Source organism: Pongo abelii, chromosome 5, assembly GCF_028885655.2.
Source record: "Pongo abelii isolate AG06213 chromosome 5, NHGRI_mPonAbe1-v2.0_pri, whole genome shotgun sequence".
In the NCBI taxonomy this organism is placed as follows: Eukaryota; Metazoa; Chordata; class Mammalia; order Primates; family Hominidae; genus Pongo; species Pongo abelii.
In genome coordinates, this window is record NC_071990.2 from 151,602,177 (window position 1) to 151,656,955 (window position 54,779).

At 49.5% G+C, this 54,779-nt stretch overlaps 1 protein-coding gene and 1 pseudogene across 1 annotated transcript; both read right to left on the bottom strand.

Moving 5' to 3' along the window:
- Nucleotides 1-12,487: 12,487 nt before the first annotated feature.
- LOC100436780 (UL16-binding protein 1-like) lies at nt 12,488-21,494 on the bottom strand (annotated as a pseudogene).
- A 14,898-nt stretch (nt 21,495-36,392) lies between these two features.
- LOC100434525 (UL16-binding protein 6) lies at nt 36,393-41,163 on the bottom strand. Its single transcript, XM_002817485.3, has 4 exons — nt 41,070-41,163; nt 37,675-37,938; nt 37,165-37,446; nt 36,393-36,502 (listed from the first exon to the last, which is right to left on the bottom strand). Exons 1-4 carry the CDS (start codon nt 41,161-41,163, stop codon nt 36,393-36,395), a joined length of 750 nt encoding a protein of 249 aa, XP_002817531.2.
- Between the last annotated feature and the right edge of the window lie 13,616 nt (nt 41,164-54,779).

The window sequence follows — 54,779 nt, forward strand, 5'->3', positions numbered from 1 at the left end:
AAAGTACTGGGATTACAGGTGTGAACCACAATGCCCAGCCTGAAATTAATAATATCAAGCAATATGGTGTTTAAGACAAAATTTTTTTCTGAAACACTCTTTTAAAACTAAATGATTAAAAAGAAAATCACAAAAAATCAGAAAATAAGATAAATTAAAACAAAAACACAGCATATTATAACTTATGAGAAGTAGCTAAAGCAGTCCTTAGAGGGAAATGCATTGCTGTCAGTGTGAATATATTGAGAAAGAGAAAAGAAACAAAGGAGTAATCTCAAATTGAGAACCTAATATTTCACTTGAAGAAACTCAAAAAAGAAGCCAGCTACTCAAAATAAACAAACAAAGAATAGAAATTAGAGTGTAAATAAATGAAGTAGAGAAGAGAGAAACATGAAAAACATTGGAGAACTCAACAAAACCGAAAGCTGAGTCTTTGAAAAGCTTGGTCATTGGCATTGGAGGTGGCTTTGATGATTTCTAGAAACAGAACAGAGGTAGGAAAGGAAAAGTAATTCTCAAAAGAGGGAACACTAAGGAGAAAGTTCTGAAAAACACAATGACACCCACAGTTTCGGGGCTGGTGAGAAATCCACAGTGAGTGGAGCAGAAGCAAGTGCAGTGAGGAAGAAGAGTCAGGAGGGAGAAGGGAGAGGAGGACGGGAGAGCACAGGCACACCAGCATGACTAGGAGGAGCCCTGTGGGGTGACATTGCTGGGCTGAGATTGAAGGTAAAAGGATGTGACCTGTTTGGCGGCAGTGGGTGGTGAGGGGATTGGGAGGGAAATGTCTGCTGGGCCCCTGGTTGCAGGGGAGTGCAGCAAGGTGCAGGGCGAAGTTTAAGGGCAGGGAGCCCTGGGGTGCGGGAGGGTTTGTGTGGTGGAGAGCCAGTGGGAACAGAGCATCTGTGTTTGTCTGGGATGTGTGTGCTCCTGTTTCTGCGACATCCCCTCCCTTACCTCTGGTCATGCCTGTGTCCTGGTAGCTCAGGCTCCTTCAGCCCCAGGGCGCAGTGGAGGTTCCAGTCTCAACATAGAGTCCTGCCATGTCCTCTGGCCCCCTCCAATCCTCTCGTCCCTCCCATCCTCCTGCTGTTATAGAAGATAGAAAGAAATCATTTATGTAGATAGGGTAAAGAGAGTCCCCGTCAAAAAACTTTCCTCCGAACAAAAAGCACCTCAGAAATTGCTCCCTTTCTAACCTCAAGCAGTTCAAAGAAATCACTTGTCTTCTAACAAAGAGCATCCTAGAAGATCAGGCTGTAAAACACAGATAAGCAGCTCACAGAAGGAGCACATAACAGGCACAGAAGGGGGAGCTTCCTGGATAATGACTGAACTTCACATACAGAAGATGGAAACGGGGCCTCAATGAGCACATTCCTGTCCTTTTTTTTTTTTTTTTTTTTTTTTTTTCTTTTTTTTGAGACGGAGTTTCGCTATTGTCGCCCAGGTTGGAGTGCAATCGCGCCATCTCGGCTCACCGCAGCCTCTGCCTCCCGGGTTCAAGCGATTCTCCTGCCTCAGCCTCCCAAGTAACTGGGATTACAGGCGCCCGCCACCATGCCCAGCTAATTTCTGTATTTTTAGTAGAGACGGGGTTTCACCATGTTGGCCAGGCTGATACCGAAATCCTGACCTCAGGTGATTCACTGGCCTCAGCCTCCCAAAGGGCTAGGATTTCAGACATGAACCACTGCACCTGGCCCCTGTCCATTTCTTTAGGCACACTGAGATAGGGAAGCCGGAAGAGCGCATGGGGTGGGGATGCCTGCAGCTGCAAGAAGGTGCCTGGGAACAGGCACAGACTCTTCATCCCCTTCTGTCACAGGCAGGTAAGTAGCGGAGAGCAACACAAACCAAGAGCCTGACTGTATGATCAAAGAATGGGGTGTGGGCTGCTAGAGACTCTGGCCTATGCAGATAGCACACCTGGTCCTAACCGGTTCTTCGGGCCCTATGGAGATAAGACACCCCCTCCTCACTGGCCCATTTATAAAAACCCTGACATTTTTTACTACAACCTGGCAACCCGTTCGGGACACCTCTCTCTGACAGAGAACTGTTCTTTCCTTTCGTCCATAAAACTCTTGCTCCAATCTCACTCCGTGGATTTGCGTCCCCGTCCTTGATTTCCTTGGCCGCGAGACCAAGCATTTGTTCCAGACAACGAGCTGTTTCACTGCCCTTAGTTTCTGGCCTCGTTTCCGCCACTGTGTTTTCTCGGGCCGGGAGAAGCAGCCCCAGGGACGCGACAGGGGCAGAAGGAGCCCTGCATGGGGAATTGAGAAGGGCGCGGCGCAGTCAGAAAGATCCGTCCTCCGCGACGCCCTCTCCTCTTTCTCCGACCCATTCCTGGAACTCACCGGCCCGCGCCGTCCAGGGACAGTCCTGCAGCAGAAGCAGAGCCAGGATGCAATGAGTCAACGTGGGGCCCTCAGGCAGCGCCTTTGGGACCGGGACATGGCGACGGAATGCCGAGGACGCCGGTGTTCGCCGCGCAGGGGAAACTTCGGAGCCTCCCGCTGAGCCGTCTGGGGCTTTGGTCACCCGGGTGGAGCCGAAGCGCGGAGAAAAGTGCTGACGTTTCACTCCTCCTGTCTCCTGCTTCCCATCCTTCCCAGGAGATCATTTCACTTCATTGTTTTGCAAATCTTTTCTCCCATCTGAACGCTGCTTCTTTGATGTCTTAAATGAGTGTTTCACAAAGAGCACGGATTGGGTTTTGTACTTTTCTGTGTGGTTCGTTTTTGTGTGTCTGTGGGTGGTGAAATCGGGTCGGAGTCGCTCTAAAGTCATTTTTGTCTCTTGCGCGCCTCAGGGAACATATTAAAGGCTTTTGTGGATTTCAACCGCTAAAGCCTTTCCTCAAAGTTCATTCCGAGGGGTTACAGTTCCGCCCAGCAGCATCCTTCAGGGTTCCGCGCGCTCCCGTGGCGCCGTCTGCTCCCGAGCTCCGGCCCCGTCCCGATTGCCTGATGCCCCGCAGGGAGCGCCCGGCAGCCGCCGAAGTCCCACCAGCAGGCACCGGGCGCCTAGCGGGACCCGCGGGCGGAACCGCCTTTGGAAGACCCGTGAGAACTCCACCCCATCGCGGCAGGGGACAGTTATTATCTCCGCTCTTGAGGTGAGGGGAAATCAGAAGCGGCTGGTGGTTTCCTCCTACAGCCTGGTGCGGGGGGCGGGGAGGACTTTCATCCAGCTCCTGCCGAGACGTGACCTTACAGCTGGGGTCCTCGGGGCTCCAAAAGTGCGGCTTCCGCGCGGATCCCGGTCCTGCTTGCTTAGAGGCTGCTGGTGAGCGGCGCCTGCGCAGGGGAAGTTGTGTGCCCGAGTTGCTTACCTGTGTTTTATTGATCTTCTAGGCTGCTCTTTGTTAGAAGAGAAGTGATTTCTTTGAACTGCTTGGGGTTAGAAAGGGAGCAATTTCTGAGCTGCTTTTTGTTAGAAGGAAAATTTTTTGCCGTGGACTCTTTTTACCCTATCTACCTAAATGATTTCTTTCTTATCTCCTATAACAGCAGGAGGATGGGAGGGACGAGAGGATTGGAGGGGGCCAGAGGACACGGCGGGACTCTATGTTGAGGCTGGCGCCTCCACTGCGCCCTGGGGCGGAAGGAGCCTGAGCTACCAGGACACACGGGTGACCAGAGGTGAGGGAGGGGATGTCGCAGAAACAAGTAAAGAAATCCCAAACACGGATGCTCTGTTCTCGCCGGTTCTCCATCACAGAAACCCTCACGCACCCCCAGGGCTCCCTGCCCTTGAACTTCCCCCAGCACTTTGGGTCCACGGGTCGAGCCAGGGACTTCTCGTCGTTCACTTCCCGACTCCGTCGCCTGCGGTCCAGGGCTCCTAGTTACTCCGCTGGGCTGGGGCCCCTTCCAGGATGGACGTACTGAGGCTGAGTAAAGCCCGGGACGTGTGGAAAAGTAGGTACGGAGAGAGGACAGGAGAAGGGGAAGGAGAAGCAGGTGGCAGGAGGACGAGGAGAAACCCCCGCCCCGAAAATGGGGAGAGGGTGACACAGGGACAACCCCTCTCACCCCCGAGTTAGTCAGGGTTCTCCAGAGGGACTGCACCAATAGGATATAGGTATATATATATATGAAAGGGAGTTTATTAGGGAGAATTGGCGCACGCGATTTCAAAGCGAAGTCCAATGGTAGACCGTCTGCAAGCTGGGGAGGAGACAAGCCAGTAGAGGCCAAAGTCAGAAAGCCTCAAAATCGAGGAAACCCACAGGACCTGGGTTTTGTTCAGCCCCCTGACAAAGCCCTCAGAGCCCCCAGAAGTCGGAAACTGCTGGTGCAAGTCCCGGAGGCCAAAGGCCAAAAACCTGGGGTCTGACGTCCAAGGAGGAAGGAAGCAAGAATCCGCAGGGGAGGCAGAGAGAAGCCAGAGAGCTCCGCCCACGGAGTCACCCCACCCTTTCCTGCCTGCTGTCTTCTAGCCCGGCTGGCAGCCCATGGTATGAGGCCCACCCACACTGATGGGAGTCTTCCTCTCCCAGTCCGCGACTCAAATGTCAGTCTCCTCTGGCACACCCAGAAAGAGTACATTACCAGCCATCTAGGAATCCCCCAATCCAATGCACTGGACACCTAATATTCACCATCACAGCCCCTCATGCCACACTCTCATCCACACTCCACTTCGACTCCATCTCTCTGTGCCCTGCCTCTGGCAGGGGTGAAGGATCCAGTCTTTCCATGTCCTCACTGTGATTATGATGACAGCCATCCTACTAGGTGTGAGGTGGCATCTCCTTGTGGGTGTGATTTGCATTTCCCTAATAGCTGTTGATGTTGAGCCTCTTTTGGTGGGCTTAGTGACCAATGTGTACTTCTCCGGAGACATGTTCATTCAAAACCTTTCCACATATTTATATTGCATTATTTCTCTTTACAATATTGAGTTGTAAGAGTGCTTTATATATTCAGGATAACTAGTCCTTTACCAGCTATATAGTTTGCACATATTTTCTCCATGCTGTAAGTTGTCTTTTCACTTTCTAAATGGCATTCTTTTTGAAGCACAGAAGTTTTACCTTTGGAATAAGTAAAATTAAACTATTTTTCTATTGTCAATAGTGCCTTGGCATACACTATTTAAGCAGCCTTAGCCAAACTCAAAGTCATGAAGATTTACTTCCATGTTTTCTTTCTCTTCCTTCCTTTCTCCCTTCTTTCTCTCCTTCTTTCCTTCCTTCCTTCCTTCCTTCCTTCCTCCTTTTCATGACAAAGTTTCACTCTTGTTGTCCAGGCTGGAGTACAATGGCAGAATCTTGGCTCACTTCACCCTTCATCTCCCAGGTTCAAGCGATTCTCCTGCCTCGGCCTCCCAAGTAGCTGGGATTACAGGTGCCTGCCACCATGCATCACTAATTTTTGTATTTTTAGCAGAAATGTGGTTTCACTATGTTGGCAAACCTGGTCTCGAACTCCTGATCACAAGTGGTCCGCCTGCCTCAGCCTCCCAAAGTGCTGGGATTGCAGGCATAAGCCACCACACCTGGCCATCCAGTCCCATTCTTGAGGACTTTTCTCTCATACCTAATAACCTATCAAAGCCTCCCTCTCCTAGTACACATTAGGCACTATGTTTAGGGGCACATAGACATTCAGTCTCTAGCACCACCTCTGCTGAGTCCTGTCTCCATGGAAATGAGGAAGCTGAACAGCCTCCTCCACACAGTCTCCCCTTGACAGCCATTGCCTCGGAGTGACAGTGAGTAACTCACTAAGGCCAATGGCTGGGCTTCCTTGGGGACAGTTCCAGGGGCTGTTTCCTTGTTTGTGTCTGGGGATCCTTCCCTAATTCTTTGCACGTCTTGCATTTTTTGAGATGAAACTGAATGTTTACAAGAATACAGTGTGGCAGCTCTGGGAATCAGATGTCTCCTCTCTTTAAGGTGTGTTGCTGCTGCTTGTTTAGTGACTTTCCTGGATGATGGATCTTATAACATCTGTATTCCCTGTCACAGGGGGACCCTGAAGTCTCTGCTCAGTTAGGTGAGGTTGGATAGAGGTTTGCATCAATGCCTTGAGCCGGCGAGTCTCTCCCCAGTGCGGAGGGCTTTGTGTGCGTGGTGCACTCCTGCCCCTGCCACACTCAGGCGGGCAGCTGATGTCACCACTGCAGCTCCACTTCCTGCCTGCACAAAACCTCCAGGTCAGCCAAAGGTCAGAGATGTGGCCTTCTCAGGTGCTTCCTGGGCACATGCCAGCCCCTATGCACATCTCATTCCCCAAATCTTTCTCTCAATTTCCCCCACTAGCCTCTTGTTTGCCCCACATGCAAACAGTGAGGTTGTACAGTTGGAACGATTGCTTTTAGCCAATGCTCTGAAGATCTGGCTTTTCCCCTAGAAAGAGACCTCAGCAGGTCAAAGGAGGACAAACCCAATGAATGGAGCTTTTCCAGTGAGTCCCAGACAGGCCAAATAGAGTTCTCTGGGGCTGGGGCTTTTGAATGGCTCCAAGCCCAGCGTGCCCATTCAGGAAGTGGAGACTGTGGCTTTGCAGCTGTCACGGACATGGTGAGTCCAGTGTTTTCTGGGCATAATAAATCAGCATATATTGTGCAGACAAGAAGTAGAAAGAAATGTTAGGAGGAAGAATATAAAGTTTAAGTACGAAGGGAAGAATTAGGAAAAAAAAAAAAAAACCAATGAGGAAGGGGGCAAGGTTGGCTTGGTTGTAGCTAACCTGGTGGAGAAACGTAGCCGTCTGCAATAGAGGACCAGAGCTGTTAGGTTCCTCTGCAATGCCAGGACCACCTCCACAACCTGCCCTGCGTCATTCTCTCTCCCGAGGCTGAATGCAGCTCTTGTGCTTTCAGTGCCAAGGAAGCCACAGTCCTAGGCCAGAGGAAGGGCTGAGGTAGACAGTGGAAAAGGAGGAGGTGGATGCAGAAGGAGAAGGCTGACAGCAAGGATTTCCCGAGGATAAACAAAAAATGTCACTTGAAAATGGAAAAAGTAGTAAGGGTATAAAGAAGAAGATGGAAATCATCTGTAATTCCATTATACAGTGTTTAATTTTAGGGTTTTGGCACTTTCATGTATAATTTTTATACAATCAGCATCATAGAACTTATGATTATTTTAAATCACTAGAGTTTTTTTTTAAGCTGGGTTTGGGTTCATAGTGCAGAGATCTCTCACTCTGGTCAGTTAACCCCATTTTTTTTTGGCCTCATGTCATTTTATTTTATTTATTCACTTTAATTTCAACCTATATAATTGATTAAAGGGTACATATACAGGTTTGTTGCATGGGTAGATTTTGGGAGGCTGAGGTTTGGTGCCCCAATGATCCCATTGCCCAAACAGTAAACATGGCACCTAACAGGTATTTTTTTAGCCCAGGTGCCCCTCCTCTCTCCCATCTAGTGATCTCCAGTGTCCGTGGTTCATGTGAATTCAATGTTTAGCTGTTAGTTTCCAATGGGAACATGCAGTATGTGGTTTTCTGTTCTTGCATTAGGTTGCTTAGGATAATAGCCTCTAGTTCCATCCATGTTGCTGAAAACGACATGATTTTCTTGTGTTTCATGGCTGCATAGTTTTCCATAGTGTCTATGTACCACATTTTTTTTTCATTCAATTCACTGTTGTTGGGCACTTAGATTGATTCTCTGTCCTTGCTGGTGAGAATAGCACTGTAATGAACATATTGATGCAGGTGTCTTTTGGATAAAATGAATTCTTTTCCTGTGGATATATCCCGAGTAGTGGGATTGCGGGATTGAAAGGTAATTCTATTTTAAGTTCTTGGAGAAATCTCCAAACTGCTTTCCATAGCGGCTGAACAAGTTTGCTTTCCCACCAACAATGTCTGTTTCTTTTTCTCTGCAGCCTCACCACCATCTCTGACTTTGTGACTGGTAAGAGATGGTAACATTGCAGTTTTGATTTGCACTTATCTGATGATTAATGATATTGAGCACTTTTTCATATTTGTTGGATACTTGTATGTCTTCTTTTGAAAAGTGTCTGTTCATGTCTTTGCCCATTTTTTAATTGTGTTTTTTGTTATTGCTTGTTGAATTAAGTTTCTTGTAGATTCTGGATATTGGACCTTTGTCAGATGCATAGTTTGCAAATAGTCTTCCCCATTCTACAGGCTGTCTGTTTACTGTGTTGCTAGTTTCTTTTTCTGAGCAGAAGCTCTTTAGTTTAATGAGGCCCCATTTGTCAATTTTTTTGTTTTGTTGCAATTGTTTTTAGTGTCTTATTCATGAAATCTTTGCCAGGCCCTATGTACTGATTGGTATTTCTTAGGTTACATTCCAGGATTATTACAGTTTTGGTACTTACATTCAAATCTTTCATCCATATCTAGTTATTTTACATATATGGGAAGAGGTAGGGGTTCAGTTTCATTATTCCACATATGGCTGGCCAGATATCCCAGCACTATTTGTCAAATAGGGAGTTTTTCCCCCATTACTCATTTCTGTTGAAGATTAGATGGCTGTAGGTGTGCAGGTTTATTTCTGGGCTCTCTATTTTGTTCCACTCATCTAACTGTTTATTTTTGTACCAGTGTTGGTCTGTGTTGGTCACTGTAGCCTTATAGTATAGTTTGAAGTCTGACAATGTGATGCTTCTGGCTTTGTCCTTTTTGCTTAGGATTTTGACAGTTCGAGCTTTCTTTCTCTTTTTCTTTCTTTTATAGCTCTAAATAAATTTTAGAATAGATTTTTCTAATTCTGTGAAAAATAATATTGGTATTTTGATAGAGATAGCTTTGCATCTGTAAATTGTTTTGGGAAGTGTGTCCATTTTAGCTCTATTGATTCTTCCAACCGAAGAGCATGAAATATTTTTTCCATTTATTGTGTTGCCTCTGATTTTTTTCAGCAGTGTTTTATAGTTCTCTTGTAAAGATCTTTCATCTCTTCGGGTAGATGAACTACTAGGTACTGCACTTTCCTTGTGGCTGTTATAAATAAGATCGTGTTCTTGCTTTCATTCTCAGCTAGAATGTTGTTGGTACATAATGTTGTTGATTGTGTACATTGATTTGGTATCCTGAAACTTGACTGAATTCATGCATCAGTTCCAGGAGCCTTTTGACAGTCTTTCCGGTTTTCTTTTTTTTTTTTTTTTTTTTGAGATGGAGTCTTGCACTGTTGCCCGGGCTGGAGTGCAGTGGTGCGATCTCGGCTCACTCCAAACCTCCGCCTCCTGGGTTCAAGCAATTCTCCTGTCTCAGTCTCCCAAGTAGCTGGAATTACAGTTGCCTGCCACCACGCCCCACTAATTTATTTGTATTTTTAGTAGAGATGGGGTTTCACTATATTGGCCAGTCTGGTCTCAAACTCCTGACCTCGTGATCCACCCACTTTGGCCTCCCAAAGCGCTGAGATTACAGGTGTGAGCCACCATGCCCGGCCGTCTTTAGGGTTTTCTATGTTTGGAATCACATCATGGCAAAGGGAGATGGTTTGGCTTGTTCTTTTCCTATTTGAATGCCTTTTCTTTCTTTGTCTTGCCTTATTCTTCAGCTAGGATTTTCCTGCTGCCTCCTTCAGGCCTCTGGGGGTTACAACCTCCACTCCAGCTCCCCTCCTGCACCTGGGGTTTTCCTCTGAGCCCCATTCACTCCCACAACTGTTTCTTTCATTCACTTGCTTGCTCAGCCTCCAGCCACCCTTAAATCATGTCAGGTTCACTGGATGAAGGAGAGAAAAACCATCCTCTGTGAGTTTGAAAAGGACTCTGGATTCCTGATAACTGTGTCCTGGGTCCCCGTGGTTATTGGAGGAGGTGCATAATTGCTAGATCACAGCCATTACAGTCACCTGGCTGCTTCCATTCCCAGCTTCCGTGGGCCTGAGTCTGGTGGCCAGATGCCTGCAGCAGGGGTGAGGCAGGAGGGCCCAGGTGTGCAGAGATGCCCCTCCTCCTGTCACCTGGCTGTGCTGCCCAGGACTCTCCTGCCAGCCTTTTGTCTTCTTCCTGTTCCCCCAGTCACTGGCCCAGGTCACTCAGCCTCGGGGTGGGGGCTGCCAGGGCCTTCCCACTAGCCTCCTCCCAGGACTAACCCAGGTTCCTTGTTCCCAGCCCTATGCATGGGAGGCTCTTCTCACACACAGATCCCGGGACCCACCAAGCTCTGCCCCTCCCAAGTCTGAGAACTGCCCACCCCCGTGTGTCTGTTGTCCTCCAGACCACCCTTCACATGGCCTCTCCTGGACAGAGGCTCTAGTGCATCAGGCGAGAACCTTCTAGGCTCCTGTGTCCCTGCACAGTCACAGAGGTAGCTGCCATCCCATGCCCCTGTCCAGAAGCAGAGACAGGCCCTGGGCTTGGTCCAGGCCTCCTCCTCTTTCCCAAAGCTTCGGGGCCCTAGGGATTAACGGCCACCAGGTGAAGGTGATCCCCACATGAAGACCGTGTGGAGAGGGAGGTCAGTGCTTACTTTTTTTCATTTAATAGGGAAAGAGCTGAGCGGCTGTGGAAAGAGTGGGACTCAGGGGCTCTGCCCAGTCCTCACTCCAGGCTAAGCCCTCCCCACCAGGCAGGGGCCACTGGGCTCTTCATGTCCCTCATATTTCTGCCCACAGGTCTAGATGCCTCCGTGGTGACTGACACGAGGATCTGCTGGGGATTCCTCAGTTGTGGTTAAATGAAGTGACCACATGGATGAGCCAAATGGAGAGGAGGTACAGCTGCAGACTCAGGCCTGGGCGACCATTGATGGCTGTGTGGTAAAGTGAGTCCCAGGCAGAAGGAGAACCCTCCCTCAGCTCCTGTGCCCATGGAAATCCAACCCTTCACAGATCTGAGTCTCATCTGGATTAGGCCATATATTTAGGTGATGAAGGGACTCTGGGCCTGAGCTGCTTCATTCTCTAGAGGGGCCTGGGGGCTGCCTGCAGAGGAGGAGGGGGCAGGAGAAGCTGCCTGAGGCTGAGGGGTGAGAAGGAACTGCCTGGAGGCCCTGGCTTTGCAGGAGGAGCGAGAGCTCTGCTGCCATTTATGGAGGTATTCACATCAATTTCTGAAAAGTAAGTTTTTCTTCAATTTCTATCTTCAACTAGTAAAAGAAATATGAAACAATCAGAATGAACAGAGTGGCTGCAAGCACATTACGGAGAACTTCTCTGCCTGCACTACTTGAGAGTGAGCTGTCACGCTGATGCCCCATCTTAGTGATGCCACCTCATGCCCCATACTTTACTATGGTTTCCTTGCAAACCAGGACAATCTCCAGATAACCACTGTGCAAATTCCAAATTAGATTTCACTCCAGACATTACGACCACCTCATGCTCAGATGTCACTCCAGGTTTAGCAATTGTTCTAAGAATGTCTTTAATCACCAGGGAGCTGATATATGTGGGCATTTCCTACCCCCTTATTTTCCTAAATATACATGTTATGGTGTTCTATTTGTCCCAGTGGTAGATCTGTATATTTTTGGAAATATGGAAAGTGATCTCAATTGATGTGATTATTTTTATTGTGTGTAAATCTGAAATCCTCACTAACATGTTGGAAAAGTTCAACATTTTCATCCTGCATTTGGATTGGTTCATTTTTGCTAGTTCAGATTTTGTAGTCTGATGTAGAGCAAAAGAGAAATCTTTCATCAACATTGAAAAGCATCCTGCACTGTACTAGAATATTTCATTGCTAACTTTTTGCTATGGCAAAGAACGGCACGGTCAGCAGTCTAGTATCTCCATGCTCTCTGGAACATGTTTGGAGCCCGGAACTGACTCTGGGATTGCTGGTTAGTGGGATGAGCACAGCGTCCACTGTCCTGGATACTGCCTGAGTAGACAACAAAGTAGTGATTCAATCTGGACTCCTACCTACAGTGTAAGAAGTCTCCGATATTCCATTTCCTGTCCACCAATTGGTAGAGACAGATTTAAAAAATTATCAGTAGGATGGGTGTACAGGGGTAGACCATTGTTCTCTTGATTGTCAGAGCTATGAAAGCTTTCACAGGTTTCTTCAGCATCTCTGAAATGCTCAGAGCATTTGCTCAAGAATTAGGTGCACTTTATTAATTTCTAGGAGTTCTTTATGTAGTCTGCTCCTGATCTTTCATCTGGGGGGGAATAGAATAACTTTTACAAATAGAGATGTATCTGTGGTGAGGATTTCTTCCACTAGAAGTGAGTGTGGTCAGGGCTGAAGAATGATGAGAAAAGCCACTGCCGAGCATGGAGTGGGCTGGGGCCAAACCAGAAAGCATCACATTCTGGAAGCAGGGATAGAGGCAGGACTATCTGCCAGCCCCCTAGGGTATCAGGACAGTGGTGAAGATTGATAGTCAGGCTGCTTGTAAATAGACTGACAGCCAGGCTGCTTATAAATTAAGAGTGATCTTTAAAGTCTCTGTTTCCAAAAGATATCTAGCAGCATCCCTAGTTGTATTACTAAAAACAGCATGGCAGAATAATGAAATTCCATTAATTCTCTACTGGGTTATAAACCAAAATTCCAAAGTCAATAAGGTTCTTTGAAAATAGACATCTTTATTTAACTATAAGTCTAGGCTAATAAATTACTAAATAAAATAATCAGGAATATAATACTTTTCCATATTAAATAATTTAAAATCTCTACAACAGGCACTGTGGTTCATGCCTGTAATCCCAGAGCATTGGGAGGCCAAGGTGGCAGGATTGCTTGAGGCCAGGAGTTGAAGACCAGCCTGAGCAACACAGGAAGACCCAATCTCTACCTAAAAATAAAACAATGTGCCGGTCATGGTGGCATGCACCTGTAGTCCCAGCTATTCTAGAGGCTGAGTCTAGAGGATCACTTGAGCTCAGGAGCTGGAGATTACAGTGAGTGAAGACTATGCCACTTCACTCCAGTATGGTTGACAGAATGAGAAACTGTAAAAAACCATAAAAATAAAAAAAATTAATACAATTCTTGGTCAGTGCATCGAAAGGATCCCTGAGGTCTGAAGTCCAGCACGCACTGGAAGAATAAGCGATACTGTTTGGAAGAATAAGGTCATGCTTGAGAGAAGTGTCTGCTTTTCCACAACCAAAAAAGTAGAAAGAAAATGCTTTTTGCTGGGATTTCTTGTTCAGTTAAAACTTGTGCAGGAATTCCATCCATTAGCACTGAGAGAAAGTGGCAGAAGGTGTTAAGAAAAATGGCTGCTGGGATCATGAGCAAAGGTAATGAGTGGCATGAAATGTTCAGTCTACAATGTCCTCATCATCTGCTGGGGCCTGTGGGCTTGCTAAGGCTTGAACTCCTGCTTTCCAGAAAGGCACAGTGGTGAGTAGACAGGCGGCCTCCCTGAAGGGAGAGCAAGAACCAGACCAGGCTAACAGAGTCTTCTTGATATCATCTTCCACCTTGAGAAAAGATGAAGTGTTGGTTTAAGTGGCTGAGAAAAACCTGGGTCTGTTCTCCTGGGTGATCCCTCCCAGGCCCTCCCCATTTCAGAGCCTCTCCCCCAAATAAGGAACATGTTTTTCCCTCCAACCCTACCCCTGGCTCTGTAGCCTGTCCCATCCTCCAACCTCCTTCACCACACCACAGAGCCAGCCCAGGCCCTGCTACAGTGCATGGGGGCTCAAAACTGAGGCTAGTAATGAGGGGTCTGTACCCTCACTCAGGGACTGCTCCACCCTCTCATAGAAGGGTCTAGAGGACCTGGGGGAGCCCTGTCCAAAGAGAGGTTTCTGGATCCATGTTCCCTGGCCTTGGGTGGGCTTGCAGACAAACCTCCTTCTTTCCCCTTTGCTCTCAGCCTCTCCTTACCCTGGTAGCTGCACCCATAACTCTGAATGGGACTGTCCCTGCCCCGCCCCATTCATTCCTGGCCAAGTTCAGTGGTGAGCATGGAACTCCAGCAGCAGCTCAGCTCCCCTGCCTGAGTCCACTCTGCTCCAGGCAGGGCCATCAGCTGGCTCAGGATCTGGAGTGTGCAGGAAGCAGAATGGCAGGGGCATTGCCCCAGAGCCCGGCAAGGACTCCCATGGGTCCAAGGGGCCTGGCCTTTTCCTAAATCTCACCCTGGACACTCTCTACTCTTCACTATCCACCTTAACTGCTGGGACCCGAGCTGCTTTCTCTGGGAATGCAGCCTTAGGAACTGGGTGGGCCAAGGCCCTCACAGCCCCTTCCTCCTGGGATTCTCCCAGATCACTCTCTTCTTAGCTTTCTCCAGGGATGCCCTTTCCCTTGACATCCTTGGTGAAGCGGCCCTGCTACTCCTCTCCTACTGTGCAGACTGCCCATGCCTGAGTTCCTGCTGCCTGCAGGCCACACACCACTTCCCTTCCCAAATAGGAACCTGCTCTGAAACAGGCCTGAATTGGTTAAACCCTCTCAAGCTCAACAGGCCTTGAGCCTTGGTGTGGGCCCCTCCCTTTCCCTCTGGTTCTGACAGTGAGAATCCATCAGAACTCAGGGCTGAGCTACCCAGGTCATTGCCAGTAGGTGACATCAGGTCTCATTCATCTGTCTCATGGCAGGATGAGAAGGTCCCAGCCATGGGGATGGGTGGGACTCTGGGAATTCACCTTCTGCATCCTCCCACCTCACCCATCTGCTTCTTGCTCCCCTCCCAATATTGCCCACATTACCTGTCACTCTAAAGAACTCTCCTCAGATGCCAGGGAGGATAAAGCAGAGGAGGATGATGAGGAGGCTCCAGGGACTGAGGGTGCTGGCCATGGCTGTGGGTTGGGTTGTGCCTGGGGTCAGAGAGGGTGGTTCTGAAATGGAAACACAGGAGCGACAACCCTTGTCCAGGCCCCAAATCTTAGGGGATGCCTCCTCAGCTCCTGCCCCCACAACTCATCCTGGAAGAGCTTTTGTCCCACAATGCTGTGGGGAAGCTGCTGTGACAATTTCTGGGTTAGGAAGGGAGAGGGGGTGTCCCCTGTCCTCAGGGAGCTCACACAGCTGCTGAGGGAAGCAAGGTGACAGCACAGCCCACCCTCCTGCTGTGGCGGAAGAGGAGATGATGCCCCAGGGCCAGGGAGGGGAGGGTCTCGGGGCTGGCATTCTAGGTGGTTTTGATGGATATACAGAAACAGACGAGGGGAGAGGAAAGGAAAAGTGATTCTAGGAGGAAGGAACAATAACGAAAAAGGTCTAGAAACACTATGACACCCACAGATTCGAGGCTGGTGAGAAATGCACAGTGGGTGGAGCAGAAGCAAGTGCAGTGAGGAAGAGGAATCAGGAAGAAGAAGGGAGAGGAGGATGAGAGAGCATAGGCATGCCAGCACCCCCAGGAGGAGCCCCCCATGAGGGGGTCATGTTCACACTCACTCAAACATGCACACGCACACACACACACACTCACACACACTCACACAACGGGCTGATAAGATCTGAACTCAAGAGAGCTGCCTTTTTTCGCCTCTCACTTACTTGTTGGATCCAGCATTTGTTTCCAGTATATCAAAAAGTCTTCAAGCCATTGAAATGTTATGGAAGAACACGGTCACCTCCTTGTTCTTCTCCCACTTCTCTTTCATCTTCTTGGCTCCAGGATGAAGCACTGTCCACTTTCTGTTGTTTGAGTCAAAGAGGAGGAACTTCTGTCCATTGAAGAGGAACTGCCAAGATCCTCTGCTGTGTCCGTGGGCTTCATGCTCACAAGACATCCTGGCCTGCAGAATGAGGGGCTCTTCCCCATTGCAAAGAGATCAGCTCTGATCTTGACAAATCCTGAGCCCCACCCTGCTTCCTTTCCTGGCTCCCGGACTTGCTCTCTCTGCTGCATCCGGCCCATGCTCCTCAACCTCTTGAGTGACACAAACTTCTGATTTAGTTTTTACATGAAACCAATAAATGCCTCTAAGTTACTACTGTGTCTACTCCCTGCTGTCCTGGACTCTTTTAAACTTACTGATGGGTATTAAATTCTCCATTTGAATGTTCCTTTGAAGAAATCCCCCACATCTCTTAGTATTTCAGTTTGTTCTTCCCAGGTTTTTGTGACATTGACTTTCTTCCCCAGAGAAGCAAAGGCTTTGGCCTTGTGATTAACACAGTCACAGTGAAGAAAAAGCCTTTCATCCACCAGGCCTTGAACTTCACACCACTGTGGTTCAGGTCTGGACTTAGGAGTGATGATGAAGTCATAGCAAAGACAGTGTGTGTCTGTGGAAGAAAAACACAGGAGAGGGTTGGTGTGGAGGAAAGTAGAATCTGAGACTCCTCCTCCCCCTTATGGTGACTGCAAGTGAAGGCCTCTGAGGGGCTGGGCTGGCAGAGCAAGATGTGCCCCAGCCAAGGCTGTCATGTCAACTAATTAAAGACTAGAGCGTCTCCCTTGCTTGAGTACATGGAGGGGAAGGTTCCTGAAGCCAGGAAACCACATGTCCCCTCCAGACATGTCCCACCTGCCCTGTGCCAACATCAGTCAGCACATGACCTTGTGGTGGAGGTGCCAGGCCTGCTGTGGCAGGAAAAGGCCTGGATGGGGAGGACCCTCAGCAGCAGCCCACGTGGCCTGCAGGAGGTGGGAGAGTGTGTGGGGGCTGCCCTGGGATGCTCCAGCACAGTGGGTGGGGTGAGGGCAGAATTCAGTTTAGATAAACAAGTGATTATTGTCATGGGGCACATGATTTAACACGTTGGCAAAGCCCCGGTGAAGACGCCCATCTGCTATGAGCATGCATTCCTGGAACCTTGTAAACGGATGGTTCACAGGGCAAGAAGTGGAAAATCCAGAACTTCTAAGTCAGAGTGTAGAGGAAAGAGCCAAAAGGCTCAGAGAAGCACCCATGCCAGAGTGGCTGCAGTATGAAAATCCAGAACAATGTCCACTCTCTGTGCTCATGGGAAGCCTGGAGGACTCCTGATTACCCAGCATATAAAGAAGGCCCCGGGAGAAGGCAGCAGTCTATCTGAAGCCCTTCAGAATGCCTGTTGCTGAAGGCTGGGGTTGAGGGTAGGAAATGCTGTTCCTGAAATGAGCTCCCAGTAGTAATGGGGATGGAAAATCCTGAAATAAGAGATCTCAAGTGGAGGCGGTTAACTGTCAGGAGGAAGGAGGGGGCAAAGATGGAAATAATTAGAGAAGTCACAATGCCAGCTGGGGACCTCAGTCATACGAAGGTGTGCCCATGGCTCATAGAACAAAGGGGTCAAGGATCCAAAAGAGATGGAAACTCAACCCAGATGCTGCTAGATTTAAATAACTACAACAAACAAAGACAAAACACAAGGATGGATGACCTGGAGGCTGAAATGAGTCACCCCAGGAAATAACTGAGCTCCTTTGCCCAGCTTTGAGAACTGAGCCACATTTCAGACCCAGAGTCCATTACTAGAAGGAGAGCCCAGAGGCCCTGGTGGGCCCCTTCAATACCACAGCAACTGCAATGACTCCTTCAGCCTCCCCCAGAGAGCCAGATGGGCATTCACTCTGGGAACTGTACACCATGAAACAGCAAATACCCAGACACTCCTGGTGGACACAGTGTGTGATCCAACCTCCTTCCAGAGATCTGAAGCATTAACTTGCTCCCCTGTTACTCATGAGGTGCATTTGGGGCAAAGTAACAGATGGACACCTGTGTCAGGTCCAGCTTAGAGGGATGGGCTAGGTTCATAGACCCATTCGATGGTAATTTCACATTTCCTGGATTTCTACCGGGAATGGATAGTGTTTGTAGTTAATGTAGTAACTATTATAGGTTGTGCTGGTCATATGACCTCCCCTGTCACTACTCAACTCTGCTCTTGTAGCTGGGATGCAGCCATACACACTCTGTGATGAGGGGTGACGCTGGACCTACCAATACGGCTATTTGACCCTGGACTCCCTAAGATCCCAGAGGCATGTGTGGTTGGAAAAGGTGCTATGTGGATTTCATGGCAATTGCCAACCGCAGAATCACAACAGGGTCCCCTAGTGCTCAAAAGCATGGCTGTGCGACTCACAGCAGCGAAATCCCCTCATTTAAAAGTGGCTCCTGCGGTGGTCCTGGGCCCCTGTGGAGATGGGCCTCCAGCTATGGGAGGGCAGTGATGACACAGCCTCAGAGCTGCCCATCACAGGGTGTGCTCCTCACCCTTTAGGTCATTAGGAAGATAGGCCCTTAGCTCACACCTGAGGCTTCAGGGAGGGTCCCTGATCACACTGAGGGACCGATGATGCCACCCAGCAGCAAAGGAGGGGGGTAGTAGGCCCAGAACCATGGAACCTCCATTCACATCCCTCACATCCACACCTCCCAGAACCACGGAACCTCCATTCACATCCATCACATCCACACCTCCCAGAACCACGGAACCTCCATTCACATCCATCACATCCACACCTCCCAGAACCATGGAACCTCCATTCACATCCATCACATCCACACCTCCCAGAACCAAGGAACCTCCATTCACATCCAACACATCCACACCTCCCAGAACCATGGAACCTCCATTCCCATCCGTCACATCCACACCTCCCAGAACCAAGGAACCTCCATTCACATCCGTCACATCCACACCTCCCAGAACCAAGGAACCTCCATTCACATCCGTCACATTCGCACCTCCCAGAACCATGGACCTCCCAGAACCATGGAACCTCCATTCACATCCATCACATCCGCACCTCCCAGAACCTTGGAACCTCCATTCACATCCATCACATCCACACCTCCCAGAACCATGGAACCTCCATTCACATCCATCACATCCACACCTCCCAGAACCATGGAACCTCCATTCACATCCATCACATGCACACCTCCCAGAACCATGGAACCTCCATTCACATCCATCACATGCACACCTCCCAGAACCATGGAACCTCCATTCACATCCATCACATCCACACCTCCCAGAACCAAGGAACCTCCATTCACATCCATCACATCCACACCTCCCAGAACCATGGAACCTCCATTCACATCCATCACATCCACACCTCCCAGAACCATGGAACCTCCATTCACATCCATCACATCCACACCTCCCAGAACCATGGAACCTCCATTCACATCCATCACATCCACACCTCCCAGAACCATGGAACCTCCATTCACATCCATGACATCCACACCTCCCAGAACCATGGAACCTCCATTCACATCCATGACATCCACACCTCCCAGAACCATGGAACCTCCATTCACATCCATCACATCCACACCTCCCAGAACCATGGAACCTCCATTCACATCCATCACATCCACACCTCCCAGAACCATGGAACCTCCATTCACATCCATCACATCCACACCTCCCAGAACCAAGGAACCTCCATTCACATCCATCACATCCACACCTCCCAGAACCATGGAACCTCCATTCACATCCATCACATCCACACCTCCCAGAACCATGGAACCTCCATTCACATCCATCACATCCACACCTCCCAGAACCATGGAACCTCCATTCACATCCATCACATCCACACCTCCCAGAACCATGGAACCTCCATTCACATCCATCACATCCACACCTCCCAGAACCATGGAACCTCCATTCACATCCATCACATCCACACCTCCCAGAACCATGGAACCTCCATTCACATCCATCACATCCACACCTCCCAGAACCATGGAACCTCCATTCACATCCATCACATCCACACCTCCCAGAACCATGGAACCTCCATTCACATCCATCACATCCACACCTCCCAGAACCATGGAACCTCCATTCACATCCATCACATCCACACCTCCCAGAACCATGGAACCTCCATTCACATCCATCACATCCACACCTCCCAGAACCATGGAACCTCCATTCACATCCATCACATCCACACCTCCCAGAACCATGGAACCTCCATTCACATCCATCACATCCACACCTCCCAGAACCATGGAACCTCCATTCACATCCATCACATCCACACCTCCCAGAACCATGGAACCTCCATTCACATCCATCACATCCACACCTCCCAGAACCATGGAACCTCCATTCACATCCATCACATCCACACCTCCCAGAACCATGGAACCTCCATTCACATCCATCACATCCACACCTCCCAGAACCATGGAACCTCCATTCACATCCATCACATCCGCACCTCCCAGAAGCCACAGGCGGGGTAGACACACTTGTGACTCTTCAATTTACACAACTTGGAGATGACACCCTAGAGGATGGGGCAGCAATTGCCAGGACACAGCATGTGCCCTCATCTCGGGTCAGCAACCTAGGACAGTGTCCACATCTGGTCTCCCTTTTATTTGCAGGTTGCCATTGCCTGCTGTTGCTCTACAAAGGGACAGGACTTGACACAGAGACAGAGAACTCATGGCCAGCAAGGACCAAAGTGCCTTCAGCCTTTCCTTTCTAGAAAGGGTTTGCTGACTCCTGTCTACGTAGTGACTATTCTATATAACCCTGTCTCCCCAGTAGGAAGAACAGGCGGGTCTGGGACCCAAGGGCAGAAGTGGGCACCTCTACTCACGGGCGCTCCCAGGGTCATCCTGAGGGTAATGGGATTTTCCCATCTCCCCTGCACTAAGTTCTGTGGAAAGGCTGGGGTGTGTTTGCTGGGGTGTGTCCTCAGGCAAAAGGGGACAAGGTGCTAGTTGGTGGGGGGAGGTGCTAAGGACCCCTTCATGGATGGGGAGGTGAGGGAGGCCTGTGGGGTGACAGGGCTGGGCTGAGATGGGGAGTGAAAGGATGAGACCTGAGTAGCAGAAGTGAGTGGTGAGGAAGCGGTGAATGGTGGGAAGTGTTTGGTGAGCCCCTGGGTGCAGGTTAGTGTCTGCAGCAAATTGCAGGGGAAGTTCCAGGGCGGAGCCCTAGGGGTGCTGGAGGGTTGTTGTGGTGGAGAGCCGGTGAGAGCAGAGCAGTTCTGTGGTTGGTGGGGGAATTTGTGATCGCATCCCTGTGGAACCCCGCTTCACCCCTGTCCTGACCCCAGCTAGGGTTCCGGGGGCTCTGGTGTCTCCTTCCCGAGGGCGAGTAGGGCTGTGGAGCTGCATCAGGGATTCCCGCTCCACCTTGCCCTCTGCAGCACTTTGGCCCCTCCACCCTCCTGCTGTTCCTTTTCCGCCCTCTTTAAAAACCCTCCTGGTTTGCTGGGCGAGCTGCAGCTGCAGTAAGCGGCCCCAGCGTAAAGGAGCTGCAGCGGGGAACTCCGGGGCGGGGGGGGGGGGGGGGGTGGGGGGGCGATGCTCGGGGAGATCGCGCCGGTCATTCTAGAAGCTTCCCTTCCTCTGAAACCCGCTGCAGTCCACAGCCCCCCAAGTTTGGCCCCAGCGCGCGATTAGGCTCCATCCCCGAACTCACCGGCCCGCTCTGACCCGGACCAGCCGGACAGCAGTAGCAGAAGCGGGAAGCACAGAAGGAACGCGGGGCAAGCGGCCGCTGCCTTTGGGGACCTGGGGCGCAGGGGACGGGAGTCGGGGTCGAGGCGGATATGGGCGGAGGAATCGTCCGGAGCCTCCCATTCAGGCCAGTGAATTGGACCGCACCGCCCTATCCAGCCCGGTTCCGCCCCGCCCCAGGCTGGGATCCAAGGGGCGTGGTCCGACGGCTGCCCTTGTTTGGGCATGCTCCACCCCGCCCCGCTCCGGGGCTCGTCACCTGACAGCGGCCCGGGCGGGAGAATCCTCCCCCTCCCCCCGCCCCCGCGGCTTGGTGGCGGCGTCACCGGGCTCCGCGCGGGGCAGGACACGGTTCCTTCCATGACCGCTTCGTTTAATTTTTCAACACGCATTTATTATTACCCCAATGTAAAAACACTGATGCACAGGAAGGTGAGAAACTTAACAGGAGCATACAGTGGCGGCGGTGCCCCCCGTCACCGCCTGCGCCAGCGACACACCCCCTCCCTCCGCCTGCGTCGCGGAGTCCCCGCCCCTCTCCGTCCAGGGCGCAGCCGCTTCCTCAGTCCAGAGCGGACCTTCTTTGCCTCTCCACTAAAAGCATGAGGAGGTCTTTGAGTATATTCTATATCCCTTTATGACTTTTGGAAAAAAAGAAAAGAAAGCCCTAGAGGCCTACCGTGATCAATCATCGTGTGATCAATTGTGTTTCCATGGAGAGCAGAAGCCAAGGTGGGGGTCTACGCATGGGTGGGGCTCACTTTGCTGCACACCCATCTATGTCCAACCACACCGAAATCCATGGCTGTATCCGCACCTCGGCTCAGTCCCTGGATGGTCCCTGCAGCCATCCTCAAAGGGGGCACCCGAGTGCATCCTCCTCTGAGTCACCATGGAACCATCTAGATCTATGGACAGAAGCCAGAGGGAGGTGGGGAGCCCAGTGGCCTCTGGCTGCAAGGGAGGGCTTAGCCTGGGGTGAGGAGTGGGCAGAGCTCCTGAGCCCACTCTACCGCCAGCCACTCAGCCCGTTCCCCATTGAATGAGTCTTCATGTGGGGAGAACCTGCACCTGGTGATCATCAATCCCGAGGGTCCTGAGGTTGTGGGAAAGAGGAGGAGGCCTGGACCAAGCCCAGGGCCTGTCTCTGCTTCAGGACAGGGTCATGGGAGGGCAGCCACCTCTGTGACTGAGCAGGGACACAGGAGCCTAGAAGGTTCTTGCCTGATGCACTAGAGCCACTGTCCAGGAGGGGCCACATGGAGAGCGGTCTGCAGGACAACAGACACACGGGGGTGAGCAGTTCTCAGACTTCGGAGGGGCATAGCTTGGTGGGTCTGGGCATCCGTGTGTGAGAAGAGCCTCCCATGCATAGGGCTGGGGACAAGGAACCCAAGTTAGTCCGGGAAGTAGGCCACTGGGAAGACCCTGGCAGCACCACCCCTGAGGCTGGGTGACCTGGGCCAGTGACTGGGGGAACAGGAGGAAGGCAGAAGGAGGCCAGCAGGAGAGCCTAGAGCAGGACAGCCAGGTGAGAGGAGAAGGGGCCTCTGTGCACACCCAGGCCCTCCTGCCTCACCCCTGCTGCAGGCATTTGGCCACCACACACAGACCAGCCCAGGATGGGCATAGAAGTGGCCCAAAAGTGACTGTAATGGCTGTGATTTAGAGATCATGCATTCAGACATGGAAGTCAGCTGATATGGTGGCTGAATATTCCTGTGCAAGGTTCTTCAGCTTTCTGGGCATGGATGTTCGCATGTGGAAAATGACAAATGCTATGCACACAGATGAAATGAGCAGATTCTACAAGGAACCCTATCCTTGCACATGCTAAGGACCCAGGGCAGGTCTCCTATTTCAGTTGTGAGCCCTGCCGCCCTCCCTGAAGTCAGCAACTGCCAGGCCCACCCTGAGGAGAGCTGGAGCTCTGAGCCCAGGCCGTGGCCTCTTCATGGCCCTGAGTGTGCTGTGAGGGGGTGGAAATGAAAGCAAGACCTACCATCAGGACTCAGGCATGTTTTTCAGACCCACAGAGGTTGATTTTTCTCTCCATCACCTGGTGAGCCTGACATAATGTAAGTGTGGCTGGAGGCCGAGTGAACCAGTGAATGAATGAGACAGTTGTGGGAGTGAATGGGGCTGGGAGGAAAAGCACAGGTGCAGAGGGGAGCTGGAGTGGAGGATGTAACCCCCAGGGGCCTGAAGGTGGTAGCATCAAGGTTGGTAAATTTTTTTGCCCATTTTTCGTGTTTTAGTTGGTGTTTTTAAATTATTATTATTATACTTTAAGTTCTAGGGTACATGTGCACAACATGCAGGTTTGTTACATATGTATACATGTGCCATGCTGCTGTGCTGCACCCATTAACTCGTCATTTACATTAGGTATATCTCCTAATGCTATCCCTTCCCCCTCCCCCAACCCCGCAACAGGCCCCTGTGTGTGATGTTCCCTTTCCTGTGTCCAAGTGTTCTCGTTGTTCAATTCCCATCTATGAGTGAGAACATGCGGTGTTTGGTTTTTTGTCCTTGGGATAGTTTGCTGAGAATGATGGTTTCCAGCTTCATCCATGTCCCTACTTTTTTTTTTTTTTTTTTTGAGATGAAGTCTTGCTCTATTGCTCAAGCTGGAGTTCAGTGGGACGATCTCAGCTCAGTGCAACCTCCGGCTCCTGGGTTCAAGCGATTCTCCTGCCTCAGCCTCCCAAGTAGCTGGGATTATAGGCGCCTGCCACCGTGCCCGGCTAATTTTTGCAATTTTAGTAGAGACAGGGTCTCACCATGTTGGCCAGGCTGGTCTCGAACTCCTGGCCTCAGGTGATCCACCTGCCTCGGCCTCTCAAAGTGCTGGGACTACAGGTGTGAGCCACTGCTCCCGGCCACAACTTGGAAGTTTGTATGCCCACCTGGGTGTCCACAAAGGTTTTCCAAGGAAGAGTAACTTTGGTTTTCAACCAGTCTGGGGTGCTTCATCAGGATAGAAACTTCTAGAAAACATAGTGTGATGATGAACAGCAAACTGCTGTCTTCATATGGTTTGATTGAGCCTAGGGTGCACCATGGCCAGGAAAATCTTGCCTTTATTATTATTATTATTACTATTATTATTATTATTTTTGATGGAGTCTTGTACTGTTGCCCGGGCTGGTACGCAGTGGTGCAATCTTCGCTCACTGCAACCTCCACCTCCCTGGTTCAAGTGATTCTCCTGCCTCAGCCTTCGCAGTAGCTAGGATTACAAACACCCACCACCACGCCTGGCTAATTTTTTTAATTTTTATTTTTAGTAGAGACGGGGTTTCACTATGTTGGCCATGCTGGTCTCGAACTCCTGACCTCATGATCCGCCAGCCTTGGCCTCCGAAAGTGTTGGGATTAAAGTTGTGAGCCACTACACCCTGGCCGAAAATCTTGTATTTAAGCAAAGAAGGAATGAGTCTGAAAGCAGGAATGGCATTGGGAAAAGATAAGGGGGCCAGGAGGAAAGTGAAGGAGAAAAGAAGGGTTAGGGTCTGAGAAGGAGCCAGGATCCAAGTATTTCCAGCCCCATGGCCTGGAGTTGCAAGTGGGTGGGGCGGGGCCACTGGAGCTGTGACAGCCTTGAGAGCCGAGGTGACTCACGTGGGGGCCCTCTGTTTCCTCTGGGTGTCACGCCCTGGGCTCCAGGTCCCCAGTGGCACCGGTGCTGGCACAGAGTTGGGTGTCTGCATCCAGCTTCTGTTCCTGGTGCCAGGATGGTCCAGGGTGGGCCGGGTCGGTGAGTTCCAGGCTGGACCCTAAGCAGGGGTCATGGGGGTTCTTGGACTGCAGGGAGGTCAGGAGGAGGAGAGGCTTCTGGAAGCTCCTGAATGTCTCCCTGGAATGTAATGCAGCATTGCAGGCTGGAGCCAGCCTGGCATGGGGAGAGAGATGTGAGACTGATGAAAAGCGTGCAGCCTGATTTAAAGCCAAACCCTGAGTCCTTTCCAAGAACTATAAAGCGTATTGTAGTCGCTAAAATAAACAAATACAAAAAAACAAAGTAGCCTTTCTTGGCAGATACAGCACCTTTTATTTTTAATCGTTACATTTAACATTGCCTTTTGAAATAGTGTATATTATTCAATATTTTAAAATCCAACCTGGGAGTTTCAGTGATTTATGTGATGAGTTTAGTAATTCACGTTTATTGTTAATTATTACTGTTTAGGATTTAGCTATGCCATTTATTATTATTTTTTTTTTGATACCAGCTCTCTCTGTTGTCCAGGCTGGAGTGCAGTGGTGTGGTCATAGCTCACTGCAGCCTCTAACTCCTGGGCTCAGGCCATCTTACTGCCTCAGCCTCCGAGTAGCCAGGACTACAAGCATGCACCACCCACTGGGCTAATTTTCTGTATTTGTCTGTAGAGATGGTGTCTGCCTATATTGCCCAGGCTGGTCTTGAACTCCTGAGCTCAAGTGATCCTCCCACCTTGGCCTCCCAAAGTGCAGGGATTACAGGCGTGAGCAATTGTGCCTGGTCCACATGTATTTATTGTGTTTTTTAATGCTGGCATTTCCCCTCCGTACCTGTGTTCCATTTTGTATACTGAGGGATTTTTTCTGTTGGTTTAAAAGTTATACATTCTACTTTTCTTCTCAGGGTGGCTGCCCTTAACCTATGACTCGTATCAATATGTATTCACACTTATTGGTATTATTGGTTTTGTTTTATTCCTAATTTTAGAAGTCTCAGCATGTTTTCCTATCCCTTTCGCGTGCCACCTCCAGCCCCATTTTCCTGATAATTTTCCTAGCTGTAATTCTCGGTTATTCTTAGCTACACTTCCTTGTTTCTGTGATCCTAACTTCACATTTCCCCTTGTTGTGAGACAACAGTAATCTGGAACAGATTCTTTGGTCACTCGTCCTCCTCGGCTCTCTTGTCGCATCTCCTGTGTTTCTCTTGCTATTGAGGTACCTTTCTCTAAACTATTTCCAACTTGGATCTTTAAGAGGCAAATATCCTTCAGGTTTTCTATAATTTCGAATATTTCTAATACACTGCAGTGGGCAGGATTTGGAAGCTGCCCCCTCAAGTTTCCTGTACCTTTTCTAGAACGATATGTTATAGAAAACACTGATGATAGGACAACTAACCACTGTCTTAGCCTGTTTCATTGAACATGGAGCGTACCAGCCGCAGGAAAATCCAGTATTTTAAGGAAGGAAGGAGTATGAAAGTGGGAATGCAAATGGGAAAGAAAAGGGGGCCAGGAAGAAGGGGATGGAGAGAATAAGGGGTGAGGAGCCTAGAGAAACCAGCTGCTCCTAGTCTAGGCACCACTACTCTAGGTACTGAGAGTCTAGGTACCGCTAGTCTAGGCACTGAGAGTATAGGTACCGCTAGTCAAGGCTCTGCAAAGTCATAATTAAAGCTACTCATCAGTTGACCTTAAAATAGAGAGATTTTCCTGGATTTTCTGAGTGGGCCCAGTGCCATGACATGAGCTCTAAAAAGCAGAGAATTTTCTCAGGCTGGAGCCGAGAAAGATGCGTCTGATGTCAGAGGGATTCTAAGCATTAGAAGGATTCCATGCACTGTTGCTGGCTCTGAGATGTGGGGGCCATGAGCAAGACTGGAGAGGGGCCTCTGGGAGTTAGGGAAGGGCTGCAGCTGACAGCCAGCAGGGAAGCTGGGACCTCAGTCCCACAGGTCCAAGGACTGGATTCTGCCAGCAACCTGAGTGCACTTGGAAGCAGATGTTTTCCAGAACCTCCCAATCAGAGCCCAGTGGGTGGACACCTTGACCTTGACCTTGAGGAACTGGGAGCAGAGAAACCAATCAAGCCATCTCAGACTTGCAACCTAGAGGACTGTGAGATAATAAAGATGTACTGATTTAAGCAGGTAAGTGTGTGGCAATTTGTTATGGCTGCAACAGAAAAGATACCTTCCTATTTAAATGAGAATTTGACTGGATAAAAAATTCTAGGCTCAAGTTCTTTTCCTTCATATTTTAGACAGAATACTCCATTGTTATCTTGCAACCAGGGATGCTGTTGTGTAGTCTGTTGGCCAAGTGTTTCCTTCTTCCTTTCATCGTTTCTCTGGGGTAATTTGGGTGAGGGAGCCAGAAGCCTGAGCTTGTTTCCTGTCTTCATTCAGTGGATTTGTACCATTCCAGGCTGTTAGTCAGTCTCAAGGAGGTGGAGAATGGTTTCTACTTTAACCTACCTTTTCATAGATGCACTTGTAGATTGGACAAGCTTATTGTTTTTCTCTTATTCAGCTACTGTTAGTCTTCTCTCCTACCACCTTTCATAAATATTAAACTTACTGAGATATAATTTACAGACAATACTCCTTTGTGAACATAGGAGCTTAAAGTCTCTTATCTTTAGGAGTATATTGAAACATGTAGGCATTTGGCCATATTATAAGGCATGTTCCCAGGCTATAAATGTTAAACAGATGAACGATATTACTTCAGTCATGTATCATCTTACCAACCTGTCAGTTCTGTAGAAAATCACATTTCTAGCATTACTTGCTTCAGGTTTGCAGAAGAGAAAAACAACAATGTTTTCACTGAACATTGGCTTTTAGACCAAATGAAGGCTAGAACTATATTAAATTCATTTTTACTTCCTATCATTTCTATATTTTATAGATTTCATAAAATGGCCCACAGTCTTAAATTTATTATAATTTATGATAGATATCTTAGTAAAATACTCCATCCCTTTCAGTGATTGGAAACACTAATGAATTCTAGGCTTAAACAATAAATAGCACATTGTAGAACAGCAGTACTGTTTCAAAACTGAACTCAGTTGAATTAATCAGACATGACAAGATATTTTTATGATTCTGACAGAAGCTTAATGAACAATGTTGAATAGATTTAAACACTTTTTTATAATATATCTAAATGGTGTGAATTATGGTAACACTGCCTCTGAGAAGAAAGCATCAATTTTGGATTTAACATACAGGATGGCACCCTAGGAAAACGTTCAAAAGTCAGGAGAATTGTACCTTTAAGAGTGGAATTGACTAATGAAAATATACATTACCAGAGAAACCTTCTGGGATGCCTAGACATTTACTTGTGATGCAAGCATTTTTCTGCCTAGAAACAGCAAAACTGACTGTTTAGCTCTAACTGGCAGGCCCCATGTGCCATAGCAACAACAGAGCAAGAAAACCAGGAAAATTTTTTGCTCAATGATTTTTTTCATTTTTTTAAAGCTATTGAAATATAGTAAGCATAGTTATTTTTAAGTCTGCGCCTGATAATTCTAATTTTTTTTTTTTTTTTTTTTTTTTTTGAGACAGAGTCTCACTCACTGGCCAGGGCTGAAGTACAGTGGCATGATCTCGGCTCACTGCAACCTCCACTTCCTGGGTTCAATTGATTCTTGTGCCTCAGCCTCCTGAGTAGCTGGGACTATAGGCGTGCACCACCACATCCAGCTAATTTTCATATTTTTAGTAGAGAAGGGGTTTCACCATGTTGGTCAGGATGGTCTCGAACTCCCGACCTCAGGTGATCCACCCGCCTTGGCCTCCCAAGGCGCTGGGATTACAGGGGTGAGCTACCGCGACCGGCAAGATAATTCTAAAATCTAAAGCTGCAAAGTCTAACCCAGCAGTTACTAGCTACATGAGGCTATTAAGAGCTTGCAATACAACTAGTTTAAATTGAGAAGTACTGTCAGTATATGGTGCACACCAAATTTCAAAGGTTTAGTGTAAAAATGTCAAATGTCTCATTATTCATTTTTCCATTGATGACATGTTGAAATAATAATTTTGGTTCAAAAATTTTAGTTAAAACATATTGAGTTAAAAATGTTGTAAAAATATATTTCACCTGTTTCTTTTTACTTTTTCAATGTGTTCACTAGAATATTTAAAATTCCCTGTGTGGCTCACACTTGTGGCTTGCATTATATTTCTATCAGAGGACTGATCTAGAGGTTCCATGTATTTTCTGTCTCTGTTGCACATTTCAGCTGGTTCTTGTTGTTGCTATCTTATCTCCCCATATGGTTGGTTATCTTTGTCTACGTTCTGGATACAGTGTTTTAAAAATTGCTGTTGACAGAATATGAAGTGTAGGATGGGCTGGGCATAGTGGCAATCGGGGCGAGCCATTCTGCCAGGCTTGGGAATTGTGCTACTCAGGAAACTTTTCTCATCACCCACCCCAATCCTGTCCCAGATGGGAGGAGCAGTGAGTGCTGTGCCTAGGCTCCCTGCCTTTCCAGTGCTCCCAGCATCACATGAGCTCCTCCCCAGTTGCTGTGGGGTCCCGACTCTCCATGTTCACTATGCTCCCAGAATTGGCCCCATCTTCACTGCCCTCCAAGCATCGTCCCAGCTCCTCCAGGGTCACTGCCTGACCAGGTGGGGGTTGGGTGAAGAGGCAGAGGTCAAGACAAGACACCTGGTCCAGTTTGACTTCAGGTTCTTCGCTGAAACGTGACTGCATTCCACATCCCGTTCCTCCGGCAACCTCAGCTGGGACGATGTGTAAGGCAGTGGAGAATCTTGGCGGGTGATGACCAGTTCCTGCCACCATGGCTTTTCAGCTGTATTGATCTTTCCTAAAACGGACGAACAGACTGGCAACAAGTTATGGAAATACTGTTTTCTTTACTAACAGTAGAGATGTGTACATGTATCAGTGCTGGTTTTTAAAACAAATATAAGCCCATAGGCACTCTGCTGAACGCAGATTCTATCTCAAAATAACACACTTTCAAGATCTTCCAATACCTGCACATACAGATTCTTTTCCTTTTTATCTCTGCACATTACATAGAATGACTGCATCACAACAAATGTAAGCAGTGTCTGTGTCTGAAGATCCAGATGGTCTCCAGTCAGTTACTTTTAGAAAAACGAAATGCTGCAGAAACTCTGCTTGCATAAATCTCAATTTAATTGTGTAGAATAGATTTCCAGACACAGAATTGCTGTGCAAATTAATGCACCTTTAAAGCGTCTCATGTCACGGATGGCAATGCTGGCGACACACTTGTCTGTGATTGTGATGACCCAGCTTGGGCAGAGGATGGTGAAACATCCACTATAGCGGGAGGGGAAACTGAAGGACAGGGTCAAGAGCAAAAAATATCCAAGTCTGAATGAAGAATATCTATACATATGTGTTTAAAATGGCATAAAGACTACCTGGAAAGATTCAAAGAATCCAATAATGTCTTATGGTCTGTGGCCAATGAGATTAGACACAAGCAGGGGCGCGGGAGCCTTTCACACATGTCTTTTCATGGTTTGGATCCTGAAACAGGTGAAAATACGTAGGTGAAGAAGTAAGAAAGTGTGGGGCCGGAGCCCCAGAGAGGGTCACCGGATGGGCTCGCCTGATCTGTTGTGGGCCCCGAGGGTCCTGGGACGCGGAACCCGAGCAGAGGCCTCAGTAACGAGGCACTGGTTCTAGATATTTACCAAACGGTGTTGTCCCAAGGGGGATGTTATAGGCGATTGCTGATTTCAACCACAGATGACTTTGGGGGAAAGTTCGCTCCTGGGGGTTTCAGTTTCCATCCCTCCGCGTCCGCTCTGGCTTCTGCGGGCTCCGCCCAGGGCATCCGCTTCGCCCGAGCTCCGGACCCAGGTCCTGCCCTGTAGAGACCCCGGAGTGGGTGCCCCGCTGCCGGCCGATACCCCCGGGCCTCCGGGTCCACAGCGTCCGGAAAAAAACGGCCTTTCGAAGACCTGGGATGACTCGCTGGTCGCGGCAAGGGACCCGCGGTTCCTGTGTCAGAAGGATCAAGGAAATGCGGGGCCTGGTGGGGTGAGGAGCACGAGGTTCCTCCTTCATCCTCGCGGGGACTTTGTCACCGGCTCAGTGTGTAGACCTCACCGTCCGGCTCGAATGTGTGGGGCTCCGACAGTGTGCGCCCCGTGAGGACCCCCATCCTCCTTGCACTGGGGCTGCTACAGGAGGGCGCCGGGACGCACTAGGTCCTGAGTGTCCAGGGTCCGGCAGGGGCGTCAAGTTGTCGCCTCCCGGATCCCGCCGCTCGCGGTCCAGGGCTCCTGGTTTCTACGCTGGGCTGGGGGCCCCGAGCATGGATGTTGTGGGGCGGAGAAAACCTTGGGATGGTTGGAAATGAAGGATGGGAGGGAGAACCAGAGAAAGGGAGAAGAAGGAAGCAGGGAGGGCCAGAGAACAAAGAGAAACCTCCGCCAGGAAAATGGGAAGAGGATGACACACGCACAGCCCTACACTCCGCCAACTCTCCCTCTCCTGCTCTCTGCTTTGTAAGGAACGCAGGCCCCACCCCCTCCAGCCTCAAAGTGTTTGGGGTCACCCATTCCAGCGGGGTGAGGGGTCGCCTTGTGGGTGCGGTTGGCATTTCCCTGAGGGCTGTGGACACTGAGCACCTTTTCCTGGGCTCACTGCCATTTGCATTCTTCTGATGCCAGTGGGCAAGGGGAGGTCCCCAAACGCCGGTGGGACCGCGACCCCAGCCGGTGCGGGGCTCTTGGCAGCGCTTGGGGAAGTGAATTCAAAGACCAGTAGGAAAATAGAGGAAGGACGGAGGTTTATTGTAAAAGGAAAAGTACACACTCAAATAAAGGGAGTGCAGGGGAACTCAAGAGAGAGGCAGGTGCAAGGGGGTTTGGGGCTGCCACCTTTCTAGGTTTCTTCAAACAAGGGGTGGAATATTCATGAAAATTCTTGGAAGAAGGACAGGGTTTCTCAGAACTCTGGTGCCTCGAATTTTTACCACAAATATGGGTATTCTCAGAACTGCTAGGGAGCTGGCTAGTGTGTGTTTAGTATGTTTATCCGCATGTAATGAGGTCCCAGGTGAAACCTAGGGTCAAATCCAGGGCCATGTTGGATCCACTCATTCTTAGTCAGCTTGGTCCACACGCTGTTTTTCAGCAACTTATCAGCCCAGAGCCACTGCCGATATTTCAACAGATTCCTTTTGCTAGTCACCCGAAACTGCTGCCTAAAATTTTCTATTCTTTTGAGACCACCGAGTAGTATACCTGTCTCACTTTGGAGAAATGTCTATTCAAATTCCTTGCATATATTTAAATTGGGTTATTTCGCTTTGTAATATTGAGTTGGAAGAGTTCTTTATATATTCAGAATAACAGTCCATTACCAGATGTATGATTTTCAATTATTTTCTCCCGTTCTGGAAGTTTTTTTTTTAACCTTCTAAATGGAGTCCTTTTGGAAGCACAAAAGTTTTACCTTTGCATGAAATGAAATTACCTTTTATTTTGCCATTTGTGCTACTGGCTACAGGGAACGAGGGGTGGGCAGGAAGCCCCCTGGAGTCCCCGTCTCCCTCCACAGCAAGTCAACCAGAAAATCAATTCAACATTCATACATGCATGTTATCTCTCTCTCACACACACACACATGCACACACACAGAGACATGCAGGCACAGTCTCTCACACACACTCACACCACACAGGCACACACAATCACACAAACAGACACGCATACACAAATGCATGCAGAAATACAGACACAGCCATGCACATACACGGGCACACACAAAGACACACAGAAACACACGGGAGAAACTGCATGTCATCTTGAAAGCTGTCACGTCGAGCCCATCCTGCCCCTGCACCTTTCACCTCGGGGGCTGTCTCCCAGCTCATGAAGGAGTTCTGAAGCCATCAAGCAGGCAGTCACTGTGTGATCTGAAACAGACAGCTCCTGACTCTGACCTATCTTCTTGGTCCCCTTGGGATGAAGCAGCGTCCTGTTGGTTTTCACTGCAGCAGAAGAGAATCCTCCCCGGGGGCAGAACTGCTGGGCCACCAGAGAGTATCCCTCTGCTCTTTGCCCTCAGGGCATCTTGATTTGCAGGGTGGGAGAAACTGCCCCAATCCTCAAAAATGAACTCTATGGATTCCTCTTCCACCATGATGTCAACGTCTCTTTTGTCTTCTCTGTAGCCCTTGGCTGTGGATCCCAAGCTGTGTGCCAAGGAGCTCAGGGCACAAACTCGCTGTGGGCAAACCCTCTGGGCTTATTGAAATATTTGAAAGATGAGCAGTGCCATCTGCTGGAAAAGACTAGAAAGTACCAGTCCAAGGTATTTTATAGTTTCAACATTAGACTATGCACCATTAGAGGTTACAGGTGTGCACCATCATGCCTGGCTAATTTTTGTATTTTTAGTAGAGACGGAGTTTCACCATGTTGGTCAGGCTGGTCTCAAACTCCTGACCTCATGATCTGCCCACCGCGGCTTCCCAAAGAGCATTTTTTCATGTTTGTTGGCCACTTGCAGGTCTTCTTTTGAGAAGTGTCTGTTCACATTCTTTGCTTATTTTTTAATTGGAATTTTGTTCTTGCTTGTTGAGTTGTTTAAGTTCAGTGTAGATTCTGGATATTAGAGCTTTGCCAGATGCATAGATTGCAGATATTTCTCCCGTTCTATAGGCTGTTTACTGTGTTGCTAATTTCTTTTACTGTGGAGAAGCTCTTTAGTTTAATGAGGTCACATTTGTCAATTTTTGTTTTTGGTTGCAAATGCTTTTGGTGTCTTCATCATGATATCTTTGTCAGGCCCTATGTCCAAAGTGGAATTTCCTAGGTTATCTTCCAGGATTTTTATAGTTTTAGGACTTACATTTAAATCTTTAATTCATGTCGAGTTATTTTACATATATGGTGAAAGGTAAAAGTTCAGTTTCATTCTTCTGCACATGGCTAGCCAGTTATCCCAGCACCATTTATTGAGTTAGGACTCTTACCCCATTGCTTTTTTTTGTTGATTTTGTTGAAGGTTAGAAGGTGTGAAGGTTTCTTTCTGAGCTCTCTATTCTGTTCCACTGATCTGTGTCTATTTTGGTACCAGTACCATTCTGTTTTGATCACCGTAGCCTTACATTATAGTTTGAAGTCAGGCAATGTGATGCCTCTGGCTTTGTCCTTTTTGCTTATGATTGTTTTGGCGATTTGGGCTCTTTTTTAATTCCAAATAACTTTCAGATTAGATTTTTCTAATTTGTGGAAAATGACATTGGTATTGATAGAGATAGTGTTGCATCTATAAATTGCTTTTGGAAGTATGACCATTTTAGCTATATTGATTCTCCAACCCATGAGCATGAAATATTTTTCCATGTATTTGTGTTGTCTCTGATTTTTTTCAGCCATGTTTTGTAGATTCTCTTTTTCCACACAAAGTCTGGTAGAATCACTCATTTATTACTCCATATCATGTAGGAAAAATGAAATAACATTAATTCTCTACTGAGTAATACAAAAAAATTCTAAACTCAGTAGGTTTTTGGGAAATAGAACTCTTTATTTAAATATCAGTACAGAGCAATAAATTACTAAAGGAAGCAATCATTAATATAAATTTTTTTCTTATTAAATAATTAAACAATTCTCTTTCAGGACATGGAAAGAATCCCCGGAGGTCTGAAGTCTAATATGATTGTTTACTGACAATATCATTTGCAAGAAAGAGATCATCATTCAAAGAAGTACTTGATTTTCCAAACAAAAACAGAAGAAAGAAAATGTTGACATATCTTGTTTAGTCAGCCAGAACTTTAAGTGCAGGAATTCCATCAGGTAGCACCAAGAGAAAATTGCATAATATGTTAGGAATAACCACTGGTAAAATTGTTGGCAAAAGGAATCAAGGCAGTGAATGAGCTATTGGGTCCATGGTGTCATCATGATCTGCTGGAGGCTGCTGGACATACAATGTAGGTGGTGGGCAGGTGGCCAGACAGAAGGGCAAGCTTGGTCGAGACCATGCTCACAGGGGCTTTTTTTTTTTTTTTTTTTTTTTTTTTTTCCCACAGGGGCTTTTTGGTATCATCTTTAACCTTCAGAAAGGACACAAATGTTGGTTTAAGGGGCAGAGAACCCGGATCACTTTTCCAGGGTAATCTTTCCCTAGTCACTCCATGTCTCAGAGCCCCCTGCACTAAGGGACCTATTTTTCCCTTGAGCCTCAACCCTGGCGACTGCAGCTTGGACCTACCTCTTTCCTCCTCTGTCACATCACAGAGTCAGCCCAGGCCCTGCACCTGACCAGGGGATGGAGTGGAGGGGCCCACAGGTCTGAAGCTGGTAGTGGTGGGTCCGTGCCCTCACTCAAGGCCCTCTCTATCATCTGATGACAAGGCCTAAAACATGGAAGGGGTGGGACAGACTTCCAAAGAGAGGGCTCTGTATTCCTGTGCCCTTGGCCTTTGGTGGGCCTGCAGGTAAACATCCTTCTTTCCCCTTCTTCTTGAGCCTCTCCTCACACTGGGAGCAGCACCCATAGCTCTGAAGGTGACTGTCCCTGTTCCACCTTATCCATTCCTGGTCCAGCTCAGTGGTGCCCGTGGAACCCCAGCAGCAGCTCAGACCCCCCTTCCTCTGAGTCCACTCTGCTGCAGGCAGAGCCATCAGCGGGCTCAGGATCTGGGGTGTGCAGGAGGGTGATGGCAGGGGAGCTGCCTCAGGGCCCAGACTCGAACCCCACGGGTCCATGGGACTGATTTTTAAAAAATTCTTCTCTTGAGCAGCCTCTACTCTTCACCTTCCACCTTAATTCCTCGAACCCAAGCCACTTTCTGTGGGAAGGCAGCCCTGCACTCCCTCCTTTTCAATTAGGTGTACCAAGGCTCTCCCAGCCCCCTCCTCCTGGGATTACACCCAGATCTCTCTCTTAGCCTCAGAGATGGAATCCCCCTTCCCTTGTCACACCTCATGTAAAGCTACCATGATGCACCTAACCCAATTAAGAGGACTGCCCATGTCTGAATTCCTGCTGCCTGCAGGCCACACACCCTTCCTGAATAGGAACCTGCTCTGAATCAGAGCTGAACTTGCTGAACCTTCTCAAGCTCAACAGACCCTGAGCCTTGGTATGGGCCCCTCCCTTTCCCTCTGGACTCTGAAGGTGAGAATCCATCAGCACTCAGGGCTGAGCTGCCCAGGTCATTGCCAACATTTCCAACAGGCAACACAAGGTCTCATTCACCTGTCTCATGTCAGGATGAGAAGGTCTGAGCCATGGGGAGGGGTGAGACTCCAGGAATTCTCTTTCCCCATCCTGCCTCCTCACCCACCTGCTCCTTGCTCCACTTCCAATTCTGCCCACAGTACCTGTCACTCTAAAGGAGTCTCCTCAGATGCCAGCTAGGATGAAGCAGGGGAGGATGATGAGGAGGCAGCAAAGGATGAGGGTGGTGGCCATGGCCCTGAGTTGGGTTGTGCCTGAGGATATGGTGATTGGTGCTGAAATGGAAACACAAAAGTGAGTCCAGGCCCCAAATCTAAGGAGACACCTCAGTTCCTGCCACCCTAGGTCATCCTGGAAGGTAAAAGTTTTGTCCCCTTGCCCCTGGTGTGGGGCAGCCAGTATGACAGGTCCTGGCTTAGGAAGGGAGAGGGGGTATGTCTTGTCCTCAGGGAGCTCACACAGCTGCTGAGGGAAGCAAGGTGACAGCGCACCCCACCCTTCTGCTGTGGGGGAAGAGGAGGTGATGCCCCAGAGTTGGGGAGGGGAGGGTCTCTGGGCTGGCGTTGGAGATGGTTTTGATGGATTTCCAGAACCAGACCAGGGAAAGGAAAGGAAAAGTGATACTCAAAAGAGGAAACACTAAGGAAAAAGTTCTGAAAACACAGTGACACCTGCAGTTTCAAGGCTGGTGAGAAATCTACACCAGCACTACCCAGTGCGGGGAGCAGAAGCAAGTGCAGTGAGGAATAGGAGTCAGGAGGGAGAAGAGAGAGGAGGATGGGAGAGCACAGGCACGCCAGCACCCCCAGGAGGAGCACCCCACAAGGGGGTCATTTGAACATAAACGTGTACACTGGGATGATTGAAGCTGAACTCAAGAACTAGTTTCTTGAGATCACCATTTCTGATCTCATTCGAGATCTTTTTCTTCTGTTACCTCCTGCACTTGGCTCCAGGGTTCTGTCCATGCCCATCAAGAAGTCCTCAAGCCATTCTGTGCAGTCTCCCATTGAGATGTAATGGAAGGACATGGTCACATCCTTGTTATCCTCCCACTTTTCTTTCATCTTTCTGGCTCCAGGATGAACCGTTGTCCACATTCTGTTTTCTGAGTCAAAGAGGAGGAAGATCTGTCCATCGAAACTGAACTGCCAAGATCCACTGCTGTGTCCTTTGGCTTTCTGCTCACAAGACACCCTGGCCTGAAGGGTGAGGGGTTCTGTCCCCATCAGAGAGAGATCAGCTCTGGTCTTGACAAATTTTGCACCCCCATCCTGTTCCCCTTACAATTTCCTGGCCTTACTCTCTCTGCCACATCCTGGTCATGCCTCTAGACCTCTTGTGGGGTGTGATGACCTTCCCATTTGTATTTCTACATGAAAACTATAAATGCCTCTAACTTACCACTGTATCTGCTCCCTCTTGTCCTGGGCCATCTGAAACTTACCCCTGGGTGTGTAATTCTCCAGCTGAATGTCAAGCGGCTGCTCTGTGGGCATGTCCACCACCTCTCTCAGTACTAGGTTCTGTTCTTTCCAGGCCTTGGCAACATTTAGTTTCTTCCCCAGGGGACTGATGGGTGTGACTGTCTTGTTGCCACAGTCATTGTGAAGAAAAGTACTTTTATCCACCTGGCCTTGAACCGCACACCACCGTGGTCCAGGTCTGAGCTTAGGGATGATAGTGATGTCATAGCAAAGAGAGTGAGGGTCTGTGGAGAAAAGCAGGTGAGGGGTGGGTGGGGAGAGAAAGACCCCTAGATACCCCTCCTCCACACTGTAACAGTAAGAGGAAGCCTCCAGAGGGCTGGCCTGGCCTAGGAAGGGGTGCCCCATCCAGAACTGTGCTGTCCACAAGTTTAAGGCGAGTGCTCGCCCCTTGCATGAGGACAAGGAGGAGGAGGAGCAGGAGGAGGTCTCTGCCTGCTGAGAAACCACATGTCCCCAGACATGTCCCACTGCCCCTCTGTCCACATCGGTCAACACATGACCTTGCTAGAGAGGTGCAAGTCCTGCTAGAGAAGGAAGGGCCTGGATGGCAGAGGATCTCCAGCAGCAGCCCACATGGACTGTGGGAGGTGGGACAGGGTGCGGGGGCTGCCCCTGAGGATGCTGGTGCATCGTGGGATGGAGGGAGGATAGAACCCAGTTGGATAAAGAAGAGTTAATTATCATGGTCACAGGATTTAACATGTTGGCAAAGCCCTTGGTGATGGTGCTCATCTGCTATGAGGATGCCTTCCTGAAACCTTGAACAAAGGAGTGGTCTACGCAGCAAGAAATAGAAAATCTGAAAATCTAAGGCAGGTAGTAGAGGGAGGGATCATAGGCTCAGACAAGTGCCCATGCCAGAGGGGTCTAAGTGTGAAAATCCAGAACAATGTTCATCCACTGTGCTCATGGGAAGCCTGGAGGACTCATTTACCCAGCATATAAAGAAGGCCCCATGAGAAGGCACCAGAATGGGATGAAGCTTAGGGATGCCTATTGCAGAAGGCCAGGGTTGGGGGTAGGAGATGCTGTTGTTGAAATGGGCTCCCAGTAGTAATGGGATGAAAAATCCTGAAATAACAGATTCCAGGTAGATGCTCCTGTCAGGAGCAAGGAGGTTTCAATGATGGAAATGATTAGAGAAGTCACAATGCCAGCTGGTGACTTCAGCCGTACAAAGCTATGCCCTTGGCTCATAGTACAAAGGGGTCCAAGATCCAAAAGAGATGGAATCCCAACCTGGCTACTGCTGGATTTAAAGAATTACAACAAACAGAGATAAAACAAATGATGGATGATCAGGAGGCTGAAAGTAGCCAGTCCATCAGGAATGAGGCTGCTTTGCCTAATTTGCAGAATTAAGCCACTTCTCAGACCCTGAACCCATGACTAGAAGAAGACACCAGTCTCTAGTGAGGAAGGACCCTTTAATCCTGAGACAAGTACAATGATTCTTTTTGGCCTTCTCCAAAGATATTTATGGCCACTAGACTGTGATGTGAAGGGCAATTTTTTAAATATATAAAACTGTGCAGGGAATATATTCTCCATTGTAACTACTCAACTCTGCTGTTGAAGCTCAAAAGCAGCCATAGACAATCCATGAATGATGAACAAGGCTGGACCTGCCTTAAGTGACCAATGACCCAAGACTCCCTAAGATCCTAGAGGTACACGTGGTCACAATGTCTAATTGGAGAATCACAACATAGATTCCGTGTGAATGTTCAGAGACAAGGCAATGCCACACACAGCAAGGAAATCTCAACATTAAACAGTGGCTCCTGTAGAGTACTGCGCCTTGGCAGAGATGGGGTCCTTAGCCATGGAAGGGCAGTGACCATCCAGCCTCAGAGCTGCCCATTACTGGTGGGTTCCTCACCCTCTAGGTCATTAGGAAGAGAGCCTGGCAGTGAGAAGACACAGGTGGTTCTCCTGGGATGGGCAGGAGCAGGGCCACAGGGAACCAAGAAGCTGCACAAGCAGTTGGGCCCAATCCCTAGGACACCACATGGCTGCACCCTCTCACCCTCAGCTCACACCTGAGTCTTCAGGGAGGGTCCCTGATGGCCCCCGTGGACCATAGATGCCACTCAGCAGCAAAGGAAGAGAGAGTAGACCCAAATCATGGGACCCCCCACTCCCATCACATCCACACCACCCAGAAGCCACAGGCTTCTGGTAGAAGGTAGGTAGGTCTGGTAGGACCACCTTCTACTCTCCAACTGACACCTGAGACATCACTTGGAGATGACACCCTAGGAGATGGGGTACTATTCACTGGGATACTGTAATCCCCTTATCTGGGATCAGCAACCTAGGATAGGGTCCAAATCTGGTTCCCCCTCGTTTGAAGGTTGCATTGCCTGCTGTTGTTCTACAAATGGACAGGACTGGACACAGAGAGGGAGAGCCCAAGGCCTGCAAAGATCACAGAGCATTCTTCCTCCCTTTCTAGAAAGGGTTTGCTGACCCCTGTCTACCCAGTGACTATTCTCTATGACGCTGGCTCCACAGTAGGAAGAACAGGCGGGTCTGGGCCCCAAGGGCAGAAGTGGGCGCCTCTACTCACCAGAGTTCCCGGGGTCGTCCTGGAGGAAATGGTGCTTCCCATCCCTCCTGCACAGGTTCTGAGGGGAGCTTGGGGTGTGTTTGCTGGGGTGTGTCCTCAGGCCACAGGCAGAATGTACTACGTGGTGTAGGAGGTGGTGAGGGCCCCTTCATGGATGGGGAGACCTCTGGGGTGACCAGCTGGGCTGAGGTGGGCAGTAAGAGGATGTGACCTGGGTGGTGGCAGTGGATGGTGAGGGGAGAGGTGGGAAATGTCTGCTGAGCCCCTGGGTGCAGGTGAGTGTCTACAGGAAAGTGCAGGGAAAACAAAGGCAGGGAGTCCTGGGGGTGCTGGAGGGTTTGTGTGGTGGAGAGCGGGTGACAGCAGAGCAGGCCTGTGGCTGGTGGGGGTGTCTGTGATCGGGTCCCTGTGAAACCCCCCTTCACCCAGTCCTGACCCCACCTCGGTTTCGGGGGCTCTGGTTTCTCCTTCTGAAAGGTGGGTGGGACTGCCAGGCTGCATTAGGGATCCCTACCCCACTACGCCCTCTGCAGCCCTCTGGCCCCTCCACCCTCCTGCCAGCCTCGTTTTCACCCTGCTCCTTTTCGCCCCTACTGGGGCAAGAAAAGCCTCGGGGAGTGGACCCGGCAGGAAGGAGCCCAGGAGGGGAACTGAGCGGGGGCGCAGTTCGGGGAGATCTCCCTTGTCCTTCCAGAAGCCTTCCCTCCTCTGAAACCCGCTGCAGTCCACAACCCCTCAGGTTTGGCCCCCGCCCGGCTTAGGCTCCATCCACGAACTCACCGTCTCGCCCAGCCCGGGTCCAGCCGAACAGCAGGAACAGCAGGAACAGAAGCGGGAGGCACAGAAGCAAAGCTGGGATGGCGGCTGCTGCCATTGGGGACCAGGAGGGCTGGGGACAAGAGACTTGATCAACGGGGATCCTGGAAGACGAAATCACCTCTGTGCTGAAAGGCTGGCTTATATACTGTTAGTTACTGGGGAATATACTGGGGAATGAGTCACTTGGTTCTGAAAAGCCGGATTTTAATGCTACTGGGCGTAGTTACTGGGCGCGTTCCACCTCTTCGTTTCATTGTCTGGACAAAGGCCAGTTTCCATGCTAGTGTCCCTTCCCCTCTTCACCCGCTCCGGCAGCTTGGTGGCCTCGTGCCCGGGCCCCACTCCTGCCAGGACACGATTCCTTCCACGACAGACTCATTTAATCATTACAGCATTTTTTATTAATGGTGAAGAAACGTGCAGAGGAATATTCATCGGCGGCGGCGTCTCCTTGTCCCCGTTGGGTCCGCGGCACTCTCCCTCCCTCCGCTTGCGCCGCGGGGTCCCTGGCTCACCCCGCCCTGGGCACAGCCATGGGTCTGTTCACATCCCCTCCACTACTTCCCCAGTCCCCGGTGGGCGTGGTTACAATCCGGGCTAGGTTTTATTATTTATTTATTTATCTATTTATTTATTTGGAGATGGAGTTTCTCTCTTACTGCCCAGGCTGGAGTGCAACGGCCCGATCTCGGCTCACTGCAGCCTTGTCTCCTGGGTTCAAGCGATTCTCTTGCCTCAGCTTCTGGAGTAGCTGGGATTACAGGTGCCCACCACCACGCCCGGCGAATTGTTTGTAGTTTTGGTAGAGATGGGGTTTCACCTTGTTGGCCAGGCTGGTCTCAAACTCCTTTCCTCAGGTGATCCACCCACTTCTGCCTCCCAAAGTGCTGGGATTACGGCATGAGCCAGCGTGCCCAGCCTGGGCTAGGTTTTATTACAGAAACAGCAGGTAGGGTTTCAGAGGTTTAAAACAACGTATTGTATACTAAACAATTGGTCAAGATAGTAAAGTCTATGTTCTATGTTTTTACCAAAATTAAGCAGCTTTAAAAATTATCTTAAAAATTTATGTCTTGCTTCTGCTTCGCCCAGTGCAGACTGGCCAAAAGGCTGCTCATTAAAATGGAGGACAGCATTGAGAACCTTATCCCTAAAATCTCAACCTGTGACACGCTTGCTGATTTAGAAAGCTCCTCAGAGAGATTGCCTCTGAGCTTCCAGTTCAGCAGCCGCCCTGGCCCGGGTCCACCGATGGCGCGGGGGCTCAGGAGAGCAGGTTCAACTGAAAGTTCCTGGTGGTTCCCAACTGTAAGCGCATTCTACTGGCCTGTTCCCCCCGGGCAAAGAGCCAGCCATCCCTCAAAGCCGGGCACAGATACCCCCTCCCATGTGTGTCCCGCATGTTCCCACAATACAGAACACCCTCCTGCTCCCTGAGACCTGGGTTCACAGTGAGTGCATCCAGATCTCCCTGTGTGACAATTGGTCACATATTTCTTTGTCTCTCTGCTAGAAGGATGAGGTCTTTGAGAATATACTACATCCCTTCCTAAAAAGACCTAGTGAACAACTTGCTCAATCATGTAATCAGTTGTGTTTCCACGAAGAGCAGGAGCCAAGAGAGGGGTCTACACGTGTGTGGGGTTCACTTTCCAGCACACTAATCCGTGGCCAACCACACCCAAATCCATGGCTGCACCCACACCTCTGCTCAGCCCCTAGATGGTCACTGGACTCATTATCAAAGGGGCAACCCCAAGTGCCCCCTTGTCTTAGTCACCATGAAGGCATCTAGACCTGTGGGCAGAAGGCAGAGGGAGGTGGGGGGCCCAGCGGTCCCTGGCTGCTGGGGTAAGGAATGGGCAGAGCCCCTGGGTCCCACACTGCCCCCAGCCACTCAGCCTTCTCCCTATTAAATGAGTAAAATAGACACAGACCTTCTTCTCCACACAGTCTTTATGTGGGGAGGATGCACACCTGGTGGCCAGCAATCCCCAGGGCCCTGAGGCTGTGGGAAAGGGGAGGAGGCCTAGACCAAGCCCAGGGACTGTCTCTGCTTCTGGACAGGGGGATGGGATAGCAGCCCCTCTGTGACTGTGCAGGGACCTAGGAGCCTAGAAGGTTCTGGCTTGATGCACTAGAGCCTCTGTCCAGGAGGGGCCATGTGGAGGGTGGTCTGGAGGACAACAGACACACGGGGGTGGGCAGTTCTCAGATCTGAGAGGGGCAGAGCTTGGCAGGTCCAGAGATCTGTGTGTGAGAAGTGCCTCCCATGCACAGGGCTGGGAACAGGAGTGTTTGAAAGGAGGGTACTGGGAAGGCCCTGGCAGCCCCCATCCCTGAGGCTGGGTGACCTGGGCCAGTGACTGGGGGACTGGGGGAAGAGGAGGAAGGCAGAAGCCTGGCAGAAGAGTCCCAGGCAGAGCAGCCAGGTGACAGTAGGAGGGGACTCTGTGCACACCTGGGACCTCCTGCCTCACACCTGCTGCAGACTCCTGGCCACCAGATTCAGGCCAGCCCAGGATGGGGATAGAGGTGGCTGAAAGGTGATATAATGGCTGTAATCTAGAGATCAAGCATTCAGACATGGAAGTCAGCTGGCATTGTGGCTGAATATTCTTGTGCAAGTTTCTTCACCTTTCTGGGCATGGATGTCCACATGTGGAAATTAATACTATGAACACAGAGGAAATGAGCAGTTTATGCCAGGAACCCTGTCCTTGCACATGCTAAGGACTCGGAAGGTTTCCTATTTCACGTGTGAGCCCTGCCTTCCATAACTTCAGCAAAGGCCAGGCCCACCCAGATGACAGTTGGAGCCCTGCGATCATGCCACGGCCTCTTCATGGCCCTGGGGACTCTTTGAATGGGTGTAAATGAAGGCAAAGACTGGACCCAGAGAGGGTGGTGGTTTTACTCTCCATCACCAGGTGAGCCTGACATGATTTAAGGATGGCTGGAGGCTGAGCAAATGACTAAATGAATGAGACAGTTGTGGGAGTGAATGGGGCTCAGGGGAAAACCCCAGGTGCAGAAGTGGAGCCGGAGTGGAGGTTGTAACCCCCAGAGGCCTGAAGGTGAGGATATCGTGGTTGGAGACCTCACTGCTGGCACAATTTGGAAATGTGAATGCCTGCCTGGGTGGCCACAAAGTTTTTCCAAGGAAGAATAACTTTGGTTTGCAGCTGGTCTGGGCCCCAGCAGGATAAAATCTTCTAGAAAACATTATTGAAGAAGGACAGCAAGCTGCTGTCTTTAGCCCCTTTGATTGAACCCAGAGGGTACAATTGTGAGTGGTTGGGGCAGGAAAACCTTGCCCTTTAAACTTTGTTTAAAGGAACGAGCCTAAAATCAGGAATGGAAATGGGAAAAGGAAGGGTCAAGAGGGAAGGGAAGGAGAAAAGAAGGGGTGAGGGGCAGATACAAAAAAGAGGTCAGAGTGATTCCTCTGGATCTGGAGAAAGAGCAGGTGGGTGGGGCGTGGACTGCTCCAGCTGGTGGTTGGGAACCTGCCGAACCTAGCCCTGTAAAAGCCTGGGGTGCGTGGTCGAGACTTAGCGTTGCCACTGTGCTTCCTCCTGGGCTGTCCTCCTCCTGGCTCCAGGTTTCTAGCAGCAGTGGCCACCATCGCCGAGTCGGTCCTCGAAGGAGTAATGGCAGGAGGGGAGCAGTGAGAGGGCTGGAGAGGGCGAGATGATGGCGAAGCACCCCCTCTCCAGCCTCACCCGCCCTTGGGAACTGGGAGACCTGGCCAGCAGCAGGGAGCTGTAGTCTGGAGTGGTGGGGAAAAAGGGAGGTGAGGAGGGATGAAATGTTTTCTGGCAGATTCTATACAGCTGGGGCCGGAGAGCATCTGTAAACCAAGGTTACTCTTCCCTGGTCATGTCTGGTGCGGGAGGCGGGGGACCTTGTGTGGCTGGGGGTGTGGGAAAGTGGATGGTTCTGCAGGGAGTCAACCCCAGACCCCCGCCCTGAACAGCCACAGGCCTGCTCTGCTCTCATCCACTCTACACCTCACAAACTCTCCAGCACCCCCAGGGCTCACTGCCCTTGAACTTCCCCCTGCACTTTGCTGCAGACACTTACCTGCACCCAGGAGATCAGCACACTTCCTACCCCTCCCCTCACCATTCACTGCCACCACCCAGGTCACATTCTTTTACTCCCTCTCTACCCAACCTTGTCACCTTTCGTCACCCCATAGGCCCACCTCACCTCCGAATCCACTGAAGGAGGCTTCAATGAGGCAGGAGAATAGGGTCTGGATGCAGAGAACCTAAGGGTGATTTGCTCTGACTTCTTAGAAGTGAATCAAAAGGAAACCCCACCTCTCTGTGCCCAAGTAACAAAAGGACCAGAGGATACTCCCTTGACAATCCATGACCTTTCCACTTTCCACTCTCTTGCAGATAAAAAACAGAAATTACCTCTGATTGGTCCCCTTCTGCAACCAGTCTTCAGGTACATAGGATGTAACTTTGTAACTTCACTTCAGTCTCTGATTGTTCCCTTAGGCACAGGCCACTCTTTCATTTGCATAGTGTGTAACCAAGTAACCAATGGGAAACCACTAGAGGGTATTCCAACCCCAGAAAATTCTGTAACCAGCTGTATTCTTGAGGGGCTTCCTCCAGCCAGCTACCACTCGGTCAAGTGTACTTTAATTTCAGTAAGTCTGTGCTTTCATTTCTCCTTTTTATTCTTTCATTGTTTTGTTCGTGACCCTTGGAACGCTGGTGAGTAGAGGCGTCCACTCTTCCCTTGGGTCCCAGCCCTGCCTGTTCTTCCTACTGGGGAGCCAGCATCATAGAAAATAGTCACTATGTAAACAGGGGTTGGCAAAACCTTTCTAGAAAGGGAAGGTGGGAGGCATTTTGATCTTTGCAGGCCATGGGTTCTCTGTCTCTGTGTCAAGTTTTGTTCCTTTATAGAGCAACAGCAGGCCAGGACAATCTGCAAATGACAGAGGGACCAGATTTGAACACTGTTCTAGGTTGCTGACCCAAATAAATGGATTACAGTGTCCCAGCAACTGGTGCTCCTTCCCTTAAGGTGTCATCTCCAAGTGGTGTCTCAGCTGCTGGTCGAAGAATCAGAAGTGGGTCCCACCCTGCCTTGGCTTCTGGGTGGTGGGATGTGATGGCAGTGGGGTTCCATGGTTTGAAGCCTACTCTCCCCTCCTTGGCTGCTGAGTAGCTTCTTTGCTCTATGGAGGCCATCAGGGATCCTCCCAGAAACCACAGCTGTGATCTGAGGGTTAGGGATTGCAGCCATGTGGTGTACTGGGGATCGGAGCCAACTGGTTGTGCAGCTTCTTGGTTCCCTATGGCCCTGCTCCTGCCCATCCCGGGATAACCACCTTCGTATTTTCACTGCCAGGCCTATCTTCTTAATGACCTAGAGAGTGAAGAGCACACTCGGTGATAGGCAGCTCTGAGGCTGTGTGATCACTGCCCTCCCACGGCTAAAGGCCCCATCTCTGCCAGTACTATACAGGAGCCACTTTTTAATGTTGGGATTTCCCTGCTGTCAGTGTCATTGCCTTGCCTCTGTAACACTAACCATCCACGTTGTGATTTTCCAATTAGTAATTGCAACCACAGGTACCTCTAGGAGATTAGGGTGTCCTGGGTCCTAGGAGGCTCAAAACAGGTCCAGCCTCCTTCATCATTTATGGATTGTCTGTGAGTGCTTTTGAGCTACAACTGCAGAGTTAAGTAGTTATGACAGAGAATATATTCCCTGCAAACCTTTAAGAGTTTACAAAATCACCATTCACAGCAAACTCTAGAGGCCATAAATATCTATGCAGAAGGCCAGAAAGACTCATTGCACTTGAGGTGGGGTTGAAAGGTCCTTCCTCATTGGAACTTGGTGTCTCCTTCTAGTAATGTCTTCAGAGTCTGAGAAGTGGCTTGGTTTTGCAAGTTGGGCAGAGAAGCCTGGTTTTTAATAGACTGCCTAGTTTCAGCTTCCAGGTCATCCATCCTTGTGTTTAATGTTCACTTGTTATAATTTTATCAATCCAGCTGTATCCGGGCTGGGTCTCTGTGTTGTTTGCTTCTCAGATCCCCTTGTTTTATATGAGCCATGGGCATAGTTCTCTGTGGCTTACGTCCCGAGCTGGCATTGTGACTTCTCCAATTATTTCCATCATTGCACCTTCCATGCTACTGATAGTTGAGCTCAGGATTTTTCATCTCATTGCTCCTGGGAGCCTATTTCAAAAACAGCATCTCCTATCTGCAACCCTGGCCTTCAGCAACAGGCATCCCCAGGCTTCTTCCCATTCTGCTGCTTTCTCTCAGGGCTTTCTTTATATGCTGGGTGAATAGGAGTCCTCCAGGCTTCCCATGAGCACAGTAGATGGACATTGTTCTGGATTTTCACTCTCAGACCACTACAGCATGGGCACTTCTCTGACTCTTTGATCCCTTGCTCTATTCCCTGCCTTAGAAGTTCTGGATTTTCTGTTTTTTTGCTGTATGGATCATCCCTTTGTTCAAGGTTGCTGGAATGCATCCTCTTAGCAGATGAGCACCATCACCAGGTGCTTAACCAACGTGTTAAATCCTGTGACCGTGATAATTAACTCTCCATCATCCAACTTGGATTCTGTCCTCATCCCACCCTCAACATGTTCAGCATCCTCAGGGGCAGCCCCTCCCCTCTCCCACCTCCCGCAATCCACATGGGCTGCTGCTAAGGATCCTTCGCCATCCAGGCCCTTCCTCCTCTAGCAGGCCAGGCACCTCCCTGGCATGGTCATGTGTTAACAATGTGGACATAGGGCCACTGGGACATTTCTTGGGACATGTGGTTTCTCAGCAGGCAGGGTCTTCCTCCTCCTCCTTGTCTTCAAGCAAGGGAGGAGCACTGGCCTGTACCTGGTGGAGGCCACAGCCCTGGAGAGGGGACTTCTTTTTCACTTTTTTTTTTTTTTTTTGAGATTGAGTTTTGCTCTTGTTGCCCAAGCTGGAGTGCAATGGCGTGATCTTGGCTCACTGCGACCTCTGCCTCCCACGTTCAAGTGATTCTCCTGCCTCAGCCTCCCAAGTAGCTGGGATTACAGGCATGCCCCACCATACCCGGCTAATTTTGTATTTTTACTAGAGATGGGGTTTCTCGACGTTGGTCAGGCTGGTCTCAAACTCCCGACCTCAGGTGATCTGACCACCTCAGCCTCCCAAAGTGCTGGGATTACAGGTGTGAGCCACCATGACTGGCCAAGAGGGGACTTCTTACTTGGCCAGCCCATCTCTCCAGAGGTATCCTCTTGCTGTCACAGTGTGGGGGAGGGATGTCTAGCTGTCCTTTTACTCTCACCCAGCCGTCACCTACATTTCTCCTGCTCAGGCCCTCACTCTCTTTGCTATGACGTCACCATCATCCCTAAGTTCAGATCTGAACCATGGTAGTGCAAGGTTCAAGGTCATGTGGATAAAAAGATTTTTCTTCTCTCCGACTGTTGCAACAACACAGTTAAATCCTTCAGTTCCCTGCGGAAGAAAATAAATGTCACACGGCCCTGGAAAGCACAGAATCCAGTACTGAAAAAGGTGGTGGACATGCTCACAGAGCAACTGCTGGACATTCAGCTGGAGAATGACACACCCAGGGGTAAGTTTAAAATGGCCCAAGACAGGAGGGAGCAGACACAGTGGTAGGTTGGAGGCAATTATTGATTTCCTATAGCAATATAAATCCGAGAGGGCCAGAGGCAAGGATAGGATGTGGCAGTGACAGCAACAGCAGGAGGTTGGAAGTGGGACAGGGTGGTGGCACAGGATGTGTCAAGACCAGAGCTGATCTCTTGCCAAGGGGGCAGAACCCCTCACCCTGCAGGCCAGGATGTCTTGTGAGTGGGAAGGTGATGGACATAGTAGTGGATCTTGGCATTTAGACTTCGATAGACAGATCTTCCCTCCTCTCTGACCCAGAGAAGAGAAAGTGGACAGTGATTCATGCTGGAGGCAGACAGAAGAAAGAGAAGTGGAAGAATGAAGGGAAGTGACCATGTTCTTCCAGAAGGTCTCCAAGGCAGATTGCAAAAGCTGGCTTAGGGACTTCCCCATGCACAGGGAGAAGAGGCTGGAGCTCACAGATAACTGACAGGGGAGTACTGGGAGCGCCCTGGAGATGCCATTGAAGTACATCCTTGTGTGTGTGTCGGGGGTGGGGGGTGTAGGTTTATGCGTGAGAGTGTGTGTGAGTGTGAGTGTGTGTGCGAGTGTGAACATGACCCCATCATGGGAGGCTCCTCCTAGTCATGCTGGCGTGCCTGTGCTCTCCCGTCCTCCTCTCCCTTCTCCCTCCTGACTCTTCTTCCTCACTGCACTTGCTTCTGCTCCACTCACTGTGGATTTCTCACCAGCCTCGAAACTGTGGATGTCATTGTGTTTTCAGACCTTTCTCCTTAGTGTTCCCTCTCTTGAGAATTACTTTTCCTTTCCTCTCTCTGGTCTGTTTCTAGAAATCCATCAAAACCACCTCCAATGCCAGTGACCCAGCTTTTCAAAGACTCAGCTATAGGTTTCATTGAGTTCTCCAATGTTTTTGTCTTCTCTATTTCATTTATTTGCATTCTAATTTCTATTCGTTTTTTGTTTATTTTGGGTAGATGTCTTCTGTTTTTTTGAGTTTCTTCAAGTGAAATATTAGGTTCTCAATTTTAATTTACTCCTTTGTTGCTTTTCTCTTTCTCAATATATTCACACTGACAGCAATGCATTTAGCTCTAAGGACTGCTTTAGCTACTTCTCATAAGTTATAATACGCTGTGTTTTTGTTTTAATTCAACTTAAAGTATTTTCTGATTTTCCTTGTCATTTTCTTTTTGATCATTTCATTTTTAAAGAGTGTTTTGGAAAATATTTTTGTCTTAAAGACCATATTGCCTGATATTATTAATTTCAGGCTGGGCACTGTGGCTCACACCTGTAATCCCAGCACTTTGAGAAGCCGAGATCGGACGATTGCTTGAGCCCAGGAGCAAGGCCAGCCTGGGCAACAAATCAAGACCCCGTCTCTACAAAAACAGACAAAAAATTGTTAATAGCAATCTCAACTGTCTTTCTTTACTATTGGTGTGCTTTATCTTTTTCATAGTTTTACTTTCAACCTACTTGTATGTTTGGATCTATATTGTATCTTTAGATCATTTATACAATGCATTCTGTCAACCTCTGCTTTTGCTTTTGAGTATTTAATAGTTTGAGAGTTAATGGAATTACTGCTAAGGCAGAATTTACACCTGTCACCTTGCTCTTACTTTTCCATGTGTCCTGTATCTTCCCTGTTGGTCTTTTCCACCATTATTTCCTTCCTTTTTGTTAAATAGATATTTTCTACTGCATCATTTTAGTTTCCTTTTGTTTCTTTTTCCTTGATTATTTTTAAAATGTTACTTTCTTAGTGGTTTTCCTGGGGAATAGCAATTAATATCTTAATTTATCACAACCTAGATTGGATTAAAAACAACTTTTAATCTTATTTTATGTTATTTTATTTTCTGAGACAGGGTCTCACTCTGATACCCAGGCTGGCATGCAGTGGCAAGATCATAGCTCATTGCAACCTTGACCTCCTGGGCGGACCAAGGCTGGCATGCAGTGGTATGATCGTAGCTCACTGTAGCCTTGACCTCCTGGGCTGACCCAGGCTGGCATGCAGTGGCATGATCATAACTCACTGCACCCTTGACCTCCTGGGCTGACCTGGGCTGGCATGCAGTGGCGTGATCATAGCTCACTGTAGCCTTGACCTCCTGGGCTCAAGCAATGCTTCCTCCTTGGCCTTACAAAGTGCTAAGAGCAGAGGGATGAGCTTCATGCTTAATTTTAATAGGATGCAAAATCTCTTCTCCAAGATTTCTCTGCTCCCTCCGCCATTTTAAGGTGGAAAAATGATAAATATAAAAAGTATACGATATGGGTGCTGGGCAGAATCATCCTACCCTCACCCCAACCTCCCTGACAAGACGCAGGTCCGAGTCCCTGGAACCTCCGCATTGGGTTACATGGAAAGGGGAATGAAAGCTGCAGATGGAGCTGAGGTTGCTCATCATCTGCCCTGGAGATGGGGTAATTCTCTGGACTTCCCAGGGGTCCATTGTAACCACAGATCTTTATATAGGAAGATGGGGACAGAAGAGGGAGAACGAGACAGAGGGTATACTGAGGACCCAGCCTGGTGGAGCTCCATTTGTAGGTGGGAAATGGGTCCTGTGCCATGGATGTGGGCAGCTGGAGAAGTTGGAAAAGGTGAGGAGAAGACAGGTTCTCTCCAAGAGCCTCCCAAAGAAACACAGCTCTGACAGCGCAGTGATGTTAGCCTTGAAAGACCATTCAGACTTCTGAGCTCCAGAACCATAAGAAAATCAATATGTGTTGTGTTAAGCCACTAAATTTGCAGTATTTTGTTACAACAGCTATTGAAAGCTAACACTGTCTGTTTTAAAGTGGTCCTTGCTTTGGGAGAAAAAATTCAGGTGAAGAAGGCCTAGGATTGCTCAGGCAGGTGGAAATATTGCAGTTTGAAAAAGATGCCTTTACATTTAAAAATGGTTAAGATGCAAACTTTCATGTTACATGTATCATACCACAATTTAATTTGTGTGTGTGAGCTTGTGTGTGACCAGTCTGGAGTGCAGTGGCATGATCATAGTTCACTGAAACCTCAACCTCCTGGGCTCAAGGCTTTCTCCCCACTCAGTGTGGGAGAGTGGGGTGCAGGGTAGTCTGAGCCTCCCTCTGAGCCCCTCGGGATGCTGTTTCCCATGCCCTGGCAGAAGCCTCAGTAGTAGTCACACTCCTGCCTTTACCATGCCATGCGGTAGATCGGTCCAGGGTCCGAGTGGGTCTTGGCTGTGAGTGCAATTGGGGCGAGTCATTCTGCCAGGCTTGGGGACTGTGCTACTCAGGAAACTTTTCTCATCAGCCACCCCAATCCTGTCCCAGATGGGAGGAGCAGTGAGTGCTGAGCCCAGGCTCGCTGCCTTGCCAATGCTCCCAGCATCACACCAGCTCCTTCCCAGACACTGTAGGGTCCAGGCTCACTGTGTTCACCATGCTCTCACCATTGGCTCCCCATCATCACTGCCCTCCCAGCATCCTCCCAGCCCCTCTAGGGTCACTGCCTGACCAGGTAGGGGTTGGGTGAAGAGGCAGAGGTCAGGGCAAGACTCCTGGTCCAGAATGACTTTAGGTTCCTCTCTGAAACGTGACTGCATTCCACATCCTGTTCCTCTGGCAACCTCAGTTGGGATCATCTGTATGGCAGTGCAGAATCTGGATCAGTGATGACCAATTCCTGCGACTATGGCTTTTCAACTATATTAATTTTTCCTAAAACGGATAAACAGATTAGCAATAAGTTGTGGAAACGCTGTTTTCCTTACTAACAGAGATGTGTATACATATCAATGCTGGTTTTTAAATATAAGCCCATAGGCACTCTGCTGCATGCAGATTCTATCTCAAAATAACACTCTGAAGATCTTCCAAGACCCTCACATACAGATTCTTTTCCTTTTTTTCTCTGCACGACATTGTATAGAATGACTGCATCACAACAAATGTAACCAGTGTCTATGTCTGAAGATCCAGATGGTCTCCAGTCAGTTATTTTTACAGAAACCAAATGCTGCAGAAAGTGTGCTTGCATGAATCTCAATTCGATTGTGTAGAATAGATTTCCAGACACAGAATTGCTGTGCAAAATAATGCACCTTTAAAGTATCTAATGTCACGGGATGGCAATGCCAGCGACACTCTTGTCTGTGATTGTGAAGACACAGCTTGGGCAGAGGATGGTGAAACATCCACTGTAGAAGGAGGGGAAACTGGTACAAGCTTCCTGAGGCACAGGGTGACAGGGTTCATCAAGAGTCAAAAATATCCAAGTCTGAATGAAGAATATGTATTCATATGCGTTTGAAATGGCGTAAAGATTCCCCGGAAAGATGAAAAGAATCCAATAAAGTTTCGTCTGTGTGGCCAATGAGAGTGGACGCAGGCAGGGGCGGGGGAGCCTTTCACACATGACTTTTCATGGTTTCGATCCTGATACACGTGAATGTATGGAGGTGGAGTAGTAAGGAAGAGTGAGTTGAGCTCCCCTGATCTGTTGTGGGGACGGGCAATCTGGGCAGAGTCGCACGAGGCTGCTGCAGTGATGAGGCGCTGGTTCTAGATATTTACCCAACGGTGTTGTCATAGCGGGGACATTACAGGTGATTGCTGATTTCAACCACAGATGACTTTTCGCGGAAAGTTCTCTCCTGGGGGTTTCAGTTTCTACCCCGCCGCGTCCTCTCCCGAGTTCTGCGCGCTCGTCCCAGGGCGCCCGCTGTCCCCGACCTCCGGACCCGGGTCCTGCCCAGAGGAGACGGCGGAGTTGGTGCCCCGCTTCCGGCCGATGCCCCCGGGCCTCCGGGTCCACAGCGTCCGGACAAAACGGCCTTTGGAAGACCTGGGAGGACTCGCCGGTAGCGGCAAGGGAAGGAGCCAGGAAATGCGGGGCCTGGTGGGGTGAGGAGCACAAGGTTCCTACTTCATCCTCGAGGAAACTTTGCCACCGGCTCGGTGTGGAGGACTCACCGTCCGGCTCGGATCCGTGGGGCTCCGGCAGTGTGGCCCCTGCGAGGACCCCCCATCCTCCTTGCCCCGGGGCTGCTGCGGGAGGGCGCCCGGGACCCGCTAGGTCCTGAGTGTCCAGGGTCCGGCAGGGGCTTCCCGTTGTCGCCTCCCCGACCCCGCCGCTCGCGGTCCAGGGCTCCTGGTTTCTCCACTGGGCTGGGGGCCCCGAGCATGGACGTCGTGAGGCGGAGAAAACCTTGGGATGGGTGGAAAAGAAGGATTGGAGGGAGGGCGGGAGAAAGGGAGAGGAAGGAAGCAGGTAAGGCCGGAGAACAATGAGAAACCCCCACCACGAAAATGGGGAGAGGGTGACACGCACAGACCCCACACTCCACCGACTCTCCGTCTCCTGCTCTCTGCCCTGTAAGGAGCACAGGCCTCACCCCCTCCACCCTCACTGTGTTTGAGATCAGCCATTTCAGCGGGATGAGGCGTCCTCTTGTGGGTGCGATTGGCATTTCCCTGAGGGCTGTGAACACTGAACACCTTTTCCTGGGCTCACTGCCATTTGCATTCTTCTTCTGATGCCAGTGGGCAAGGGGAGGTCCCCAAACGCTGATGGGACTCCGACTCTAGCCGGTGTGGGGCTCTTGACACCGCATGAGGAAATGAATTCAAGGACGATGAGGAAAATAGAGAAAGGACGGAGATTTATTGTAAAAGGAAAAGTACACACTCAAGTAAAGGGAGTGCAGGGGAACTCAAGAGAGAGGCAGGGGCAAGGGGGTTTGGGGCTGCCACCTTTCTGGATTTCTTTAACAGGGGGTGGAATATTCATGAAAATTCCTGAAAGAAGGTGGAGACTGCTCAGAACTGTGTTGCCACCCATTTTTACACCAAATATTGGTGTTCTCAGAATTGCCAAGACGCTGGTGGATGTGTGTTTAGTATGTTAATTAGTGTATAATAGGGTCCTAGGTGAAACCTAGGTCAAATCCAGGGCCATGTTGGGTCCACTCTTTCCTAGCCAGCTTGGTCCACATCCTGTCTTTTAGGGTTTTATCAGCCCAGAGCCTAACAGATATTTCAACAA

Bases quoted from the DNA above. Each gene is read 5' to 3' on its own strand.
- LOC100434525 (XM_002817485.3), bottom strand. From the start codon at position 41,163: ATGGCAGCAGCCGCCATCCCAGCTTTGCTTCTGTGCCTCCCGCTTCTG. The intron at 37,939-41,069 runs GTGAGTTCGTGG...TTTTCTCCACAG, and splicing joins GACCCGGGCTGGGCGAGACG to ACCCTCACTCTCTTTGCTAT. The intron at 36,503-37,164 runs GTAACAGAAGAA...TTTCCATTTCAG, and splicing joins CCTGGAGCCAAGTGCAGGAG to CACCAATCACCATATCCTCA.